The sequence below is a fragment of the Amblyomma maculatum genome, chromosome 7 (genome assembly GCF_055883805.1).
Source record: "Amblyomma maculatum isolate TAMU_Amacu chromosome 7, ASM5588380v1, whole genome shotgun sequence".
NCBI classification, from domain to species: domain Eukaryota; kingdom Metazoa; phylum Arthropoda; class Arachnida; order Ixodida; family Ixodidae; genus Amblyomma; species Amblyomma maculatum.
In genome coordinates, this window is record NC_139350.1 from 78681439 (window position 1) to 78753527 (window position 72089).

The 72089-nt window shown below is 47.1% G+C and overlaps 1 protein-coding gene across 1 annotated transcript; it reads right to left on the bottom strand.

Annotated features, from left to right (window-relative positions):
- Nucleotides 1-11737: 11737 nt before the first annotated feature.
- On the bottom strand, nucleotides 11738-16354 carry LOC146183710 (uncharacterized). The gene has a single exon (XM_084609544.1). It carries the CDS (start codon nucleotides 16058-16060, stop codon nucleotides 11738-11740), a length of 4323 nt encoding a protein of 1440 aa, XP_084465670.1. The 5' UTR covers nucleotides 16061-16354.
- Between the last annotated feature and the right edge of the window lie 55735 nt (nucleotides 16355-72089).

Here is a 72089-nt window from a genome sequence, read left to right on the forward strand (position 1 = left end):
TGGATGGATGGGTGGGTGGATGGATGGATGGATGGAATGATGGATGGATGTATGGATGGATGGATGGATGGATGGATGGATGGATGGATGGATGGATGGATGGATGGATGGATGGACGGACGGCGGACGGACGGACGGACGGACGGACGGACGGACGGACGGACGGACGGACGGACGGATGGATGGAATATAGAAGCGTCCCCTTTGAAACGGGGTGGTAGCAGTAGCTATCATGCTCATTTTTCTCCCTAATTCTTATTATTGATTTAGATTGGTTAACTAAACGATCATTTTATTTTTTTTTTTTCGTTTGCACATTACTAACATTATGTCACGTCTCTGCTTTTAAGCCACCAATCTTCCAGTCGCTTTTTTGCTAGTTTCCACCGCCGGTTTATTCACCCGGCCACTAGTATCTCTAAACACCAGAGCTTCAGGAACAGTTACTGCGCCTGCATCAACTTCCGGGTGGATACCATTACATTCGAGTATAATATGGTCAATTGTTTCACTGGAGAATGGCCGGTCTCGGTGGAGAGCGCGCGCTCTTTCTTACGGCCTTCTCAATCGCCGCGGGAACAATGGGAACGCTTCTCCTTGAGTTGCGCTCTCCACCACCGCAAGGGGCGCGACCTGCTCACTGTTCGCTCCGCGTCTGCTCCAGCGGCGGCGGGTGGCTTTTGCCTGGTTTGGCGCTGTCGCTCGCGAGTTTCGTGGTGAGTGCAGCCCCGAAATTAAAGAACACAGAAAGTAGATGCTGCAGCGGCATGTCGTCAACGTACTGCACACGTGAACGGATATAAAAAAAACACTGTCGTTCAGCAAACGTTCGACAAGCATGGCATACATTTCGGCATGGTAGCTACTTTTGTCCATATCAATCCGAATTTTTCCCAAGCCTGTACAAGAATAGAAACAATAAAAAAAGAAGAAGAAGTGATCACATCGAAGCTTCTTCAAAGCTAACATGACAGCAACTCGTCTGCTACAGCAAAACCGTCTTTAGCGCTAGATGCGAAACCATTCATGTAACACCGAAGATGAAAATCATTTCATAAAAATGTAATGTAAATTGCAAAATGCTTGCATGATATAAAGTATTAGTAAAACAGTCAAAGTAAACGTTCTAGGGTTGAGTTTTAAAGGTTATTACAGTTCATATATTAGCCGATGTGTGGTATTATAAACACTATTTTAATTTTGCAAATAAACATTGTTTTAATGAAATTTTTACACGATATTAAGCTTGCTTTGAAAGCAATAAAAAATGGTTTGATATTCATGAGACCACTTGTGCTCGAAGTGGTAAAAAGAGGCCAATAAATGATGAAGGTGATACTCGATGCAGTGACTTAACATATGAGTTCACCTGCTATATCGAAAGTATGCAAGAAACTTCTAAAGCGTTAAAGAAGGACGCTCTCACTGAAGACTCATTTCAAGCCCTATATAGCGACCAATTGAGGCTCTCTTCGGGAAAGTAAGGTTAATGTGTGGTAGGGAATGACATATGCTAGATGCGAGGGCCGTAACAGCTATCGGCACATGACTACATTGCCAAGACGGACGTTTCATCTGAGAGCAAAATCAAGGCACTGAAGGAAGTTACGGCATCTCCTACCATGCCATTTCCCACTCTCACATATTCCGGTTTTCCTTACGCCGCTGGATATATGGTTTAGTTAATCAACTTCGGGTGTGACGCTTGCGCTATTCTTCTTGAAACTAGCGAAAGAAGCAGCCCCATGTAGTACGCTCTTCTACGAGGACAATATTCTAGCGGACTGCATTATCCGAAACCAGAGCTTGTTGCCCTATTAAACAAGCTTCTTTTTTTTTTCGAAAAAGCTGCAGTGCACCTACCATACACACAACTGTTCTCGAAGTACTTAAGATCCTGATTCAGTCAGCATTTGAGAATTCAACACTGAGTAGCCCGAAAGGAATTGACAACAGCTATGTCATTAGGTCCGCTTCTTTGATATTTCAGACATTTCTCAGAATTTCTCTTCTGAATTAATTAAACCAGGAAAGTGACAAAGAAGACCGAGAGGCCAACTCGTGTGCACGATTTTGAGACTGAATTTTCTAGACGCAGGTCGCATTTTGATGAATTGGTGAACATATAGTGCAATGTGTAACTTTGAAGGACAATTTTTTTATTCTTTGCCGCTCTTTTCGATTCTGCTTAACTGTTTATGCCCATTTCCTTGACTAAAAGTAGTCGCGAGACTACATATACATCTTCGGTCTTTCAACCGACTGATAAGTTTTGAACGAAGCTAGAACAGCCCACTCCACTAGACAAGTGAAATTTTTACTATATGAGTAGATTTTTGTTCTTTACTCTGAATCTGAGACGTGCCATGAATTTTTGCCGGTGCCTTAACGGTAGCGGTTGACAGAATCTCCAACCAACAGTTCACCATGCACTCACGTCAGGTCGCGCTACACCTGATTAAAACATTCAAAGGCACATTGCATAGCCTGGTAAATATATTTTTGTACAAAACGTAGAGGTAAAAAATGTTGAAGTGCACCCGAAGCTTCATTCGACCGTGCACGGCCGCACTGACGAAGGAGCGCAAATGTTCGATGTTGATTACGGACTTTGTATAAACCATAAGGGGCGAAATGTCAGGACCTGCCGGTTGGAACTGATGCGGGCGAAGCTAAAAGCGAGCGCGCGTTTCACTTGCGCGTGAACGGCTGTAGCGGAGGAACAGCAGGGGGCGGTGGCGACCCCACCGAGGCGCGACGGGCGGTGGAAACAGACCCCATTGGAGAGGCCGTAAGAGAAGAGAAGCGCTCTCTCCCTCGAGACCGCCGTGACTGGAGTTACCACATACAGCACATGCGTCATGTTCATTGTTAAATTTCTTTTTGTAGCTGCGTGCACCCTGATCTATCTTCAAAACGCAGGGCACTGCCTCTTGAGTTGTCAAAAAACGCTTCCTTCCTGATCTGCATTTTTCACTTTCGGTATAATTCCACACTCTGTTTCTTCTCCATCGAATTTATCCAATTTTTACCTTCTGTCTTTTTCACTTGTTGCTTAATGCTCTTAGTTTCTCCGTCCTTGTGACTAGCATACGTACTAGTTAGTTTCCTAGTTATTGTATACCATTGTGAGTCAACGCTTTGAAAGTACACGTATTTAAATACTTTAACTGCCCATCTGTTACTGTCCAATTTCCTCAGGCGTTCCTCATATAATATTTTACTCTGAGCTTCCCGTACTTCGAAAGATGCCCAGCCCATATCTCCCTGTACCGCCTCATTTGTAGTTTTGCCGTGGGCACCTAGTGCTAATCGTCCAACGGATCTTTGATTTATTTCCAATGTCGATTGTACCTCTGATTTTAGGCACAAAACCGCATTTCCGAAAGTAAGTCCGGGCACCATAATTCCTTTCCAAATACCCCTCAAAACCTCATACCTATTGCATCCCCACAATGCCTTATGCTTCATTATCCCGGCATTCATTCGCCCTTTGGCCTTAAGTGATTGCTCATGCTTTCCAATGTATGCCAATCCTTCATTTACCCATATCCCCAGATATTTGTATTCTGCTACTCTGGGTATTTCATGGCCTTGTATTTTAAAGGGCCCATGAAAAGCTTGAAGCCGTGCTTAAGAAAGGCGCACGAGCGGTCGGCGTGCATTCACTAGTCAGCAAAGCGCAAAAAAATTTTAGGCTAACATCTTTAATAGCGCAGATATTCCATATTAAAAATGACGCTCCTCCTCTCCCGTCGCTGTAGCCCTCAACTCATACACGCCGACGCGCCGGCCAAAAAAAAAATGTCCGGGCCGACGCCCCGCCCATAATGCGTCACGAAGTGACGCCACCAACTCTCGGTTTGTTTACTTCCGGTAGTGCTCCGATTTCTTCCCCTTCGTGTTTGCGGCGGTTCGCGTGTCGGTCGCCATGGATCGCATGGATCCCGAGCTCGAAGCGAGGCTGCGTGAAGCCGCTGCCGAGCTGGACGTTGATCCATATGATTATACTCCGTTTCGTGATCCGCTAGACAGCGACGACAGCAGCACGCCATCGACTGGCCCTTCTGAACCACCCGCTGGCGACAGAGACGACGGCCTACCATGGTGCGTTCCGTGGCGCACGCGCCGCTGCACATAAGTTATTACAACTTTCTTATTTCACGAAATGTCGTTTCGTGTTTGCTTCGCGGCCTTTTCACATTTTACTTATGCGCAGGTGCCGCTGCGGCCGCTGCGAAAGCATGCCCACACCTGAAGAAGATGTGTGCTGCCGCAGCATGCCGGAGGTGCTGGTGGTGTGGTGTGCCAGCAGGACGGCGGCTGCATTACGATCCACCCAGCGTTCCAAAGCGTGTGCCTAACGCCCGAAGTCCTTCGAGCTGTGCACATTGCACTAGAGGAGGAGGGAGCGAACATCGATGGAGACGGAGATGTAAACAAGTAGGTAGTGCAGAAGCGTCAGGTGACAGATTCGCATTATTATTATTATTATTATTTTTTGTACGATCCGTTTACTGTAAAGCGTGGTATTTTCAGGCAGCACCGCTTCATAGCCTACCGCTTGTTTACCAAGTGGATTTGGGGCAGGCTGGGCGAAGGCAACAGGGTGGTCCTGCCAGCCTGCGTCGTTTGCCAGGTTCGGCGTGAACTTCCGTCGGCGAGCTACGTGGGATTCAGGCACTCTCCCCTTTAATCTCAGGTGATTGTCGCTTCACTGCATGCTGTATTCTAAACTTTATCCCGTGTGCCAGGCGCACTGCTTCGAGTGGTGCATGGAAGTGCGTTTATTTTTAAGGTGGAAAAATAGAGAATGCTATTTTATGAACGCCAAGTTATGCACTGCGTCAAGTGTCTGCTTTGTGGCACTGTTTAAGAACAGACATCTCATTCCTCTAAAGTGCCAGAACTTGTAGATATCTAAGCAAGAAAGGTGTAGAACTGTTACTTAGTGAAAAATAAAGCCTGGGAAGAAAATTCAAATCCTAGTAAAAAAAAAAAGATACACACCCAAAAACAATCCTGAAGAATGGAGGACAATGCTGAGCATCGCCAAGTCTGCTTGAGCACATGCTTCCAAGCATCTACCATAAACATTCATTTATTTGGAATGAAATTTTATAGAAAAAAAAATTAAAATCGAAACACAGAATGCTTGTGCCCAGGCAGCACAAGCATTCTGTGTTTTGATTGATACCGAGTGTGTGAGTGTTCAATACTAACACAATGAAATGAGTGCTTGAAGGTTTGTTTATTGATACTCCTAGCCGTGAATACATGACAACAGATCGCAGAATACATCCATTCCAGCAGTGGAGTAATGCAGGTGAAGCACAGATCAAACCACAACTCTTGTTCCTGCATTTGGTGATCTGAATTATTAATTTGAATTTATTTACAGTCTAATACGCGTGCAGAGTGTTGCATTTCTTATCTCCAAGCTGCAGTAATAGCTGGTCCCTTTCAGGTGTGTTTGCCAAAGTGTAGGAGCAGCACTGCATATTTTCAAAACATTGTGCAGGTTCAACCGTCCTTGAACCAAATTTCATGAGCGTTAGCCATTGGCCGCAGTCACAGTTGCTGCTGCCACTTCGATCTTGGCTCGCTTGCACTCTTGCTCAGCTTTTTGGCAATGGGCTAGTCTGGCTTCTCTTTTTTCAATGGTCTCGGCAGGCTGTCTGGCACGGTTGCAACCTCAGTCTTTAGTGAGGTGGCGTATGTGCATGGTGTATTTCCGTAAGTTTAATGAAAGAGAAGGAGTAGATGAAACATTAAGACGATGATCATTGTAGCGCACGAAAATGTCTTGCAATTAGAAATTGATGAAGGCGATGTTTACTGTACAGTGCGAGAGTGTGTTGTAGTTTTACTACGAGGCGTGATAGGTTGTGGCAATAGCATAGTGCTCTCATGTCTAAGCTATAAAGATGACATTGTTTGCTGCACAGCGTGAGAGTTCAAAGTCAACATTGCATTCACTTTGAGGTTTGTGCACGGGAGAAGTAGAACGAATGCTCTAAAAGCCTTATTTTAGCTGTCTCGGCTATCACCAGCTGTCATGCCTGGGCATAATCCCCTATTTCTTGATTATCAGCTGTATCTAACTGTGCATTACATCGCTCTCCTTTCACAGTGAATATATGTACACGAATTCTGCCAGCTAAGGTAGCCACTGCTTCTCATTTTGTGGCCTGTACCGCAGGAATCACTTAGTTGGGTTGGGAGACCTTGTCATTGCCTGTTCTAATATTTATCCCTCTGGCATTTTATAGAGCGAGGAGCTTCTTTCATAATTCATTCATTTGGCACTGTTGATAAGGATGTTTTTAACTTGTTCTCTTGCAATTTCTGGGGCCTGAACTTTGTCGACAGCTTGGCTTGTTATCTTGCTTCCTTGAGATCTGTGAATATGTTTCTAGTTTTTACTGTCCCTTTTCTATCCGCATATCTCCTCTTCTGTGGCTTCTTTTCATGGTCGCTTTTTCCAGTGTTGGTGTTTACATTTTATTCATCTGTGCAGGATAGTCAAAGGAAAATGAAAGGCAGTATAGAACAGAGCCTCAGATAGAAGGAACAGAACTGAAGAATTTACAGCTTTGCAGAAAAAGACCACGATGAAATTTGCAAGGAGAGAAGAAGGGAGCACTTATCCAAGGGGAAGAGGTCACCTGCCTTGGGGCAGAGCATTCCGACCAGTTACGCGGGTGTGTGATGGTGGGCTGTCGGCTTTGACGGTTCCAAGCGGCCTCCACTGGCTTCTGCTTTGGTTATGTGGGCTGAGGCATTCCCCATCTACGGTACGAGCAATGCACTTTGCAACACACTCTCATGCTGTGCAGTAAGCATTGTTCTCTTCATCAAGTTCAAACTACAACATACTGTTCAGCTGTGCGGCAAACATTGTGATCTTCATGAAGTACCATCTGCACCACTCCTTCATTTAACCTGGGTAAATATGGCATACACGTACGCCATCTGGACGAGTGCGGCCGAGGTTTGCTAGCGTAATATCGGACCAATTTAAGCAGTGTGACATAATTCGCAGTGCTTTCACATTACTGCACCTAAGCAGAATTGAGTGCACTCGTGCAATTTCGTTTGGAGGGGGGGGGGGGGGGGGGGGGGGGAGAGTGAGCAGTTCTTTTCACTGCACTAGAGTATGCAGGTTGTGCCACAAATTTTTCTCAAAGTTGGCAAATCCCGTGAATCCTTGCAGCTCATTGACCTTTTTTGTAATTTTTGTAATTTTTTAGCATATGTAATACCTTTCCTGCAGTTTTGGTTTGTTCTATATTGTCACAAACCCCGCCTTAACGATTAACAGAGGCGCGGGATCCCCTTTACGGTTACCCGTCGTCCCTCTCTGAGGTTTGACAACACAGTTAAAAGTTAGACCGGTCAACCAGTGAAGTGCGTGTGTTGGTGTGTGATCAAGGAATAGCTTTATGCGTCTCTTTTTTAACACACAATGGGAACATATATAGGTAGTAGTCCAAATTACACTGCATAAAAAAATTAATAAAACACCAGGACATGATAGTAATAAAAAACGACTCAATAAATGACAAGAGAAAAAACCGACAATGAACAAACACTGCGATAAAGAAGACTATAAAATAACAAAGCAAGTATTCCAGAGATAGTAAGTAAGGGCGAGAGTTACACAAAAACACAGCATAAAATACTAAGCCAGGTCAAGGTTTAAACAAAGGCAAAAAGAATATTCAATTAACCGACAGTCTGTAGCAAAACGGATTCTCACAGCCTTCTTATCTAATGAGGTATCGTAATCGCAGAGTTGGTCGGTAGCGGCGGCCGTACAGGGAGTGGGGACGACAAGTTGGTCGTGGGCTCGGTGAAAAAAACAAGACACTTTCTTGGGGCAAGCAGCCACGAGAGAGGCCCAGAAGACTGAATCTTCCCAGGGCACACTGCTGCGGCATACTCCGGTCTGCCTTTTTATACTCTGCTGGTTGCGCTGCGGCCCGACCGGCAAGGATGTGCTCTTCCCAGTCGCTGCCCCAGAGCGTCTTGTCGAAGCATGCTCTCCCGTTAGTTCCACTCTATATATGTGAGCCAAGAGATCCCGTAACTTCGCTCTATATGTGAGGCATCTTGTGACATATCCTTGCTATATGCAGTAATGTTTTCTGAAACATTGCTTGCTTCTCACTACTTGACCACTTGCCTGCCTTCGTGTTGCATGAAGTACTCCCACAAACATTTGAGCCTTTGTTGTCTACAATATCTGCTAAAGGTTATGCCACAGGAAGCTTGTTCAAAGTTCCTGCTGATGATACCACAAAACTGGGTCCTGTTGCTTGAACCATTGGCATTGGGTATCGATCTTCGGATGGCTTTGTTGGCTTGCCTCAAGTTCATGCAGAGCCGGAGGCTATCATTTCTGTTGGGAATGGCTACAATAAGCTACACCCAAAGTATTGGTCCTCGCACTGGTTCTGTGACATCGGGTGGTGCACTTGCTCAGTTTCTGCTTCCCCTTTGTAGGTGTAGCAGGGCCTGTGCCATTGGTTGCACGTTGTTGATCCGCAGTTTCCTTTAGAAGTCGTGCTGTTTTCACCATCAAATGAAGAATTCATCGAGTTTTGGAGAGTGCTTCATATATTTTAGAGATTGCATTGCTGTGCTCCGCCTGATTTCATATGGTGTGCAGGAGACCTAGGTAGCTGGACGTGTGTCATGCTAGCAGTGGGGATGTGTTTTGCTGACTGTTGATAATGGTGGTGTCGGTTGCTTATACCCAGATGCAGTTTCATTCATGAACTGTAATCATTTTTCCAGTGGTGTTCTAGAGCTGGTATAATAAACTTCTTTACACTGAAAATATTTTCTTTTACGACAGCTCTGCAGTGTTTGTCTGAAACCTCACTATTTTTCATTGCTGGCTGTCTGTACTGTGGCACTAAAGTGAGTGATCAATCTCGTTGGCTCACCCTTGAGCTTCCAGATCGAACTGATCATCTTGCTATCATCAGTATGCAAGAAGTTTGCATGTGTCTTTTAGTTCAAACTAGACACGTCCTGTGCCACCTGACTGGCCTGTTATGCAACGAAATATCCCTTTTCTGTGCAAGAAGTCCAAGAAAGCTTTCCTTCGTGGCTAGGTTCCAGTCAAGGAGAGATATCTGAGGGCTTCCCATTTTGCAAAGAAGCACAGCTTGTCTAATGTGTAACCTCCCAACACCGTTTTTTACAGCCAGTCATTGGCTACATTTAGCATTTTGTAGCACTAAACTCCGAGACCTATTTATTTTAAAGCTGGCTGCGCTATGGTGGTTGTGAAACTGGCTGGTGAACTTTTAACGATGGTTGAAGAAGCTTTTCTTCATGACCATGCTGTACCCACGGTGAGATTTCTGAAGTCAGTTGTTGGAAAGATGCTTTTCTCGTTGTGCAGGGCTTTCCTTCGTGCAACCATTTGTGATGTGCCAAAAGGCGGGGAAGAAAAAGGGGCACATAATGTGGGAAGCTGGGAGTAATTGGCGTTTGAGCAGTGAAGACGTGGCAGACATGACCACAGCGTTAATTGCCAGTTATCTCCCAAATGAGGTACTGCCAGTGACGTAAAGGGCCCACTGACATTATTGACGAGGTTTCCATGTGCTGCCCAAGTCAGTTTCAAGTGTTGCCCGGAGCACTTTTTAAAATTTATTTGTAAAGGATAGGCTCCACACAAAGCTTTCAATTTAACTCGAATACTCGTAAAGGCCACCTCTACAGATTTCTTGCATTACAATGCAAGTAGCATTTGAGGAGCCCTCTAATTCAGTATCTGTTACCAACTGTCTCCAGCAAGATGTGGTAGCATTTCCTTTGTTAGTTTTCCTGATGTTTTGTATTCTGTTTACTTTCTTACCAGTGTTCTTGCTTTCACCATGTTCACTGGGGACCCACTGGACAGGTGATGTCTCGGGCATTGCCTGCAGTCAAGTTTTGGGGATCATATCGTGCAAGACAATTTCTCTCAGATTCCAGGCTGAATTTGAGAAGAGTCATGAAGCAGGCTGGCGGATTCCGGTGGTCAAATTATTGAGCACCTGCCTTGCATGCAGCAAGAGCAGTATTGTCATTGATGCTACTGGATTCTCACTCGTGAAACACCAGGTACACGCCTTCCAAATTTTGTGCTCCGGTTATACGGGTAAAATAGCTGGGGAATAGCTCCCTGACTGCACTTTGAGCAGGTGAAAATGTCTTGAGGTTGGAGACTGCATCAGGACAAAAGAATCTATCATTGGCGCACCAGACAGCTGATTGCAAGTAAACAGCTGCATGTGAACAAGGAGCAGTGATAGTGTTTCCTCCTTCATCAAAGTTCCTACAAACATTCCGCCTGGCTTACAGACGACGTAACACTCTTGACGTCTCTGCGTAACGCACCGTTTCTAAGACCAAGGAATGGTGCACACAAAACAGGCGACACTTCCACTCACACTCCCTTCTTCTTCGTCCAGCTACCCCCGAGTTCCTCATATTCATTATTCATCTGGTCTGTAACATTTGCCTCCTTTCGCAAACGAAGCCCATCGGACAAGTGTCACGGCTCCGGAAGGGGTGCGAGACGCCTTCTCGAACCGAGGCAAAGGTAGTTGGAACTTTGACGCCCAGCGTTAGCCGGTTACGTTCAGCGTTGTGAATGAGAACAGAGCCACGAAGTCAATGATGGAAAAACAACTATATATTCTTAGTATTATACACAGGATGATACGACGCAAGCATTTACAGGCATTTAAAACAACACAGTTAAGGTAGCGTACATGAGAAAACTAGCAATTAGAAATACATCAGTCAAAATTCTCACTATCATGATACATGCAAATTGAACACAGATGTTTAAAACAAGATAAGACGAGCGTAGAAAAAGTTCAGAAGAAACTAGGAAACGGGCATATTGTCCGACGAGCGCGGCGGCACTCCACTCACAAAGACGACGCAGATGGGGAGCTCTCGAAGGCGATGGTCCTTCCGGAGCCCTGGGGCGAAGTCTTCGTGGTGCGATGCGGCGGCGGTTCGGGGAGCCCGGAGTGCTTGGAGGCGAGAGGCGCACTGCCGTTGGGTCCGAGTCGGCTTCTTTTCTAGCCTTCGGTTGACAATGTGTAAGACACGCCCACACAACAGTTCCCTCCCCAAGTCAGGGTCCGTAGAACAAACACGCACAAGTGCACACGCAGGAAGGGGCACGTAGGCCCCGCAACTTCCACACTGCATGGCCGCCATGTTGCGGATGAAAAAACGTAAGTCACAAACAAAACAACCAAAAAAGGATGCACGTACGCCAGCAACTTCGGCCCTGCTAGGGGTCACATTGCAAAACAAGCTGGGAGGACACCTCCGCTCGCGCACTGCGAGGGGGTTTCTCTAACTGCGCGGAAACTACCCCGCGAGGAGAACGTGCACGTACGCGTGCTCTTGACATTACCGACAAGGCAGAGGCAAAACAGAATACACTGACATATATCAATAAACTCTTCTAGAATATACTACATATGGTTAATTGCCATATTATGAAATATAAATGCGGCCACTTTTGTGACACGGCCCCCCACTTTCAGAATATTATAGAATAATATTCTAAAAACAAACAAAACGTGGCACGCAGGCCGATACAACTCATGGACATGCACTATACAAGAAGTAACACATAACAAGAATGAAGTTCAGGTAACATAGAGGAACATAACCATTAATCCATAATGCATGCAAAATCCTATGAACACTACAGTCGGCTAAGGTAGTCCGCCCCGACGTTCTGACTACCCTTAATGTGTTGCACGCGGAAACTATACTCCTGGAGGAGCAAGCTCCAGCGCAGAACTCGGCTGTTCAGTTGCCTACTCTTCTGTATATATGCTAGCGGCTGATGATCGGTCTGAACAAGAAATTCGACACCATATAGATAAGTCGAGAACTTTTGGACGCCCCAGACCAAAGCGAGACACTCTCGTTCAATCGTGCTGTAGGCGACCTCCCTAGCGAGCAACTTTCGGCTCGCATACGCGACAGGGTGCAGCGTTCCCTCGTATGGCTGCAGGAGCACAGCACCCAAGCTAGTGTCGGAAGCGTCGGTGCGCAGAACGAAGGACTCGTTGAAGTTCGGCAGCCGCAAAATAGGGGGATTGGATACACAATGCTTGAGCTTGCGGAAGGCTTCCTCATGTATGGGGTCCCACTTCACTGCATTACTTCCGCCCTTCCGGGTCAGCCGGGTGAGGGGTGCGCTTATCTCCGCATAGTTGGGTATAAACTCTCTGTAATAGCCGGTCAATCCCAAGAAAGCTCGCACCTGGCGCTTGGTCCTTGGTGGCTCGGCCGCTTGTATTTTATCCAGAGTTTTTCCCAGGGGTGCCAGCTTGCCTGCTCCGATTCGGTGACCGAGGAAATCAATTTCCGTCATCCCGAGTTCACACTTGCTGGGTCGCACTGTAAGCCCGGCCGCTTCGATTCTTGCAAATAGCTGTTGCAGTGTAGCAACGTGTTCCTCCCAGGTTGCGCTGGCGACGAGTACGTCGTCGTAGTAGTGCTCTACTCCGTGAATGCCGCCTACCACCTTGCGCATCAGTTTGGCGAAAACTGCGGGCGCTGTCTTGATGCCGAATGGCATGAAGCGGAACTGGTAGAGTCCGGACGTAGTGGAAAAAGCCGTTTTAGCCTTGTCGTCGTGAGACAGCGGGATCTGCCAATATCCCTTCACGAAGTCCACCTTTGAAAAATATCTCTTGTCTCCCGCTGTGGCAAAAACAGCATCGGCTCTGGGCATGGGCTCCGAGTCTCCGATCAGAACATCATTCAGCCTCCGAAAGTCGATACAAAGGCGATTACTTCCATCCGGCTTTTTCACCAGAAGTACGGGAGAGTTATATGGGGAGACTGACTTTTCAACAATTCCCAGCCTCTCCATTTCTTGCACTTCGCTCTCGATACCTTGCCGTGTTGCGAACGGTAGAGGATACTGTTTAACGTGAACGGGTGCGGTTGTCGTGAGCGGTAGATTGCATTCCATCCATTCTGTTTTGCCAGGGACATTGGAAAAAATAGCTGCGTGCCTCTCCATCGTGGATAAAAGGAGCTGTTTCTTCGCGGCATCGAGGTGCGGCGATAGCTTCACATCTGCTACTCCCTCCGTTTTTCCAAACTCTGGAACAGGCAGCTTACTGTCCTCCTCAGTTTCAGTCATGCTGCTGATCACCAGGCACTGTCTGTTGGCGGGTGCGTCTCCCCTCTCTTCGTATCTTTTCAGCATGTTTGCGTGAAAAATCTTTGACCCGCTTGCCGTGTCGATGACGTAATCGGCGTCCCCTTTCCTGGCGGTGACCTCGAATGGGCCCTTCCATTGCAGCAACAGCTTGTTGCTATCAGTTGGCAGCAGAACTAACACCTTGTGACCAGGTTCGAAGTTTCGGTCCTTCGCCTTGCGGTCATAGAACTTCCTGTAACGGGTTCCTGCCTTTTCAAGTTCTTCATGCGCCAAACGACATGTTTCTTCCAATCTGTTTCTGAGATCGAGTACGTGCTCGTAAGTGGTCTTTGCCTCTTCATCTAAGCTCTCGTTCGTCCACACCTCCCTTAGGATGGCCAATGGCCCACGCACGTGTCGACCGTACAGGAGCTCAAACGGCGAAAAACCAAGGCTGGATTGGGGAACCTCCCGGTAGGCAAAAAGAAGAGGGGCTAGGTACCGATCCCAGTCTTTCGGCTTCTCGGCGCACATTCGCTTCAGCATTAGCTTCAACGTGCCGTTGAATTTCTCCACCAGCCCGTTAGCCATGGGATGGTATGGAGTGGTGTGCAGCTGACGAATGGAGAGCAATCGTGCCACTTCCCTCATCAATTCTGAGGTGAAGTTTGTGCCACGATCGCTGAGTACCTCGTGAGGGACACCGAATCGCGAAAACATCGCCACCAGAGCTTCGGCAACACGCTCAGATTCTATGCTTGGCAAGGCTACTGCATCCGGGTAACGTGTGGCATAGTCAATCAGTGTCAAGATGTACCTGTTGCCCTGTTTAGACGGGGGGTAGATTGGCCCGACGATATCAATGGCCACCCGTTTGAAGGGGGTGTCAATGACTGGTGTCTTCCCAAGGGGCACGCGTGGCACTCTCCCCTTCGGCGTGGTACGCTGACAGATATCGCATGATGCCACAAATCTCTTAACATCCGCCGTGATGCCAGGCCAGAAAAACTCTTCTAAAATCCGCTCTTTTGTTTTCTGAGCACCCAGATGTCCTGCCATTACGCTGTCATGCGCCATCTTCAGTACCGTTTCTCGGTGTCGTTCGGGAACGACTAGCTGTCGCACCTGCCGTCCGTCCTTCTCTGTGTAGCATCGGTACAAAAGGCCGCCTTCCTTCTTGAACAAGATGCCGCTCTCCCCATCTCGACACTTTAAATTCTTGCCAATTTGTGTGAAGCATGAGCGCAATGATTGATCCTTCTCTTGATCGGCCGCATAGCTTTCTCCATCCCCTAATTGCCTTTCCGCGTCCGGAGTGCAAAGTTTCTGGAACTTCTGAGGCCTCTTTGCGGCCTGAGCACGAGTCACTACGGCAGCGGTGGTTTCAACGACCAGATCCGTTTCAATAGTAGTATTTTCGACTATTTCAACGGGATCATCAGGAGCCCTGGCACCCTCTATGTTACCCAGGATCAGGTCATATATTGGATCCTGCATGCACAGTGCTACAAGATTTCCGCTGTAATAAGGGGTCTGGACCTGCACCTGCGCTTCGGGGAGCATCTTGACTGTTCCGTCGACGAGGTATACGGGATTACTCGTCCCCGTTAGCTGGTCCTCAGCGACCAAATCTCTCCGGATAATCACGGTGTTGCAACCGGTGTCACGCAACACAGTGATTGTTTTCCCGTCCAAACTTCCCGCAACCACGGGCAACCCTTCTACTAAAAACTTGTGTCGCGCCGTTCGCACCGCGCTGACAACGGGAATACGGCTACCATTCCTCAGCTGAACGTATCCGTCGCAGATATTTTCTTCTACTTCCCTCGGAGGGGAATACACACAGGCTGCCTGGGTTTTGTCAGGCGCCCCTTGCCGACACACATTCGCTCTATGCCCTCTTCGGCCACATTTGAAGCAGTGGGGGACATGGTTGGCGGAGTCGCTGCTCCGGCAGTGCGCGGCATTGTGTCCCGCCCGGCCGCACAGATAACATCTCAACGCTCCCCTCTCGACGGCCTTCTTTTCGGCGCCTCCTGCTTTGTTCGCTTCCTCCCGGCTTTCTTTCCTTCCCTTTGCTAAGTTGACACCGCCTTGCGCGTCCAGGAATTGATCAGCGAGGTTGATCATGTCTTGTAATTTTTCTGCGTTCCGTTCTTTTAAGTACAACGACATGCTGGCGTGACAACTGCTCAGGAATTGCTCTTTAATGAACAGCTCACGCAGCGACTTGTACTCTAGGGGGATTTCGGACAGCTCCACCCAGCGGTCTAAGTAATGGCTTAGACGCGCTGCATATTGTGCGGCTGTCTCGCCGTCGGCTGGTTTGCCACCCCGGAATTTCTCACGGAAACCCTCGACTGTAAACCTGAAACGCTTCAAGAGCGCCGCCTTCACCTTCTTGTAATCGGAAGCGTCTTCCGGCGTGAGTCGCCCGAAAACGTTCAGCGCCTCCCCGCTTAGGCATGTGCTTAATGCCGTCGCCCATTGATCTTCAGGCCACTTCTGGCTACGGGCTATGCCCTCAAACCGCCTGATGTAGGCATCTAGGTCGTCCTTCCTCTCGTCAAATGAAACAAGCAACCTGCTGGGGTTAAGTCGGAAACTGGGTTCCGCTACTACGTCGCGACCATCAGCCCTTACCACGGACTCATCTCCCGCCTGGCGAAGCTCTAATCTTAGCTGAAGAAGCCTGGCTTCGAGTTCACCAGCCTCTTTTGCTGCCGCGCGTTCCTGTTCCGCGGTTTGTCTAGCGAGAGACCTTTCCTCCCTCTGCCTAGCTTGCTCATCCTCTATCCATTTTCTCAGTTCCACTCCTGAGAGACCTAACTGTCCACCTATGGATACTAATTTCTCTAGATCCATGTCACAAGTGCATAAAAACTACCAAAAAACCGAAAACTATCTATCAGCAATGCACACTTCTCAAATGTCACCCTTCGAGATCACTTCATGGTTCGAGGCTCGGTCTCCTTCCACAACGCTTACTTGTTACGTCAAAGTACCTGTCGCGGACGCCAGAATTTGTCACGGCTCCGGAAGGGGTGCGAGACGCCTTCTCGAACCGAGGCAAAGGTAGTTGGAACTTTGACGCCCAGCGTTAGCCGGTTACGTTCAGCGTTGTGAATGAGAACAGAGCCACGAAGTCAATGATGGAAAAACAACTACATATTCTTAGTATTATACACAGGATGATACGACGCAAGCATTTACAGGCATTTAAAACAACACAGTTAAGGTAGCGTACATGAGAAAACTAGCAATTAGAAATACATCAGTCAAAATTCTCACTATCAGGATACATGCAAATTGAACACAGATGTTTAAAACAAGATAAGACGAGCGTAGAAAAAGTTCAGAAGAAACTAGGAAACGGGCATATTGTCCGACGAGCGCGGCGGCACTCCACTCACAAAGACGACGCAGATGGGGAGCTCTCGAAGGCGATGGTCCTTCCGGAGCCCTGGGGCGAAGTCTTCGTGGTGCGATGCGGCGGCGGTTCGGGGAGCCCGGAGTGCTTGGAGGCGAGAGGCGCACTGCCGTTGGGTCCGAGTCGGCTTCTTTTCTAGCCTTCGGTTGACAATGTGTAAGACACGCCCACACAACAGTTCCCTCCCCAAGTCAGGGTCCGTAGAACAAACACGCACAAGTGCACACGCAGGAAGGGGCACGTAGGCCCCGCAACTTCCACACTGCATGGCCGCCATGTTGCGGATGAAAAAACGTAAGTCACAAACAAAACAACCAAAAAAGGATGCACGTACGCCAGCAACTTCGGCCCTGCTAGGGGTCACATTGCAAAACAAGCTGGGAGGACACCTCCGCTCGCGCACTGCGAGGGGGTTTCTCTAACTGCGCGGAAACTACCCCGCGAGGAGAACGTGCACGTACGCGTGCTCTTGACATTACCGACAAGGCAGAGGCAAAACAGAATACACTGACATATATCAATAAACTCTTCTAGAATATACTACATATGGTTAATTGCCATATTATGAAATATAAATGCGGCCACTTTTGTGACAACAAGTCAGGTGTTGTCACGAGAGTGGCACTTCTTCAAACGGCCGACGTGTCACCTCAGTTTTTGCCGAACATCGTCCACTGGTTGTAAGGCGTGCAATCCAGTAGTCAAGTTCGTCGAGTCGTTCTAAGATCACGTGGGCCAGTGTTCGCTGTAGTCGTATTCTTGCAAGCGAAGTGCCCAGCGGGCTAGGCGACTAGACGGATCACAGAGATTGAGTAGCCGGCATAGGGAATGGTGATCGGTTACTACTACGAAAGGCTCTCCGTACAGGTAGCAGCGAAACCGCTGCACGGCGAAAACAACCGTGAGACATTCCTGCTCGGTGACGGTGTAGTTGTGCTCAGTCTTGCTTAGAGTCCGACTGGCGTAAGCAATCACATGTTCACAGTCGTCATAGCGCTAAACGAGGACAGCACTGAGGCCTATGCCACTTGTGTCCGTGTGCACTGAAGTTGGAGCAGAAGGGTTGAAATGCCGTAAGATAGGATGTGATGTTAGGAGGAACCTCAGTTGTCGGAAAGGATGAGTCGCATTACCTCACCGACTTGAAGTTGTGCAGTGTGCAAAATGGCTCCATTCTGCACAGCTAGTACACTGCAAGTCATGTACTTTGCGCTGTAGCCTGGCGAGTCACAGCGACCATCCCCTGCCAGGTCTGTTGTTGTCCCTACAAGCTCACTAGCAAGTTCTGCTTGCCTTTGCTGAAAAAGCTGCAAAGAAGGAGATGTTCAATTTAGAGGCTACAAACTTGCAGTCATGTGGTTGCCTTAATGCATATTAGGATGAGGGGGGCAGGTTTCAAATGCTGCATTGCTTTTCACTTTTCTCACAGCACATTTACTAAAAAAAAATATTGCAAAAATTATGCCTTCAGTACTAGAGCATGCAGCTGGTCTATTAAACATGTAGCCAAAGGCAACAGAGATGTGCAGTAGCAGGTGCATTGCACTGCAATGCCTCCGCTGTTGCATATATGCTACATTTTATGTGTTTTATATGTTGCATTGTAGCTTCAAGTTGTTGTCATGAAAGGATGCGTCATCTAGTTATCGAGTTAATGACATAACTTTGACTTGAATGTTGTATGAGAGATATCCTTATTGTCAAACCTCATTTCTGGCAGGTAGCAAGTATGCCCGTTGGTAGTTGTAGTAGGTCCTCTTTGTGATGCCTTGCACCCCAATGGATTGCAGGAACCGAAGAACTGAAGCTATACCGCAGCCAGAGAACAAGATGCCTGCAGCCAGGAGGACATTTCTTGCTGCCTTTCCTTCAACCAGTGGCTGGCTTTTCCAGAGGAAAGAATGCTGCAGTGAGCATGTCCCCTTCACAGTCACAAGGCTTCCCGCTATGCTAAAGTAAAGGGTTCTTGTTTGCCCGCTCATTGTTCAGGTCTCAAGAAGCTGCCGCAGGCAACCCTCGAACACAAGGAATTTTCGCTCTTTGTAGAGGGGTTCCTCAATCGCTGACTGGGCCGTTTCATCCTGATGGTCGCTGAAAAAGAAGTGCAGTGATGTCAGCGACTGGTGCCATGTGATTGTTAATATTATGAACTAATACGTAGCAGCCGTGGATGTTCATCTCGGAATGTCTTGGCTGTAAAATGTGCTAAATAAAGCTGCTGTCAAAGTTTGTAGTAGGTATGCATTTTTTTTTTTTCATTCTATCAACAGGGAACAAAAAAATGCCATGGCAAATTAGGTACACTTTAGGGCTACGCAACTTATATTTTTTTCACAACAGAATCAAATATCCTTGTGCATCTTAGTGACTTGTTCAAATATTAGTGCAAAATTAAACTTCAAAGTGCATGTGATGGCTCCGTAGTAGCTCTAAAGACAGCACTAATGTACACTAGGCAGACACAGCATGACCATATTATGTAAGGAAAAATTGCCCTTTTGCTACCTGACGCAACTGTGAATATCCTAACACCACGTCCGAGATTAGTGGTGTGCAAGGTATGTATGAGGCATGGTCTTTATAGACTCATCAAGGCAATATTTGTTGACCCATTGTGAGTATTACCACATCCTTAATCATGTCAAGCCATGCATGAGAGTTATGAACGCTATCATTCGAATGGACTGTGTCACAGGGAGGGTATATTTGCAGGTTTGAATGAGTGAATATGTGACACATAGGTGACGTATTTCGTCAAGATTTTTTTTTTTTGCCTAATGAACAGTGCTTAAATTATAAATTTTCTTGCCTGCCATAGCCAGCAAATGCACAAAAGTGGATTAAAGAAGTTCTGTTCTAACGAGCGGCCAGTGATAGCAGTAACTGGCCAGTGATAGCAGCCTGCCACCGACTTCTCTGGTGGCAGGCTTCTCTGTTTGAACCTTGGTGCTGACTAGAGATTTAAGTCCAATAGACACCTGTGTGCCTGGAAAAATTTCATATATTTAAAATTATTAGCAAGCACCCCATCTACGTTTAATGTAATCAATCATATAGCTCTTTAATAATTTTCACAACACTACAACATCTTTATCAATAATGACTTACCAACAGAATGGCACTCCCACATTGTGTTGCCACAGTATGCGTGCGAGTAGTTGAAGGCCCCGCTGGTGATGCTTCCTGCAGACAGATATTCATAATTATAATGATGGTTGCAGATTTGAAATTTTTCATGCTTTCATTTTCAGGTGCTGTATAGAGTGAACTGCCCGTAACAAAATGCAAACATTGTCAACTTGCTACACATACACAAATATTCTGAAAGTGGAGAACTGATATGACTAAAAAATTTGCACAGACAAGCTGTAGTTTGTGGAGTTTCAAGAGCCCTGAAAAATTTGGAGGCATGTTAGCAGCACAAACAAAAGACACAGTGCAGGACAGTCGACTAATACACTGTTCCATGAATCAATCCAGCAGCTCATTATTTTTGAACGTCGGGTCTCCCATGTTAATCCAGTTAATATATGTGCTCCGAGTTTCTTTTTTTGGTGCGCCAGTGCACACCAAAGCCTTGCATCATCCACTAAACAAAATTAACTATTTGAACTCCAAAATAATCTCACCCATACAGGAAGAGCTACATTTTAATTGCTTCCAGAAGGTTCCTGAAGCGATGATCGAGCTTGTGCATGGAAGCAGACATAACATTTGCACTAATTTGCATAGCTTACTTACTCGGGCAGTAGAGCCATCATATGCAATATAATACAAAGCTGTTCAGTACAGTTGAAAATTAAGCATGTACATATGTCAAAAGACCTGCGTCATCCACTGGACAAAATGAACTATCCAAAATATTCTCACCTCTACAGGAAGAGCTGTGATATTTGGATCACCTCCGGTAGGTGCCTGAAGCAATGGTTGAACACGTAACTAACTGCATGAAAGCATAATGACATAGCAACAGTTGTGCTAGTTTATATAGCTTCTAGCAATAGAGCCATCATATATGTGTGCAACATATTCCAAAGTTATATATGTGGCCTAAATATACATAAATATAAAAGTATATATACATTGTTATTAATACCATGATAACAGTACTAACCTGTCCAGAGGAAACCTGTGTAGTGCTGAGGTCTTTCGGGCTTCCTGGCGATGATGGTTTGCCATGTTAGGAAAAGAAAGGAAATTTGTGCGTAATCAACATTGTGTTAATGGCAATTTTATTATTCTGCACATGAATGAGAATGAAAGGAGACAACAGTCTGCAAGTGCAACGTCATAGGGGATACCTTCTTTTTTTTTTATCTATATACCACATGTTATTTTTCCTTCCACTTGGTATTTAATTATCTTTCTGCCTAAAATCGTTACAGGACTAATTCTGATCAATATCAACCACAAAAGTATTCTTAAAAAAACCTACATTTACCTTGGACTCGACTGTTGGCTCCTTTCATTAATTGTATCATAACGAGCCAATTTCCCCTTCAATTTTCTGCTTCATGAATGAGAAAGACATGCATATACAGGTGTTAAAAGGCAAAGATCAAGAGTAGACTAAACACACAGTAAAATAAGCATATCTTTAGGTGGATGGGAGGGGGGGGGGGATGCAGTTGGTCTGTATTGTTATTAGTGTGCTGGTATTTTCTTATTACAAGTCAGGCTTGGTTTATGGGGTTCAACGCCCCAAATTCGACTCAGACGAGGCGCCGCACAGCACTGAGTGACATCGCACAGCACATGTACAGGTGCGGACGTAAGTAACGGAGCAGCTAGGCTTTTTCAGTCAAATTAAAATAACGCCTTCCTCACTGGAGATCAGGAAATATTTGTCCGTGAAAGGGCACTTGCGTCTACTACCGGTCCACGCATACCACGACTACCAGTTTCAAATATGCACAGAGTGAAAAATGAAGAAAAAGCGTGCTCCGTTTACTTTTGTCCGCACCGGTACGCGGGCACCTTGCTTGCCCTTCCATCGAAAAGCGGCCGCTGTGCCTTGGGCACAGCAGTCGGGCACAGCAGTCGACCACCCTAACCCACTGCACCACCCAGGCAAATTATACTGCGATTGTTGTGATCGCATACACGTTAGTGTATGTTAATTCATAGTTCCATATGCGCAGGTCGCCTTATCTTTTTTTTTTTTTTTTCCTTATCCGCGCGCCGCAGGGCGAGAGCTCCCTTTCATACATTTCCAGCGCCTTACCTTGTGGTCCTCTCGCAAGAGCGGTTTGCGCGCAAGGAATCTGCGCATGCAACACTTGCGCTAGGCTTCATGCACTTGCATGCGAGACTCCGAGCCATGCTACGCGTGTTTCCACAATAACTCGCAACCCAGAAAACTTACCATTCCAGGGAGAAACTGCGTCGGCAAAGAGTCGGACTTGAGGCGTTGACGTCTCACATTGAGGCCAGTTTGCTGCTCCAAACTGGGATTGTACTGGTATGCGTCACGGGAAAAGTGGCGGCCACAAACTCTTAGCTCCTGGCGCTTGTCCGACGATGACAGCCCGACGCGTTGGAGCCAGCTTTCCCGCGTGACACCTTGCTTTGTAGGGACACGATGTCGCATTATAACATCTTTCCTGTCCTCGGCTTTACAGCCAACTACACAGCAATGGTGGTCCATTGCAGACCAGAAAAAAAGCAGCAGCAGTTGGGATCGCGAGATTTCAAGACTGACAATCGGGCAACACGTGCTTTTGCGAGCAGACGGATCTCTCTCGGCCGGAAGTGTTCCGCTTCTATCAAGATGCGCGCAGAATTCTTACCTTTCTTTACTGTACAATAATAACTAACGAATAAAATACTACTTTCAGGAATAATAGTGCTAATTTTAAAATCCATAATTGCAAAAATTATACGTGACGTCATATGGCCATGGCCAATGATAACGCTAACCCCAATGACGTCGCATGGGCTGGGCGGCTGAAAACGCACGGTGGTGAGTCGCCCAAATCGGCTGCGAGCGGCAATTTTCCAAAATTATTTGTAAATTACAGCTAACACGCAGAGTTTTTTGAATGTGATCTTGATGTTCACTAAGACCACCTCTAAACACATGTAGCATCAAAATACGGCCGTAAATGGCGTTTCAGGGGCCCTTTAAGACCCGGAACAGTTGAGCCGTTGAAAATCATCAGACCCGAATTAACTGCGGTAGAACTGAAGCCTAGAGCGTCCCCTTCGTCTCCGCAATACTTAACTAGACTTTGCAATTCTTCCAGACTCTCAGCTAGCAGCACAATATCGTCTGCATACTTCAAACCGGGGAGGCGCTGCTCTACCGCCTTACCACCTAATCTATATGACAGGTTAAAACCTAGGTTACTGTCTTGTATCCTCCGTTCCAGGTTTATCACATAAAGCATGGACAGCAGCGGTGATAGAGGACAGCCTTGTCTTAATCCTTTGCATACTTTGACATCTTCCGTATTTCTTATCCCTTCCCATGTAATTTCTACTGTGTTATCCGGGTATATTTCCTGTAGGAACTCTATTATCTCATAACCGATACCTTCCTCTTTTAATATGTTCCACAGGAGTTCCCTCTTTACGTTGTCGTACGCCCCGTTTATGTCCAGGAAGGCCAAATATAAAGGTCTATTTTCCACTCTAGATATTTCGATGCATTGGGTAAGCACGAACAGGCTATCATCTAAGCGCCTACCATTTCTAAAGCCCTTCTGAAGTTCTCCGAGTATCTTGTTACTATCTGCCCATGATTGCACCTTTAATTTCACCGCCTGCATGGCCAACCTGCACATAACAGATGTTATGGTAATCGTCCTGTAGGATTTTATGTGCATCCTTTCTCCTTTCCCTTTATAAATCATACTGCTCCGGAACAAGTGGCGCCGCCTACCGCCGCGCACCCGTATGAAGCGCTCTCTCCCTCCCTGGAAGGCAGGACTGCAGCCTGCCTCCGCTGCTGAGCGCCTCTCGAGTCTTTTCTCAAGAGCACACGCTCTCTGTGTCCCAAGGGAATTGTCGTCCTCCTCTCAGCAGGCTCCGCCGTCAAACAGCAAGCGCCACAGATGCACATATATGCAGCTGCATGTCTCCAAGGTCGTAGGCAAGGGGCACACCGGTTCGCGGAACCAACTTGAAACCGATGGCCGCACGGTCCGCGAGTCATCCGCGCATCTCGGCCGCGCGCACGATGGAAAAGGCCGCCTCCCTCTCTCCTGCTCGCCGAGGTAGTTCTCCTCCCGAAATCGTAAACACAATGGGAGAAAAGGGGGAAGGAACAACATCCTCCCCGAGACACGAAGATGCCAGACAATCTGGCGGAAGCTGCATGGCTGGCCTGGCCTACTCATTCCCTCGGAAAACAAGAACGATTATGGACGGCGACTCACTGAATATCAAATACCTACCGTATTTAAACAAGTACGAGAATTATTCGACTTCAGCGTCAATGTCTCCCAGAAAACATTTTGGGCAATTTTGATTCGAAATAATATAGAATTTCATTAGTCTGCTTGCTGATGCTTGTGTCACTTATTACGTTTGTGGATCTTCATTATTTCTTCTGTTGTTCTTGTAATCATATATTTCTGTTGCTTTGTTGTAGCATCTAACAAGCATACTGATTTATTCTGCAACTGCGTTTTCTGTATTACTGCTGCGTCTCTTTTGCTGATGCCTCCTTTTTGGTACTGTGCTGCACCTCCTTCGAGTATCTTTTCTGGAAGCTGGCAGAGAAGGCCCTTTCCTTGTTTCTTCTGATTGGCGTAGGGCGCAAAGGATGACGACGAAGACTCGGACGTTGACAAATAAAAAACTTTATATTTCAGAATAGCATGGTTGGGATGCAGGCGGAGCAAATGTTAGAGTATTAATTACATGAAGCCGCCGGAGCACTTTGATTATCGACATCTCTTCCTTAACCTCTCGGCTTGTCGCCGATTGTGCAGATCCTGTAATGGGCAGGCCTTTTCCTGCCTCGGCAGCAACATGTAGCCGCTGAGGTAGGCGGACCCACAGCTCGATCCTCCAGCGCATCTCACGTGACCTGGTAATACGCTAACCCAGAAAAACACACAAAACTGAATGCGACGCTCGTATTACGTGACCAGACAAAATACAAAACAAGGGAAATGAACACTATAACGCGTTTCTACGTTAGCCCACGGGACTCGGCAAAACACAGGCACAACACAGGGAAAGAAAAGCGAAACTAAATCGTGTACGCGCACAGGCTTCACGTGATCCAAAAAGACACAACTAATGGAACCCCCCGACACACGCATCGCGAGAGGAAAGCGCATCTCTGTTGTCGGCGCGCGCTCATTGTCAATCTTGGAGACAAGGCGGCGACTCAAATGGTCGACTCAAACAATGAGCCGGGGCGCGGGACACTCACTCAGATGACCGTGGAACGTTTCCCAATACGGCGCCCTTTGTATCAAACTGTGTGTGTGTGTGTGTGTGTGTGTGTGTGTGTGTGTGTGTGTGTGTGTGTGTGTGTGTGTGTGTGTGTGTGTGTGTGTGTGTGTGTGTGTGTGTGTGTGTGTGTGTGTGTGTGTGTGTGTGTGTGTGTGTGTGTGTGTGTGTGTGTGTGTGTGTGTGTGTGTGTGTGTGTGTGTGTGTGTGTGTGTGTGTGTGTGTGTGTGTGTGTGTGTGTGTGTGTGTGTGTGTGTGTGTGTGTGTGTGTGTGTGTGTGTGTGTGTGTGTGTGTGTGTGTGTGTGTGTGTGTGTGTGTGTGTGTGTGTGTGTGTGTGTGTGTGTGTGTGTGTGTGTGTGTGTGTGTGTGTGTGTGTGTGTGTGTGTGTGTGTGTGTGTGTGTGTGTGTGTGTGTGTGTGTGTGTGTGTGTGTGTGTGTGTGTGTGTGTGTGTGTGTGTGTGTGTGTGTGTGTGTGTGTGTGTGTGTGTGTGTGTGTGTGTGTGTGTGTGTGTGTGTGTGTGTGTGTGTGTGTGTGTGTGTGTGTGTGTGTGTGTGTGCGTGCGTGCGTGCGTGCGTGCGTGCGTGCGTGCGTGTGTGTGTGTGTGTGTGTGTGTGTGTGTGTGTGTGTGTGTGTGTGTGTGTGTGTGTGTGTGTGTGTGTGTGTGTGTGTTTACGGTGGGCTTCTTTCAGGCTCCAGTGGGTCCCCGCTTACTCCTGTCTACGGCCCGACCGCAACTGCACCAGGTCTCGGTTCTTATCAGTTGCTGCAGGCCAAGTGTTACACCCTAACTTGTTGTCAAAGGAACGCATCCGACAAGAGCCTGGATGCGTTTGGTCGTAAAACCCTCACAAAAAAACTAAAAAGAACAGCTGCTTTGATCGGGGTGCTCCCCTCCTGGTCAGCAGCCTGTTATCGTAACAGTACCAGACGGTATCTACAAACATTCCTCTTGGTGGGAACTGAACAGCGCATAAACAATGCGGGAACCACGCGACACAAGACGGAGAGACATGGACGAGCCCTGGCTGCCTGATGGGCGTTTCTTTTTAGCCTGGAAACACGAGAAAGAGAAGGCTACAGAAGAAGCGCACGCAGTTGGAAAAGGCCGAACAAAAAAACGAAGGGAGGGGGGGGGGGGGGACAGAAAAACAGAGTAAAAATGTAGAAAAAAAAAACATTGTGGCGAGCAATCCTCCTCCCACGTGTGGTACAGCTTCACGCAAAGCCAGCCTCTAACTTTCCGATCGGGGCTGGCCAAAAGAAAAACAAAGACAGAGAAAAGCTGCGGGGAATCGAGCGGCGGAGAAGGATGGAACAAGTATGGGAGAAGAATAGGAATGAATGAAGCTGGAGCTCAAGAGGAGAAAACTGCCTAAAAAAAATAAGATAACCAGAAAAACCTGAAAACTCAAACACGATTACCGGGGCTTGACAATGCCGCAAGCACTTATATTACGCAGAAGACTTTTGAAAAGTTTTAGCTGTCTTTCTGGCAAGGCGGTTGCCACTTTTCTGGAAGATAAATGAAATGGAGGCACCCACTGATTGCTCTGTCCACGCGGTGCTCGCGCACGCGGTCGCTGATACATTAACACAGCTATGAGAATGGAAACTCTATTACAGCATGGCACGACAAGCGATCTACATGCGCTTTCTAATATATATGGATGATTTCCTCTCTGTCAGGCATGTGGGGATTGTAGCATGCATACTTTTCACTTTCGTTGAAATAACGTCCTGCCTCTATTCCCGACTATAATTCTATTTCACAGGTGAAGGTAACAGTTAAAGGTAACAGGTGGCAGCCAGCCGCTCGACCTCTTGTTTGGAACAGGATGGCATGCGTGTAATGAATGCAGGTAGCGTCCACGAATAATTAAAAAACGTAACGTTTACCAACGTTACCAGTCCGATTGAGCAGTATGGCATGGGAAATAGTTCATCATTCGGGGTTTATGAGCTCAGTAGACATGTGGGGATTGTAGCATGCATACTTTTCCCTTTCGTTGAAATAACGTACTGATTCTATTCCCGACTTTAATTCTATTTCACAGGTGAAGGTAACAGGGAAAGGTAACAGGTAGCAGCCAGCCGGTCGACCTCTTGTTTGGAGCAGGATGGCATGCGTGTAATGAATGCAGGTAGCGTTCACGAATAATTAAAAAACGTAACGTTTACCAATGTTACCAGTCCGATTGAGCAGTATGGCATGGGAAACAGTTTATCATTCGAGGTTCAAGAGCTCAGTAGACATGTTGGGATTGTAGCATGCATACTTTTCACTTTCGTTGAAATAACGTACTGCCTCTATTCCCGACTTTAATTCTATTTCACAGGTGAAGGTAACAGGTGGCAGCCAGCCGCTCGACCTCTTGTTTGGAGCAGGATGGCATGCGTGTAATGAATGCAGGTAGCGTTCACGAATAATGAAAAAACGTAACGTTTACCAATGTTACCAGTCCGATTGAGCAGTATGGCATGGGAAACAGTTCATCATTCGAGGTTCAAGAGCTCAGTAGACATGTGGGGATTGTAGCATGCATAATTTTCACTTTCGTTGAAATAACGTACTGCCTCTATTCCCGACTTTAATTCTATTTCACAGATGAAGGTAGCAGGTGGCAGCCAGCCGCTCGACCTCTTGTTTGGAGCAGGATGGCATGCGTGTAATGAATGCAGGTAGCGTTCACGAATAATTAAAAAACGTAACGTTTACCAATGTTACCAGTCCGATTGAGCAGTATGGCGTGGGAAACAGTTCATCATTCGAGGCTCAAGAGCTCAGTAGACATGTGGGGATTGTAGCATGCATAATTTTCACTTTCGTTGAAATAACGTACTGCCTCTATTCCCGACTTTAATTCTATTTCACAGGTGAAGGTAACAGGTGGCAGCCAGCCGCTCGACCTCTTGTTTGGAGCAGGATGGCATGCGTGTAATGAATGCAGGTAGCGTTCACGAATAATTAAAAAACGTAACGTTTACCAATGTTACCAGTCCGATTGAGCAGTATGGCATGGGAAACAGTTCATCATTCGAGGTTCAAGAGCTCAGTAGACATGTGGGGATTGTAGCATGCATACTTTTCACTTTCGTTGAAATAACGTACTGCCTCTATTCCCGACTTTAATTCTATTTCACAGGTGGAGGTAACAGGTGGCAGCCAGCCGCTCGACCTCTTGTTTAGAGCAGGATGGCATGCGTGTACTGAATGCAGGTAGCGTTCACGAGTAATTAAATTAATGTTAATTAATTAATGTTACCAGTCCCGATTGAGCAGTATGGCATGGGAAACAGTTCATCATTCGAGGTTCAACAGCTCAGTAGACATCGAAATGTCATTAACACAAATAAACGACTAAAGTATATGGAATGGCAGATAGGGGCACTATGAATTACATCAACATAGGAGGGCGAAGCGGACAGCTGCTACTTCGACGTCAGATAGGGAAGGTTCTTTTTAACACATTTTTATTTGATTTGCTATAAAAAAGCAATGAAAACCGAGGAGAGCAGGCAAAAGGTGTATCGACACCTGACGAAGGCCCACCAACCCAGCTTGCAAGTCTTGGTGCTCATGCAAGCTATCGTAGACAGGAAAATATAGACCGCAGGACAGCTTGAATAAAAATAATGCAGTTATCAACTGCATCCACTAGTGCGGCCCACTGGGTGCGCACAGTGGTTTCAGTAGACGTGCATTCCATTTGTCCGGCATGCCAATTGGCACAATGCAGATAGCACGGCCCACTGGGCGCGCACAGCGGTCTCAGCAGACGTGCATTTCATTTGTCCCGCATGCCAAGTGGCACAATGCAGATAGTGCAGATGCCTATGAGTTGCCCCCACCCCCCTTTTTTTTTGTTTTTTTTTTTGGACGAGTTGAGAAAGGTTGCTAACGCAGGCGACGGTAGTGTGTCCTCTTTTGGGAAAAACGCTTCGCGAAAGTTCTGGACACGGCAAATCCAGTCATGATTGCCAGCTCCCTGCTCGTTGGACGGCAGCGATCAGAACTTTGCGTCGCTTCGCTTCGCAAAGATTATTTGGGGATGTGAAAAATATTTTATCAAGCCAGTGAAAATGTGTGCAACGCAGGAACCCAGCGACTGCAACCTAGCAATTCATTTGTGACCATAGAATTCCGCGAATAGAAAAAACGAACGGCGAATGCAACCCACGCACAGCAGATCCGCCGCGTCTCCGCGGCGCGACCGTTAGTTCTGCCAGCCTCAAAAGCCACTTCTCCCCCCTTTTCTCCCTAAAAATTCTCTAGATTTCCCTAGATCCAAAATTAATACTTAGGGGTAAAAAAAAAACAAAAAAACATACGTACTTGAATCGCAAACTATTTTATTTCGCAGAGACCATTTAACCACACTTTTACTACGAGCCATGGTTGTATCCCTTTCATGACATGTGATTCTGTGAATATTCACAACAGTAACCTGTTAGCGCATCAACGATATGCATTAACTCAGATTCCGGTCATATAAATAAATGATCTCTTGAGAATGTCTAAACATGATGTTTGACATTGATACCATTTGTGGACATCATATAGATGGTTCTAGTTATCGAGGGATGTCTTAATCATTAGCGTGGCCTCTGCTACAGGCCGGAATGCACGCTTTCTATATTTGGATCTAGAGATAACGACTCGCGAATGACAAGCTGTGAACGTTGGGCTTTAGAGCGCAAGCGCAGCTCAATTATCCCTTTTGTTGGTTGGGCTACGTTGCCGCCATAGGGCGTGGCGTAACCGAAGCACCAAGCGAACGAGAGCACCGGACCACCATTTAGAATATCTAGTCCATTCTAACCAAGGTTTTAAAAAATGGTTGTCGGATGGTTAAAGTTATCTGATCGAAGGTGCAGTGCCGAGCCTGTAGCATGTAATGTATATAAATTTGATATAAACTTGTCCAGCTCCTTTGCTTTAATAACTTCGTCGCTGATAAGATCCGTCCCCCTAGAGTCACGGCTCAAATTTTTTAATAAGCGCACCACGCGCCACTGACAGCACGGCGGGCGCTGAGCATGAGATGCACAGCGACCGAAGCGGTTTGTGGGGTGGCGGTTTTTAAAGACTCTCCGCGACGTTTCCAACCAAAAAATGTGTCAGCGAACAATAGAGGGGCTTTAGCTGTAGTGACGTCAATGCATCACGCCAAAGGTAGTGAAGAAATGGTGAATAACGAGCCGCTTCACGCCGAAAAATAAAAAAGACCCAGACAGGAAGTAAAATTACCCTAGATTATAACGAAAATCCTTTTTCCCCTAAACAATGTCCAAGCTCTCTAGATCTAGGGAAAAATTTCGAGAGTTGGTAGCGTTGGTGACCGGGTACACCCGCCACTACGAAAATCTTCCCGCCGCGAGTGGTATTCGCATTGCGGGGCGAGTTACTCCTGCAGAGTGTCCTATCCGGATAGCATCGATATGCTTCCAGGGCCGCGAGGCAGTGTGCGCACCCGTGACAGGAATGGTGGGCCTCTCTGCGTTCATCGAGCAGGCGGGCTTGATTTCCCACTTGCTCATCGCCAGATAGTGCTTGCGTGACGCGAACGCTCCGTGTGTGCAACCTTGGGCGCGAGGACATACCGTGGCGCCACCTCTTGGAAGCGCCCGCATGACGAAGTAAGAGGGATAACGCACGTTGAAACGCTGCTGTAGGATGCATTCCTAGGCAGTTCAGTTGGGCGATAGCATTATGTTCATTTATTTATTTAATATACACCTCGGTCTCGACCTTCATAAGCTTATTGTGAGGTATGAGACCCACTCATTAGGCAAAAAAGCACTCCACCGAGTCAGTGTTATCGAAGTTGGCGATACATCATCCAAAAAACAGCGCGAACAAACGGGGACGAAAGGAAGAAACCACAGGAACAAGTGCTATCCTGTCGTTTCTTCCTTTCGTCCCCGTTTAATCGCGCTGTTTTTTGGATGAAGTATCACCAACTCGCCCGCTTAACTATCCTGTTGAAGTTGGCGAGCTTTACTGCTACGACGACGCGCACCGGCTGCAGCATTTCTGTTGTTATGAAAAAAAAAACACACACACACAACTGAAGCTACCACACAACCAGTGAGATGTAAGCACTCAGTGCACAGGTTATGGGATTCCTCGGCAAGAGCAGGCGACTGTGAGGAGCCTGACTGATGCTGAACGCAGCGGCAGCGCAAGCGGCACCGTTCACCTGATCTCTTCAACATGGTAGAGCAAACAAGTTTGACTGTGGGGATGACATGGATTAATATTTTTAGCAAGTGTGAAGACGTGCGTTCCATGCAGTGAATTCTTGCGCACTGACTAACTTCATTGGCACTCTTGGTTAGAGCGGATATTTGTTTTCCCTACACATCCTAATTTTTTTTTTTATACATATCTCGATCAGCACATCACAACATACATTCAATGCTCTATCTTTCATTTATTCGCGGAATCTGTCATTTGAAATTACTACAGTGCTGGAGGCGCTGCCTGAGACAACTCACCATGCATACCGCTGCCCAAGGCGGCCGAATCTTATAGTTCGTTTCAGGGAAGCTTCAGTGCCAATGCGTTCATTTAGAATAATTTGAGACCTTGTGGCCTTCGCACGATCCCTCCTTTCTTCACAAGTGATAGACGCAAATTAAAACGTGCGCGCCGTTTCTTTTGCCACCCACCGAACTTTTAGCGCCAACTCTATGGACGAAATCTTGCTCGCTGAAATGTTTGCTGTGCACATCATGAAAATGATCACTGGCTGATTGGCCCATTCAAATTTTGATTAAGGAAGGTTCTCTGAGCTTATGTTTTGGGTAGCAATGAGAGCTTGTGCCAGGTTCCCTCGCTTACGTCCGGGTTTAGAGCAGTAACGGACCGTAGCAACAGCTTAAAAAAACTTCAGCAGCCCTAGTAACAATGCAAGATCAAAAAGTGCGAGGCTGGCTCTACCAACCCAAACTATAGAAATAAACGCGACTATTAGCATTTACAACGGACAAATTCAATCGCGCGTCTGCTTCAGCAGCAGTAAGAAGAGTCACGTGATCCCACTTACGCCCCTAGGTCGATGCTAGCGCCGTTCGCTTCAGTGGTGGCGCTCGCGCCCGCGTCCCAACCCAACAGATTGTGCAGTGTGTCGCACGCGCGATCTGATTGCTATAGGATGCTACGTGCACGTGGCTATGTATAAACACCCTTCTAACTATATTGGTGACATTTGCAGTGGTCGCACGCGCGCAGGCATTTGTGGACAATGCTCGGCTACTTGCTCGCGAGCGACGCGAACTCGTTGTCCTTTTTCGTATTTTGTAAATAATGTACAAAGCTCCCTCTGCCTTTTCTTGCTATCGCTCCCCTCTGTACTTCCCTTCGCTATCCTCTCCCTATCCCCTTTTCTTTCCCGCCGGCCGCAGCTCCGGTGTTTCAGATTTTAGATAGCAGTTGCCGCGGCCGACACTCTTTTCCTCCTTTTGATTAATTCATAATAAACCACTAGCACAACCATGTCAGCGTCTACCCTCCGCACTTCATCGCGGCACGGGCCAACTGAGTCCGAAGCACACACATCCAAACAAAATCCGTCTTCCTCTCTTCGTTTCCATCGAACGGCTTTGCCCGACCGAAACTGAGATGCTTTAACGAGAGCGAAACCCTCCCTGCAGTCGCCGTTTACGCCCTATCAGCTCAAGCTAATACCAGGAAAAGATTTACATCTTCCCTGCTCAGCGCGTCAATTATGGGACGGCACCGACTTAACCGTGAGCAGGAGGAAAGAAAGACGAAAAGTGATGGGTTTGCTCGCGCAGTCTCGAGGTGCCGTTTTTCGTGCCATGCTTCCGAAATCGTACTCCCGTTTTCGGCGAAAGAAGGCGGAGGGGGAGGAGGGGGGGGAGGAGGGGGCTGGGAGGACAGAGTTCAGGCTTCCATTGCGATATATTTCTTGTGTCGTAAATATGCCCAGCGTAATAACGCGATATCGATGGCACATGGTTCGCAGGCCGACAGGAACAGATATTTCGGCTGCCCCGTGATGGTCTCGTGCTCAAGTCTCTACACTGACAATATGAAATAATTTGTTGCATGCGTCTACGTCAGCGATCGTCAGCCATTCCAATGTTTGCTCTTGCTCCGATTCTTTCGCAGAAGAAAAGAAACACACCAATAAAATCAAACCCCGCAAACCTAAAAAAAAAAAAAAATGGCAGTATACCTTAGTTCTGGTTAAACCTGGTAAGTTGCGCAAGCAATACTGCAATATTGCGCTTAAGGTTCGGCATCGCCAATGCTTCTCCTTGTAAGACTTCATAACAACTGATTTACCCCGATGCGAACTCCTATTTCTCTCTTTCCACTTTCTCTCCTGTTAGCGATCGTCTTTTATTGCGTATTTTATTACTGCGCAATTCCTTACCCTGGGCGGTGGCCGTCCGCCCCTTGGACCCTGAGTGGTGCGTCCCGACCACCTCTTTGGCGCACGTGCCTGCATTTCGACGCGCGCATGAAACATCGGACCTTGCTTGCATCGCATGCGTTGAGAGAGTGCGATCCGGGGAACGCCAGGAGTGCGAAGTGCGAGAGGACGGGAGAGAGCGGTCCGTCAGCTTTCGTTCTGCTGCTAACAATCCCCCCTTCCTCCCTTCCCTTACGGAGCGGCTCAGGTGTCGACGCAGCTGCGGCTCAGTCAAGCACGGCTCGAAACCTGACGCAGTACTGCTTACGCAATAAAGAGTTTTACTCGAAACATTTCCTCACGAGACTGAGATGGTGTGCTCGCGGCGTCACCACGACGGTGCCACTCTCCCATCCACCAGACTGAGCGCAGCTTGATGCGCGGCATTTGAATGTTGCGGGCAATCGCTGTCTTGCACAGTGCGGCGATTGCTTGTTTTATTTTCGGACATCTGTCAGCGCGCCCGCCGCTGCCAAACGCCTCGTGTCACTCCCCATTCGTGTGGCGGAGGGCGAGGCGGTGGACGTTTTTTCACTCACTGGACAAGAAATAACTACTTTGCGCTGGTGCTCTCGAACTATGGAACATTTCGCGCTGGCGCTACGTAGTAAGTAGAAATGTGCGGCAAAGGCAAGCTGTGCTGTATACGAGACAATCGCAGCAGGGCTTATTGCACTCAATAGACAAAAGAAAATTCGAATTGAGGATAACAAACTAACCACTTCACATGCAGTTGCTTCCCCTTCAGGTGGCGATGAGGGGAAACACTTGTTGGTGATCTCGCAAGATACCTGCAGCGATGCGAAAGGCAGAGGAGCCCTTGTAATTGTGCTCATAAGTACCTCTTGCACATGAGCACTATAATAGAGAATTGCGCTCCTACTGTCACCCCCGTCAATTTTGGGGGACGAGAGGCGCGTAGGAGCCCAATTGCCTATTGTAATGTGCGTGATCCTGATTCGACACGGGTGCGTCTGCCTTTCGCAGTGCCGCAGATATCTTGTGAGACGAAGTGTAGGGTTCTTGGTGTATTGATGGTTCGAACTTGCAAACATTCGCGTTACTCGGGGAAAGAAACCGTTCATTATTTATTTACATCGATAAAGCAAGAGGAGACAAGCAAGGAGAAAACTATTTACAGCATGACTGAACCATCGGTTAGACGATATCAGCCGTGGGTTATCCCAGAGCGCTTACATTTAAGTCCTCTGTCTCTGCTCTTAGTGGGGCCAGCGACCAATAAGAAATAGGTCCCTTCTCACTAATCGGTGGTTAGGGAAAGGAAAATAAGGTTTCCTTCAGCTATCAAACAGTGGGGAAAGGATATGAACTAATCCGATACCTGAGAAGGGATCCCAAGCAAATATAAAAACAGCGCTGAAGTCCCTGCATTCCGAACCTCTGCCTTCCCCTACGTTTTCCCTTCCGCACATGTGCATACCAGACAAACCTATGCCACTGGAACAGTCGCTTAAGGCTCTTTATAAAAAAAAAAAAAATAGAAAAAGAAAACTGTGGTTGAGGGTTCAAGCGGTCAGTGGCAACTGCTTAACAAGGCGCCCCTTCTGATCACTCGAAGCTCAAACAAGACTTTGGCACCCCAACGCGTACAGGTCAGTCACCATATACCTGCTTCCTCACAATAGGCTATGCACACGAGAAGAGCGAATGACTAGCATGTAGGGAAACGAGAGGACACAAAAAGCGCCTACTGACAACACAAATGGCGACTGCATGCATTCAAACAATATCAATTCTAAGTGAAACTTGAAAATTCTCCAACCATCATCTTTTTTTTATTTTTTTACAGAAACCCGACAGTACCAAGCTGCGCGCTGGAAAGACAATTGAAGCAAGAGGGAGGCGGACCTAGCGCTCTGGGGGCAGTGCCACCTTCAACAATAGAGCAAGCAGCCACCGAGACTCGTTGGGGGTCTGTGGTTCCATTGCTTTGGTAACCCCTTGGACTGGGGACAGGTGCACACTGACATCAGGAAGCAGCTACCTCTCTTTATGGCGCATCAGAAAGTTGGGCGAACTTCACATGCTAAAATTCATGAAATGTTTTTCAAAAGTAAGAAATAGTATATAAGTGGTGCCTCGTTAATATATGGACACTTTGATTTGCGACTAAAACTGCCCATAAAGCGAGTCATTAATAAAAACGAAAAGTATTTTATTGAGAAAAAATTTGTAAATAATAATTGCCTTTGTAGTTAAATTTGTAATTAAAAACAGCCGAGCTGAATCCGTCGACCCGAAATGCCATGTCTGTTCTTAAACCTTCCCAGCCATCCTCATTGAGTAGCTGAAGTGAGTAATGCCTAGACAGAGCGTGGAATAATTTTTCTGAGTAAAATCACCTTGTTCTACTGAACAAAACGTTCCGTAAGTCATCCCGGCTAAAACCCACCAAGACGGAGGAGAAGGTACGGCAGGGTCCACGCTGCGTACCCATAATGTTGCCGAGGCAGCGAGCCTTCTCTTCACTTATTTTGTCGCTCACGACAACACCATTCGCGCGCACATTCCCGAACCACATTAACAAGGCTGACTCCATTTCTTCGAACTGTGCTGGGCGCTGTCTATTGTGGCTGACGCAGCCATGTCGACGTTGAGCCATTTATCGGAGTCCTGTAGTATCGATGCTACCATCGACCTGGTGAGGCTGAGGCCTAGTCTAACTTGGGTCCAGTCCCTCACGGCTTGGATTGACTGAGATGGCTTTTGCCGCTTGTATCCACAGATTTCCTGCTTCGCGGCTACGTTCAGTTCCGTTCTTTTGCGTTAAACTCCCGCCATGCCAAAGGTCGGATGAAAGTTGAGGGTTACAGGCTTCTGATTCTTTGCACTTTTTTTTTCTGCCTTTGCCTAGTTCTTTCTGCCTTTCCGTTCTTCTGATTCTCTCTTTTTTGCCTTGCACTGTTTGTGTAAGGAAGCGAGGGAGTCAAGTTGGGAGGCTACTATGCAGAGGGCTATCGAACAGCCCCTTCCTGGCGCCGTTTGTATGTGTTCCTATGAAACAAACACTTAAAGCTGAAGTGGCTAGCCGACAAGTGAGAGCTCAGACCTTGTCAAGGCCGCACCGCTGACTCAAAGCGAAGCCGACATGCGGACCCCCTGGGGAGCAAAATGTGGCAGTTCGTCAGCGCAACAGTGACGAAAACCAGGAGCATGAGAAGGAAGGGCATCCAGGACGGGACGCCCGGTCCCGGTTGCGTGCTCGTTGCCTTTCTTTTGTCGCTCTACTTCGTGAGTGTGTCTTAACTCTGCAAAAAGCGTTAACGGCTTCATGGAACACACTTTGTGATCTGGGAAAGAAAAACTCCAGTTCCCGCCCCCACTTTTGGTGCTTGTCTTTCTTCCTATTATTTCTTTCTTACGCTTTTACCGGCGCCTCTGTTCACATTCAGCAGAATTTATTGCGACCACTTGTTGCTGTTTTCCCACCTGCGGCCTCTCGCTGCGGCCCTGCCGCTGCACCCCGAAATCGCCGGTTCCCTTCTTTCGGGGTCTTTCTTACTTGCTGGCCCTCGGTTTGCTGTCGACGTCCCCCCCCCCCCCCCCCCCCCCGCCTCCTAAGACGACGCACCCGTTTTGGTTCTTTCCAACCCCACAGGGCTCGTTCGAACATCCGGCGGTATCGGCTGTCGCGGCCTGCGCGTTACGACTCCCCTGCTTTTTTTCAAATGTTATCTATACTATTAACGAGACAAAAATACATGGGCCCAAGTGGGCTGTGTGCATTTTCCCCCTGTCCATTGTCCAAACAGCGAGTTTCCATATTAACGAGGCATAAATACATTGAAAAAGTTTCGTCCCCAGAAAAGCTGTCCATAATTCGGGTCGTCTATATTAACGGGGGTCATGTTAACGGGGCACGACTAACGTTAGGCATCATTTTAGTGCTGAATTTATTGTTACAATAGGATTCCTGTGCACAACAGGCATTTTCCACTACCTCGCTATGTACTGCTATGTTCTATAGTACGTATGATTACACAAAAGACCCATCTGCTATGATTAATCTGCGTTGCATTCAAGCAGTAAGACCATAGAAATTTTGAAGCAGTGAACACTGAAGAGGCAACCCCCAGTATAAAATGTTGCACTTTTTGACACTGTTAGGAATACAACAGATCAACGGTAGTGTAACTTCTCTGAAAAGTTGGTCAATTTCTGAAAAAGCTCATTCGGTACAGGTTCCCAGATGACAAGTGGAAATGAAAAAGAAATCCGTAAACAAAGAAAATGTTCAGAGCACATAAAAGGTGAAAACAAAACTGTCTATTCTACCGTACCCAAACACTGACGAAGAAAGATGTAAAAACAGCTTGGTAGCAAGTATGTCATAAATGCAAAGAAATATGCGGTCCATCGAATTACATGTGAAAGATTTTCTACGTCAGAAATACGTGCTGCGATATGTGCCAAACCGGAACATGGCATTTTTCTCGTGCTGAGAGTCCATCTATCTCCCGGAATGCCTGATTTGCAAGACAGTAGATATCGAGGTTTCGTTTTAAATTTCTATCTCTTGATAAGACCCTTTGAATATATCAAAACTCGAGCTGATAAGACATCAGTGCACATATGTGGGTGCCAAAGATGTCATTTTGAAAAATGAGTTCATACAGAATTTAAATTTTATTACTTTCACTAATATGCACTGGATAAAGATGGTAACGCTGAAATAATGATAATAATAAATAAATATGCTTAAGACAAGCCACGCAGTTCTTACTGTCCAGTTAACGAGTAAGATACATCTTATAATGAAGTCACCTCTACACCCAATTCGCCAAGGGCACTGCTGTCAGAGCTCACAGCGTCCTGCTGGTAGAGCCCATAGTAAGTAATACCATGCTATATGCACATTCGTAAAGAAATGCGTAAAAAAATGCGTTGTCGACGGAGACGCCACGCATTTTCGGACCACGTACGAGAGTCACGCAGACCCGGGCTCCCACCTCGAACTCCACAGGGGGCTCTGCTACGCTGTGACGCCGCTCTCAACCCTTATCTCAACTTACTCGGCCGCTCCGGTGTCGGACATCTGGCCGGAGAGGGACACAGTGAACTATACCGCCGCAGGAACGGACCCTTCGGGAGCAGTGTGTGTTTGTACGCCGTTCGGACGAGTGGTAAAGCAACGTGGGGACTGTAAATCCGTTCTCTTGCATTTGTTAAGCGTGGCCCGCATGGAGCGTTTTTTGCACGCGAAAACGCGTCGCACGCCCAACGCCCGCGCCGGCGTCGACGATTTCACTCCCGCATGGTCAGCAGCCGAGCGGCGTTTTTTTTGCCGCCCAGTTGCGCGACGCACGCGCCCCCATCCGGCCGTGCGTAGAAGGTCGCGAACATCTTGTTTTCCCTGTCGCCGCAAGCTTCAAGTTGTGGTTTCCTCTCTTTCTTCTGGGTCAGGTGTGTCAAGGCAAGGCATCACTTCCAACAGATATGGATCTAAATGCAGAAGCCATAGCACAAGGGAGGTATCAGAGGTCCGCTGGCAAGGCTAGCAGCTCATACACAACCTCCGAGCTCAGCGTAAACACTCGTGGCCCCAGCGGACGGCCCACCTTTACCGAACTCTAACCTAAAAACCTAAAAAAAAAAAAAAAGGAAATGCACGGTGCCCGATGCCCGGACCTTGCTGTCGTCGCCTCGTGCGCCCCCGCGACTCCGAAAGACTACATTGCTGCTCGGCCGTTTCGGCCGAGAAACCCGAAACCCTCGGCGCCGTCGGAGCGCCAAACCCCCGTCGTTCTTTCCGCTCTCGCGAGCTTCTCTCTCTCGGCCGGCGTGGGCGTGGCTCCAACCGGAATCACGTGACGGCTGCTCCGGCTCTCATTGGCCCTCTCCCGCTGCCGACTTCCGGCGTCGGCGCGTCGCCGGCGTTTTTATCTGTTCAGCCAGATCCCGACGATTTGGCAAAATCGTCCTCTCCGGCGGCAAAAAAACGCTCCGCTGCCGTCGACGCCGGCGAATCGCCCGGAAAAACGCTCCATGCGGGTCACGCTTTATACGACTGTGTCGACTACAAATGGCAAAACAAATTCAGAAACTTCTATAACATCGTATGAGAGCTTCACGCACCTGAACTTTCGTAATCTTTGTCTCATATTAGGCTTAACGACTACGCCGTCAAAAATTTCATCTCCGACCAAAGAAAAAAAAAAAACAACGGCATATTGACATGCAGAGGCGAGGTGAAGGAGAACCATAATCGATGGGGCCGCAGAAACGGAACCAAATGTGTCTAGCGTCTCCATTCGCTGTCTAGAGAAACATTGCCAGTTGGAGAAGCAGAATACATTATCCTACAAAAAACAAGAAAAAGGATAACTAATTCGACACAAGGGTCATTATATGCAGGGCTGGGAAAAGCAAAATCCTGAAGCCGGCCGCATTCGGCGCCACCTCTTCTATTAATTTTGTCGGCAGTGGCCTAGAAGTTCAGTATTGAGGCGGAGCAGCGCGCTTGTGTGCATTTCTATCAAAGATAGCATCCTGACAAGCGCAGAAAACATGCAGACAGCGCCAAACACCCCACGCCCCACAAAGAAATTACATTCCTGATCACAACGTAGCACAAAGTACCCCGATCGATGCGTATGAAATTAACATTAAGTGTATGTACAGGTACATCGCCGCATTTCAGCTATGGTGAACTAGATTTCGACCTCACTCAACCGGCTTTAAAACGAGACACTCAGCTGGGCAGGCTTTGGCTTCATCTCTGAGTGAGACCCAACTCTCATACGTGCTCACGGCTAAATGGTATTTGCGACCTTTGCGTACATTGCTATGGAAACTCATCGAAGTTTAGCTTCTGTTGTCGAAAACCATGCGGCAGCACTGCTCACAAGATCCATAATCTATCTAGATGAATACCCGCAATGGTATGCAGAGCAAAAGACGCGGCGGCAGTGTGTCCATCCATCGTTGCACCCCTCGCCGCGTTTGCGATATTTGCTGAGAAAGGGCAGCTGAAATGGGAAAAATGTCATCGGCTTTGCAAACCACGTTAGCTACAGGTTTGCCGGATACTTGGGATGAAAGGCAGCGCAAGACATCAAGGCGACACGGCGTCTCGTCTGAGGGGCAGTCTGAAGAAAACGAGGGCCTCGTTGGCGGTGCGTCAAAGCGGAGGAAAACAGCGTGTTGAGGCAGAACAATGAAGAGCTAGGACAGCCAGCGAGAGCGAAATGCAAGGGAACAAGGTGGCGGAAATGAGCGAGAAAAAAAAGGGAAGGTAGGAAATCGTTAAGCAAAACAAAATGAGCGAAAAGCAGCGAAAAGCCCGTACTGTCACTGAGGTTAATGGCACAGTACACCAGCCGGCCCAACATGCGACAACCTTGCTCAAAAGGGGATGTGCACGAAAAAGAAAGTGTCGAAACCCAGGTCACTATTCCCATGCAGTATTGTAAATGCGTTATCTCCCCCGCCTTCGAGTCCCCGTGCTTTTAGAATCCCTTTCTCCTTCTCCCACTGCGGACAACCCCTCTTGACGACGCACCCCTCCTCACCCCTTGGAACATTGGAGAGGGTTGGGAGAGGATGGGCGGGGGAGAAGGAGGGAGGGTAAGGAGGGCGTGCTACTCTTTTTTGCTTTTTGTTAGTGTTGGTTAGTTTGTTTTCGGCCATGCGGCCGTAGAGCGCTCGCGGAGGAGAGCCGGGAGCGCCCATTCTTGCGGCTGTATGATGGCCTGGTGTCCATGTCACTCAAGAAAGCGGCAGCTACTTTTCAAAAAGCGCTTTATTCCAATGTTCAAGGAATGTGAATCGTCAAATATGCGATTCGTATATAATTGTAATTTCCTAAGATACACAGTTTTGTTCCCAAGCAAAAGTGTTCGCAAAGCGAGTTGTCTGTAATTTTAAAGCGGGAAGAAAAGCAAGGAAAAAAATAGAAAGACCCTACTAAGAAGGCATTTTTTTCCCGAAAAGAGCCAAATCTGGGCACCGAATTAGGTGAAGTTCAGCTGCAATTTTTAGTTTGCTCAAAGATCTTCAAAGCTGTCACTTATAGCCTTCCAATGTGTTGCTGTGGATAAAAAAAAAATAAAACTGCATTTTGCTTTCTTTCCGCCAAGGTGCATTTGGCTCTTTTCGAAAGAAAACAAAAAACCTCTTAATTGGTTTCAAGATAGCTTCTATTCATTGCAGCGGACAGTGCCGCTACGATTAGACAAAAACCTTGAGCTTTGCTATTTTGTTTTTTATCCAGTTGCACTCTCTCTAAAAAAAAAAAAAAAAAAAAGCATGTTGAACTTTGACACGTCGGGAGGCTTATTAGACACCTGTAGTATGACATGTTCACGTATCTTCTGTTACAGTGTTCACACGCCATGGACCGCCACTACTTATATGCACTTAGTCGGTTAACAACCACCTGCTGCTGTTTTCGACATAGAAAAAAATGTCAAAATCAAAGGCTTTGCTGTTTCTTAGGCATAGAAATTATTTGTACAACGCTCGAAGAAAGAATGGGGAAGAAAAGGCCATTTTCCTCCTTTTCGCATAACCCAGTTGCGCCCTTCACAAAAAGAAGAGGAAACGCGCACAAGCTCGTCGCCAAGACGCCCGCTAAAAACCATTAACTTCTGTGGGGGGCGGTAGGGCGCTGACCCCTGCTTTCCGGCTTTTTCGACTGCCGACAAGAAGGGTGGGGTGAGAGGGGATTGTAAGCAGGGGGAGCCTACACACGGGGAAAGACACGCGTGGCACTTACTTCACGGGATTTCGGCACTGCGGGGAGATGGCCCGCGGAAACCGCCACACGGGGAAGCGTGCTACACCCCTCAAAAGGAGCGCCGACGGCGGCACCATGTATAAAGTACGTACTCGTCAACGCCGAGAGACTGAGCTGAGCACATATGGTAACAAAAGGACTGGGGGGAGGGGGGCTGCCTAATCAGGAAAGATGACCCTGAAAGCGCTTTGACGCTGCCGGCAAAGCCACCTCTAGTCTAGGTGGCTTTGCTGGCGGCTGCGTGCAGGGCAGGAAGGGTGACGAACCAGACTCGCAGGGTGGGCCCCTGAAGGGGGAACTGATGGCCTCCAGGGGGAAAGAAAAGATGTAGTTCCGGGGCGGCAGAAAAGGTTTTTTTTTTTTTTTTTTTTTTTCCGAACTTTTCTTTTTTTTTTTCATAAACGCGTGCTTCTTTTGTTGTTGCTGACAGCATTTTTATTCTCTTCATCGTCCACGCGGATTTTGCGTGCTTGGCTCTCTTGCTTTGGATGGGCTGTATATTATGTACAAGTTGAAGAGCAGGAACTGATTCATATTGAACAAGTTAAAAAAAAAAAGCAAGGAAGTTGATGACCAGGAGACAGTTGCACTTATTGTTCTTCCTGTTCGCTGACTGAAATTCCTCTTGACGTATAATTCCTAAAATCAATTTGTAGTTCTGTAGGAAAATAACGAATCATCGTTTGGCGCGAACACATAAATAAAGTATTTCTCTCTCTATGGACGCCCACGTGCAGAGCAGCGGGAGCACGCGAGCAGCGAGCTCACATCGAAGAGGCGCCACGCCTCCATAATTACTCGCTTTCTGCAATATTTTCCACCTCTCAGTAATAACGGTGTTGTTCAGGAGCCAAGGTTCCGTAACAAGACGGTGCCCCGTTGAAATTTGCTACGTTTCTGTCATGCGTTAGTAAAAACAACTGCTGCGGACTCCTGTTAGGCTACATGTGAACACTAGCTACATACAGTAAGTGCAAGAGTTAGGATAAGTGCAACAAGCTTCACTGCAAGTGGCCAGAACACAAACACTTTGGTGAAGTGCAATGGAGTATAGACGTTGCCGCGCTCTCCGAGGCAACCGCTGCCGTTGCCGCTACTGACGGCTGCCGCTGCATTACGCAAACCGCTTTTGCGGATACGATGATGATGCTCAAAGCCATGCCGTTTGAAAAGGGTCGCACCATATATGACGCACAGGCCAAGAATGAAAGGAGGAGGAGGAAAGCAAAACCAAAAACTGCCTAAACTGTGAGCACGGGTATGAACTCCACCTTGAATTAGAAGGGAGGGGAGGAGTGAGGAGTTGCTGTTCCCGACTGTTGCCCATATGTTCATTCCATTCTCCGACCGAAAACTTCAGAGCCTCCTCACCCCCCCCCCCTCCCACGATCCCCCAATCGAGGTTTTTATAAACAAAACGCTCGCGTGCACCGTGGTCACCGATGACGTAATCAGAAATTAGAAATATGCAAACACGTTCTCAACGAAATTACAAAGAACTCCAAGGAATTGCAAAGAAGAAGCAGTTAACGTTATTCCAGAACACCTCGTGTGGCAATGCCCAGTCTTCGCCGTGTAACGCACGTCACATCGACCCCCGACATGTCAAAAGCTACGATGAGTGGATACAGTCAAAGCAAGATCTTTTCGCCTATATACAAGTCATGTGGAACTTTGCAAGGCCTGCAAGCTCGCTCCGATGACATGGTGTGCACTGTGCAGTGTATCCAGCAATGACCACTTTTCCCTACAGCTACACTCGCGCAGACTAGTCGGATTTGGGCTTTCCTTCTGAAATAAATTCATTACTCATTCAATTGACCTCACGCTCACTCATGCAGTCGGGCAGCATAAGATACAAAGTTTTGCTGAACTCTGTGGTGACCTCAAGGCAGCGTCAAAAATCAATGAAAGCAATTCATTTGAGAAAACTCTCTAGAGATTTGAAGTAGACGATGTTGATCATATAAGAAAAATAATTTTTTTGCTATTATGCGTAAAAACGGGCGAAATCATCAATTAAAACGCGCCGTTCAAATCTCCCACCTTCCGCTCAGAGCTGGAGATGGAAATATAGTTCACACTGGCCGATGTAGCGTAACACTGAGGAGCCAAAGCCTTCAGAGGCACCCGAAAAACTTTCAGCGAGGTTTGTTCCTGGTAATGCGTGCGTTGTGGGCGCACGAAGCATTTTATCTGAGTTCTGTGCACTCAATTGAACATGCGGTACTGTTCTGCGTTCGAGTACACAAGCACGAATACGTCTTTGACGATGTAGTCTTCCATCGCTTCTTGCATTATCAAAGCCGGCAGCGCAATGGATCGCGGATGTCAAGTTCAAGACGAAGAAAGCAACCGTATTCCTCCTGAAGCAATTAGCTCAATTAGCTGGCAGCGATTACGTGCGGAGCTTTTGCCTGGTGACATTTCTAGGGTTTTGTCAAAGAGGCACAGCTGAAATATGGAAGGGGTTCCCTCGATTTTCTCGCACAAATGAGCCCGTCATTGGTGGCGTAAAGCGCGGAGGGGACTCCTGATTCCTAAACCCCCTTTGCTAAGAGAGCGGGGGGGGGGGGGGGGGGGGGGCGGGGGCAGCATGCCAGTGTCCTCCTCCCTCGAGATTCGCCAATTCATCTCGGGACCATTCCGTCCAAATAGAATGATTGGAGGAGCACATGCACCAACGGGGAATCCGCAGGAGCGAGGAGCCTCATCACTTCTACAGCATGACTCAGCAGAATCATATTTCCAACAAATAGTGCTGTCATATAATTACAATGTGCCAACGACCAAAATATACGTAATGACTATATTTTCTTCCATCCGCCACTCTGCGATCGATACAGAGACGTTAAAAAGTAGTGCGCATTTCAGGGTATACTCAGCTCGCAGCTACAAGCACTCCTTGAAGCTTTCATGGGTGTCTTTCTTCTGTGTAATGTCTGAAGCACCCAAGCTGCGGCCGGCCTGAAAGGAAAGGCGTAAGGAGAGGATAGCGAGAAGTACAGAGGGGAGCGATAGCAAGAAAGGACAGGTGGAGCTTTGCGCATTCTAAAAGCCGGCAAGGCAAGCGCTCAGGGGTACGACTCGCCTTGGCGGCATGGATAAAACCAAGCGTCTCAAGTCTTTCAGTGTTCCGCATGTTATTGTGGCAGCTGAGGAGACAACACTCAGCTGGCGACGGAGTTTGTCCTCGGCTGAGGCTGAGGTCATTCCTACAAGGGTTTGCCAGGAAGGTCAAGCATGTGCACGTAGCTGTTGCCTGGCATGGAAATAGCGCCTTTCTCAGCCGAGAAGGGGGTTTCTGGCCGTCGCTGCTATGTCCACCCGGCGGGATTAGGCATGACGGTGAGCCTCTCCTTTTCATGCTGTCGTGCTGCCGTGCCCCCCCCCCTCCCCCTTCGAATTTTAGCAACATATAATGAATGACCTCTGCCATCCTCAAGGCGTGCACCCCTCAGACCGCGGCCGCGCGCCGGCGTCCGCTTGACGCCAGTGAAAATCGCCCTCTCCGGCAGCGTCCCCATAATTGCCCGGGCAGGCCGGCTCCCCCTGCTATTGAATCGCTGCACCGGTAGCTTTTGAATGGGGTCAGTTCTGCAAGTGCTGGGCTGCTGCAAATCTATTTGTGCCGTTGCGTGCTTTCTCATTCGTGCTTGAACCCTTATGCACACGCATGATTCAGAGAATTGCGAAAATTTGACTGCGCGAACGTGGAAAAAAAAAAAAAAGAATATTAGTGCATCATGTCTACTCCTCGAGGCAAATTGACGAAAATGCCTTTACCATAACGGCGCTTTTAGTGTCGCAATTAAGCGGGAAGATCACACTTATTACGTGGAATTCGAAGTAAATAGCTTTTTTCGATGGTCATCTTTAGAACACAAAAATTTGTTCGATGGCTCAGTCCGGTGCACGCAGCTTTGTTGACCTAAAAGTTTGGAATCTTTGGGCGAATAATAGTGAACATTATCATTATTTGAATCCAAAATGAGCCCTGAAGGCTATATTCGAGGCTGTAGAGAAAAACGATAACATTCACCGAATGTGTCTAGCCAGCTGTATGCTGGCTTATGGTTAACATAAATATTTGGTTAACAGAAATATATCGTTAGCTTGGTTAATAGGTGCCGCAGAGATAAGCGGTTGTTTATTTATTTAATGCTATCAAAGTGCACGCGTATTCTTAAAGCAACCTATTTACAGAGTCGTCGCTATGTACAAATTCCTTTTGATGTGCAAGCATATATTTTGGCTTTTAACTATTTTTTTAGGTATGATTCGGCCACTTAAACACCAATCAGTGTTAGCTTTTAGAGTTGGTAACGCGGAAAGGAATGTACAAAATGATAGAAGGACGGACTCGCTCGGACAAACACTGCTCCTTCGCCCGTTTTCCGCACTCCTCTCTCCGCACAGAGAGGATGCTCTGCTCTTCGTCAAAGTTGACAGTCTCGCACTTGAAACTTGAAAGAAACACAAACACACTCCGAAAACACAGAAACACACAGAGATAAGGGACACACACGTGTAAATGTCCTCTTCCGAGAAACGTCGGTGTGGGAGCCGTCCCGCGTCCGAGCCAAGGTCGCTTGCTCGGAATTGGCAACACTGCGTCGGACCCATCCCGCACAGGAACTCTCACACAAAGAAGGACCTCACTCCCCTTGGCCGTAAAATAAGAAGAATGGCCATTAGAAAAGTGAACACACAGAAAGAAACGGACGCCTTGCTACACTTGCTTACATCAGTAAGTAACGATAACAGATAAATGGCTAACTAAATGTTATGATTCCGTGCAAAAGTTTGGTAAATAAATGTGTGCAATAAATAATGCCATGCTTTTTAGATTGGGATAGAAATCTTCCCTAGTTCGATGCCGTTGACGATGAAAATTTGTGGATGCGTCTCCTCTTTCTCTGTGCTTGTAAACTGTGCGACGAAAAGTTTCATCGCGAAAAAATTTTTGAGCATTCATGACTGCTGCCCTCCAAACCAACAGCTTACAAGAAGCAGTGGTAAATGCACTATAGGGCAGCAGAAACAAAAGTAGAAAACAGAATAATGGTCGAACATTCCTCATTTTCATGCGCTCAAGGCAGAAACGAGTGGCGAACCCAGCGCCTTCCGGGCCCCGAGCTATTTCCACTGCTTGAAGCCCTCCGCGGCAGTTTATTTCTTCCGCGGTCTTAGGAATCGATCTCAGCCCCTTGTGCTCAGCAGTGTTCACACCATCAACATTTCCACATCACCAACCCTCCCTCGCCACTGACCGTATTTACACGAATGCGACAGCCAGCGCATCGCATTAATTCTCTGACGATGAAACGCCTGAAAATTTTAAGGTAGATCCTTGAATCGGACAGGCTTAGCGAGGCCCCATGGAGACACAATGCCAGTAAGCGCGGTATATTCAAACAGCTTCGGGTGGGATAAACAAAGGCGACGCTGTTTTTATTATTTATTATGGCTTTGCTCTTACTCGGGTAAAAGAAATCAAATTTGGAAGATTTACAACCCGGCCCCACCGTTGCTTTCAAAACGCGACACCGCGTGCCGCTACCACCGCGCTAGAGATGATGCGCTACATGTAAACGCTGTCGCATCGCATTACCGTGAGGCGCTACGAAATGGGATGCGATGCGCTGCTGTCGCCTTCATGTAAAAACGGCTACTGCGTCCTAGCCGAGGCAACAGGGTAAGTGGCACTGTGCGCACCTAACTATTTTTAAGCTCCGGCCTTGTTGTGACATCTGACCCTATGACCGCCTTAAATCTCCCTGCTTGGCCAAGGAATGGTTGCGACTACTCACAGAATAGCCGCAGTGTAAGAAACACAGTTCTACTTTGTGGTTTCTTTACGCTGGCGCGAGCTTGCCAAGCGTCGTTCCTGTGTTCGCGGCACTCTATCGTGTTGCCTCTTGAAATACCAGCGCTGCGCTTTAGGAAAAGTAATTTCAAAAGGAATTAATCATTTTTGTTGGCTAATTACTGCACTAAGGTAATGCTTTAGATTACAAGCTATAGGGAATAATAATTAAGTTAAAGAAATTTTATTACTGCTCATTACTGTAAATCAATTACTGCCATGTCTAACTGCATATGCTTGTTTTGTTATATCCTCGTCAAAATGCATTGCAAGATATTTCATCATAGCTTATGGGAATATACGTTTGCCCCACTCTCCTTGCCGTTGTCAGATAGAAACAGGACCTAGAAGGAGGACCTCGCAGCCTCCTGAGGTCACCATAAAGGAACTCGGCAGTCACGAGATGTGGCTTGCACATCAGGAGGGAGTGGGGGAGAAGGCACGTAAGCGCTTCCCTCCCTCCTCATACAATGCGGGGACGTCACGGCCCCACGCTTTCCACTTAGGGAAGGGGAGCAACAGACTGCTTCTCGGCGTGCAATGCGGAAGGGATAAATGGAGGTGTTCGCGACCGGGAGGTCTCTTTTGCCAACATCGTAGCCCCTTGACTCTTCTTCTCGCATCCGCCGCATCTCCTTCTCCGTGTGTCTTCCGTCGACCTAGGTAAGCCTGCCGAACTTTCTATTTATCGATAGAACATTATTCGGCGGTGTGTGCGTTGGGCTTGGATATTGACTTTTACCTAGCGTGGTCTGTTTTTGCCTATTTCGCCCGAATCTGTTGTGGCTGTGACTCTACACGACGGCTTGGGAAAACTTGTCGCGTGCGAGAAACGCGTGCGCGCAGTTGGCTCGGAACCTGGCCTTCCAAGCAGGCTGTGCGTAAAGTTAGAATTAACAGAAGGTTCGAAAGTTGCAAGTACAAGGGTGATAATATGAAGCATGTAATGGATTTGACTCATTCAAGCCAATGTGTTGAATGTCGGAAATATTGAATTGCGTGACATACAGTGTCTTAGAGAGTTTATGTCCTTAATATGAACCTGAGATATCTGGAGGCATGGTGCAAGCCCTTGCCGTGTCAGGTGAAAACCTGGATATTTCAACTTTTCAAGCATTAGTTGATAGCCATTAGTATCAAAGGGTTTTTGCTAAGTTGCTTCGCAGTGGGGGTGGTTATTTCTAATTGCGACGCTCATACAATGAGAATTACAAAAGCTCAGCTGTGTTTTTTGCTTTTGTGTAGCGGTGATGTGTTGAGATTTCTAAGTAGTATCATTCGCAAAGGGTCATGCTATGGGCACAAAATGGGCCCGCAGCTACTTGCGGTCTATGCACAAATTGTGCGACTATAGCCTAAAGCTTGCGACAACAGGCTATGCGCACAAACTTGTTAGCTTCCCTGCCGTGTGCGTCAGGCGGTGTAGTTTGCTACGATGTGTTATCTTCCTGAAATCACTGCACAAACGTTTTGCGCAGTCTTAATCCTTAAGAAAGCTTGACGCCAATTATATTTTCTCTCGTTTTTCCGCCCTCCCACGTCTCGTTTTTTTTTTTTTTTTTTCGGTCATGTTAGAAAATTTCGCGTGTTGCATGGAAGAAACGTGCAGGCAGCCAATCGTAAAATGTCTTTAGGGTCAACTTCCGTCGTGTTTTTTTTTTTTTTTTTTTTTTTTTGTTTACAGAGCGAAGTTTGTTTTCCTGGTACGGTTTGAGCGCAGTACCTGCAGACGATCACGATCCGTGCACATATGAGCGCATCGAGACAATTCAGTAAAAGTTTGGCAGGGTAGTAAAGGGAAGAAAAGGGCTAGTGTGGCTAGATATTGTTACTGCTTGCGATGCAAGTCTGCATTGCAGTGTAGTAGCGCACCGCTCTGCTGTGACCTTTTTTTCTTTAAGACGCGATGCGTTACAATAAATTTTATCAGTGTTTAATAATAGTTTACGCTGTTTAATATTAGAAACGGGATATAGCGAAATTGTACTCCCTTTGACCGAACAATGAAGCGGCGGACTCGCCGATGGAGTCCCGTTGCTAACCGAGGCGACAACCCCTGGCGATCCGTCGCGCGAGTAAGAATAACTAGCCGCACTAGCTTTTAATTTTCCTTTATTACCCTACTAAGTATATTACTAAATAGCCTCGATGCGCTCATATAAGACGAAGTAAGCGTCTGCAGGTTCTTTGCTCAAACCTGACTAAATACATTACCAACTAGCCCAACTTGAACTTTTAAAGAAACAACCATCACTCGCAAAAAAAGAAAGACAGAATGGAAGTTTAGCACTCCAAAGACATTCTGCGATTGGGTTATGGCGAGCATCGGTTTCTTTTTTTTCTTTTTTCTTTTTTAAGTCACAGCGCACCGGTGCGCTATTAGATTGCGATGCAGAGTTGCATTTGCATTTATCGGAAGAGCGTCGTATAATTATTTTGTAGAGAAGCTCTTCTACGTCGCTGATATCCGCCTTGTGTAAAATCCGCATCTGTGTAACGATATAACTCTCGGGAGTTTTTAAGCTTTGAAGTGGCAAAAATAGCGCTCGGTATTTTACCCGTGCAAAACTGCAAGGTGCCCACTGCTTGTCCATTTGTGCTTTCTGTTTACGTGTGCGCCCATCTTTGTATTTTGGAGAATCTTTTGTTTAGGCTCTCAACAGAGGCCGGCAGCATCGTGAAATCAATGTTGAGATTACATTTCACGTAGAGCTACGGCCCACCAGGCTTACCAGATGGGTGCGAGCACTCACCGCCAAAGGTGTTCAAAATGTAGCCCAAATGTAAAAATGTTAGGTAACCCAAAAATAGCCTAAATTAAATGTTTAAAAATATGCACACATATTAATGTTAACAACATGATTTCCTTTCCGCTTCCTCTTGAATCGCTTTGTTTTGCCATTCTCTTCCTCGAATTCTGCCGCCCATGCAGCTTGTCTGCTGCTTATGTTTTGTTTTGTTTTTGTTTTTTTGCATTATGTGAGCGACGCTGGTGGCCCGGTAGCAAAAAGGTCATGTGAGGATCGAATCATGGTATACGAATATTTTGAGTGGTATTAAATGAAACGGGTTTTATTCCGCATGTAAACAGCCCGCAAACTTCTAAACACAGAAAAAACGTACATACATAATTACACAACATATATATACAGAAGCAACCTATGGACAAGAATATGATAAAGGCGAAATAAGATTACACCATCCAGGCTGTATAGCTTGCCTTATACATGTGTATGATACCCCCGCAGTGCCGAAATACCGTGAACTAAGTGCAACGCGTGTGTTTCTGCGTGTGTCGGCTCCGGCGGCAGCCAAGGCAGTGGAGTTTTGAAATTAAAACACCCACCATTGTAATTTTTTCTCGAGTCTTGTATTTTCCCGGCAAATGAACGTTTTCTGCTACTACAACCCCTGCTCACAATCCCCTCTCACCCCACCCTTCTTGCCGGCAGTTGAAAAAGACGGGGAGCAAGGGCCAGCACCCTCCCGCCCCCCCCCCCCCCCCAAAAAAAAAAAAGTTAATGGTTTTTAGTGGGGGGTCTTGGCGACGAGCTTGTGCGCGTTTCCTTCTTTCTTTTTTGCTACTGGAGCTGAAGGGCGCTTGAGGGTGAGAGGAGTATAGAGCTGGACCAGGTGACTGTGTTCTGCGAAAAGGGGGAAAATGGTATTTTCTTCGCCATTCTCTCTTCGAGGGTTGTACAAATATGTGCTTAAGGAACAGCAAAGCCTTTGATTTTGATATATTTTGCTAAAAAAGAAAATACTAAAGCCCGAGGTTTTTGCCTAATCTTCGCTGCACTATCCACTGCAATGAATAGAAGCTGATCTTGAGGCCAATATAAGAGGTTTCTTTTTTGTTTCGAAAAAAGCCAAATCCACCTCGGCAGAAACAAAGCAAAATGCAGTTTTTATATCCACAGCAACACATTGGGAGTGGTAGCATTGATGATCTTTGAGCAAAGTAAAAATTAGGTGACAAGATTTGATTTTTTTCTTTGGGGGGAGGAGGGGGGGGGGGCGGCGTTCTTAACAGGGTCTTCCTGTTTTTTTCCTTACTTTTCTTCGCGATTTAAAATTACAGACAAAACTTTGCGAACACTTTTGCTTGGGAACACAACTGCGTATGTTAAGAAATGTCACTTATATACGAACTGCATATTTGATGATTGGATTAAAGCAGCTTTTTAAAAGTAGCTGCCGCTTTCTTGAGTGTCACGTGGACACCACGTTATCATACGGCCGCAAGAAAGGGCGCTTCCGGCTCTCCTCCCCGAGCGGTCTACGCCTACGCCCGCACGGTCGAAAACAAACTAACCAACACTAACAAAAAGCAAAAGAGGGTAGCACGCCCGCCCTACTCTCCCCTTCTCGCCACCCTCCTTCTCCGCCTACCCATCCCAATCCTTCCCAATTATCCAAGGAGTGAGGAGAGGTCGTCGTCAAGAGGGGTTGTCAGCAGTGGGAGGAGGACAAAGGATAAAAGGGATTCTGAAAGCCGGGGAACTCGAGGGCGGAGGAGATAAGGCATTTGCAATACTGCATGAGAATAGCGACCTGGATTTCGACAGTGTGTTGTTCCCTGCACACACCCTACATGTGAACTGTACATATACAACATATTCCACCGTGCGCATAACATTTATATAATGCGAATATTGAATACTGGAAAGCATATATGTATGAGAATGAATATAACAGAAAATGAATACACTGAAAACTAAACCTACATTTCGGTAGTGTGTATAATCACAAAGAAAACAATTTCAGTTGTAAGTTCCCGACCTTTGGGAGCCCGAATGGCTGGTCTGAATACAACTTCATGAGGCCTGCGTTGAAGGGCTAGCCGCTACATCACCCGTTGTTCCATAAAAAAATATGAAAATTTAAATGGGCGAGGAACTCTTCCGGTTGGTTTGAAAACTTGTGCAACATCCGCATGTCCTGGCCAGCCCAAACTTGACATGCAAGACACTTTCTAGTGTCTCGTTTGTCATTCTATTCATGAGCTTTGGACTTGTCAGAGACATTTGACTGAACACACGCTGAACGGCTGCATTAGATATCGGCGGTGCCAGTATGTCCCTGCAAAATCAATAGAAACATGGAATTTAAGGCAGAATTCTTTTTAAGAGCCACACGCTTGACCAAAACTGGGTGACACTGTAAACATGCTGTCAACGTTACCCTGCAGGAGCAGGTGTTCAGATTCTTGTGCAGGTGCACTGCTGGCAATACGAATTCGGCGAATGTGCGGCGGAAAATGTCAAAAGGAAAAAAAGTCTTTGTTTTTTGGCTCTAAAAGCCGGATGTTTTCAAACAGCTTCATGTCATCCCGTAATCGTTTAGCACGCTCTTGATACATGCTGAAAGGAATGTTCGTCACCGCTCTAATTGTACGGTTTTAGCATTTTTCTAGAGTCGAGGAAAACTGATCGCAGCGTGCAAGCTCTCACACGACGCTCTTCGATTTTCTGGAGTACGGCGGCAAAACTAGGCGTGCCATAAGTGCTTTAACGAACAAGCTTCAATCTGCATGAAGTTTTACAACAGGATCTTCGGATTGAAAGAAAGAGATTGTTTAATCGGTCGAAATCGCCAGCAATGGGGCTTCACAGCAAATTCTGTTCGTCGCTGAGCATTTCGCTCAATAGCTTTGCGGTATAGCATCGTTCTGCCGTCTTTCGGCTCTCAGGGCATCCCGAGGGTTTGAGGACCGACCTCAGTGCTGGTGCTATGCTTTGCCAACGCGTAGCCTTATGTGCAGAGGGAAGCCGTGGTAAATCTAACGTTAAACCTTCCCGAGGAGATGGGGGACAACTTGATTTGCCTCAGCGGAAAAGGAAGCAACGCTCAGGAGCTTCTCAAAAAGACGGAGCAGAGAGGAGAACTAAAGAAATCCCAGCTGTCCGATCTGGGCGAGATAATAACAGAGTTTGAGGCCTGCTTCGTGGACAGGCCAGGCAGAACTGATTTGACTGAGCACGATATTGAGCTGACTTCAGACGTGCCAGTGCGATCAAGGTGCTACCGATTTTCTCCAAGGCAAAGAGAAATTCTGGATAGGGAAGTAACTCGCATGCTGGAATTGGGAGTAATAAAACCCTCGGAAAGCGATTATGCTTCGCCTATGATCTTAGTAGAAGCTCCAGGTAAAGACCCTAGGCCTGTGGTAGACTACCGAAAGCTAAATTCTCTCACCAGGGATCAAGTGTATCCTATTCCGAATATTGAGGAGAGAGTAGAACAGGTCAGTAGAGCGGCATATGTGACTACGCTGGACCTTACTCGAGGATACTGGCAAGTACCGCTCACTGAACGCGCCAGCAGATACGCGGCTTTCGTCACTCCGACGGGCAGCTACCAGCCAACAATGATGAGTTTCGGGCTCAAAAATGCTCCATTTTGTTTTTCCCGACTCATGGATAGGGTTTTAAAGGGGTGTGAAACATTCGCGGTGCCTTATTTAGACGACATTGCGGTTTTTTCCGACTCATGGGCGGACCATATGGTACATCTAAGAGCTGTACTGAGCCTTTTGCGTCAAGCTGGACTAACCGTAAAGGCCGAGAAATGTTGCCTGGCAAGGGCGACCGTGGACTACTTGGGTCACAATGTAGGTCAGGGTTTCAGGAAACCCAGCGAGATTAAGATTTCTGCGGTAGCAGACTATCCGCGGCCGAGCACGAAGACGGAAATTCGAGCATTCCTAGGTCTGACTGGGTACTACAATCACTACATCCCTAACTATTCAGCTTTGGCTAGCCCTCTGACCGACGCTCTCCGCAAGACAGAACCGACAAATGTAGTCTGGGACGAACAAAAGGAAGCCTCCTTCGTAAACCTGAAGGCTGTGCTGATTAGCCGTCCGGTATTGCGAGCTCCAGACTATGACCGAGAATTCACGGTCCAGTGTGATGCCAGTGATCGAGGGCTAGGTGCTGTTCTCTGCCAGAGAGATGACGACGGTAATGAGCACCCCGTGCTCTACTTGAGCAGAAAACTGAGTTCTAGAGAGAGGGCTTATTGCGCGTCAGAGAAAGAGTGCGCTTGCATTGTATGGGCCATTCAAAAATTGCAGTGCTATCTTGGAGGGGCCAAATTCACCGTAGAGACGGACCATTGTCCCCTGGCTTGGCTGCAAACTGCGACATCGAAAAACAGTCGCCTTCTTAGGTGGAGCTTGATTTTACAGCAGTACAATTTTGAAATAAGATACAAAAAGGGGAAGTTAAATGGGAATGCGGACGCGCTTAGCCGCTCTTTCTAAGCGGTCCGAGATGTTCCTCACCATGTATACAAATTGATAATCAGGTTTTTATTTTTTTTTTCTCGTGCGCTTGTATAGGTGTGACTATGTAAAGCAGCACGTTTGGTTTTCTAGGAATACGTAGGTCCTAACGTCTTGAGTGTGGGCTTTTCTCGAACAACAATGGCAGTTTTCTTTTGACCTGGTCTCTTCAGACGGGAGCCGAGTGCTTGCTTCGACATGTGGTTGAGTTTCAGACAGCTCGAGCAATTTGGCCTACAACAATCAAGACAACGCGACAAGCAACAGCGAGCTTCAAGCGTTCACGTGCAGGCCATTAAGTCGTCTCTTCATGCAGCAGCTGGGACTGCTGCCCTCCGAGTCTCTTCTGGCGGGGGAGGAGGCTGTTACGACCAAGCATCCGCATTTGCGCGCTCTATTGTTCGCCTGTGGGCATGGAAAAGTTTTGTGAATATGTGGTGATGGTCCAATGGCTCTAAGTGAGCCTGTTTCCAGGAATCCTGTTTTGTAAGCCTGTTTTGCTTTGTGGACACCCTGCAAATGCCAAATTGACCTTGTCAAGAGAACGTCTGGAAAAACACAAAGAAACGTCCCCCTGCGGGAAATAGCAGGAAGTGCTTTCTTTTGTTCACCCTTCCAGTCGAGAAGGGCTATCCTCCAGTGATGAATGCCTCCTATCCAAAGGAGACGACAGAGTGACATGTCCGCTGACGTGCAGGACAAGAAAGGAGCATGACTCACACGGCCATTAAGTGATTTCCTGGGAATGCAGGAAAGATTTGCAATTGTCAAAAAGGGACAATGTTGGGAGCCCTATGCGGCGCCACGTGCACTCGGGTTTCTGAGAAGTAAAACCCCTTGTCAGAACCAGCCTGTGGTTTCTTTGCTGAAGAATAGAAATGTACCTCCTCTCCTCGCCGTTCCCAAGCTTTTCCCGCCAACAAGTGATCACGCCCAACGAATGAATGCCGGACCAGTCAGTGCTTCAGACCATCAGTGCAGTGATGTGTTCGATTGGATGCCGATACCTGAGGGGCGTGCCCTGGATTTGGTTGGTCAACATCTTCAGAGAGGGGCTGGACATAGGGGGGTTTTAAGGACGCTGCAGAGCACGAAATGTCGCTCTGAGCCCTGGGTAAACGGCTCATCCAGTCGCTTCTCGCTATGAACTCTTAACGCTTGCCATTTTGCTGATGTACCCTTCTTTTTCGTGTAAATAATCTTGTAAATAAGTTTCTCAAAGTGCCATTAAACCTGCTTGTACATATTTCACCAACTTCGAAGATTCAATCCTACTTCAACCCCGAGTCTCTGCACGCTACCAAGTGAAGGCCGGGTCGACGTAGCCCCAGCGTCACGACAACTGGTGACCAGCGTTGGGATCTGAATCTACAAGCCACAACATCTGGTGATTGGAGGTGGATCAGAATCTGCAAGCCACAACATCTAGTGATCGGAGGTGGCATCTCAAGCAACAAGCAGGAGCAACAATCGGCCAACAAGAAAGCAGCTCGGAACATCGATCGCATGTGTGGGTGAGTGCTTGGCTTTTCTTCTGATGTGGACCAGGTTCTAGAACAGGGTTAGATTTTAGAACTGGTAAAAAGTGTTGAAACGCCTTTAGGTTTGGTAGTTTGCACTGTTGTTTTGGAAGTAGCCGACACTCGGAGCGATCATGGACCTACAAAAGCTGCAGAAACCGGAACTGTTGCAATTGTGTGAGGAATTGGGAATTGATACAAGTGGTTTGGCACGAAAACCCTTGATTATAAAGGCAATCACTGATCTGGGAACCGATGATGAGGAGCTCAGTGAAGCATGGAACCTCATCGGTCAAAAAAAGGAGCAGCTCAGACAGCAGAAAGAGCGGGAAAAAGAGGAAAAGAGGCGTGAGCGCGAACGTGAGTGGGAAAAAGAGGAAAAGAAGCGTGAAAGAGAAGCAAAAAAGCTGGACCAAGAAATTGAGCTCCGGAAATTAGAACTAGAGTTGAGCAAGAGGTCGGGCAATTGTCCCCAGCTAGCGGTACCTCTTCTCAACAAGGAGGCAGATTTCAAGATGTCAAAGTACATGCAGCCATATGTGATATCAGGGGATATCGGTCTGTATCTGGCTAACTTTGAGCGAACCTGCGAAAAACTGTCCTTCCAGCGAGACACTTGGTCTCAGAGATTATTGACGGTTCTGCCCTGCGAGGCAGCGGAGGTTGTCGCGCGGCTAAGCAAGGAGGACGCGGACAACTACGAGAAGGTCAAAGCTTGCCTTCTGAGAAAGTATAGGCTTAGCGCCGAGGCGTTCAGACAACGTTTTCGGAAAGCTACTAAGTCCAGGGACGAGAGTTACCCTGAATTCCTGTACAATTTAAGAGTAAATTTGGGCGAGTGGCTAAAGAGCACAGATTCCTACAGTGATAGGGACGCTGTAGTCGAGCGAATTCTTTTGGAGCAGTTTTATAACTGCCTCCCAGAAAAAGAAAGAAATTGGTTACAGGACCGAGGCGAAATTAAGTCGGCAACTGAAGCTGCCGAACTTATTGAGGAGTATGCTTCGCGCCGACAATTCAGCAACCCAGCAGTGGATAGGCCCCGCAATCCCAAGTTCAGTGTGAAAAACCGTCAGGAAACTCACTTTGCTAGAGTTGGAAACGAAGAAATGAAGGTTTCTTCAGGCAAATTCCCTAGAAAGGACGGCAGTGAGAAAAGTGGGGAAGTGACCAACGTGCAGAACACAAAGAATAAGCTTGAGGCTAGGAAGCCGCTCACATGCTTTAGGTGTAATGAGCAGGGTCACATTGCCGTCAACTGCCGGAAAGAAAAGATTGCTTTCTCGTATGTCAGGGACTGCGATGAAAATATGCAGCTTTTAGAACCCTACCTGCATGACCTAGTAGTCAACGGGAAGCCTTGCAAGGTACTGCGCGATTCGGCCGCAACGATGGATGTTGTCCATCCGGCGTATGTATCGCCTTCCGACTATACAGGACAGTGTGCATGGATCCGACAGGTAGTTGAGGAACAGAGTGTGTGCTTGCCGATCGCGAACGTGGTCATCGAGGGCCCTTTCGGCGAATTAACAACAGAGGCTGCCGTTTCAGGAAAGCTTCCTAAGTGCTATCCGTATTTGTTCTCCAACAAATCGGACATGCTACTGCGAAAGAGGGGCATCCTTTTCGGAGACAGAGTTGTGCAAGCCTTAACACGTTCAAAGGCGCGAGAACTAGCTACACTGCTCATTCCAGAAAAATCCACAGCGGAGGAAACGGCAGTTAAAACAGTGGTAAATGCGGAAGATAGCAGGTCAGAAAACTTTGAGAGCGAGGCATCTCAGATATGTCAACTTGAAAGTGAGCTTGATGAGACGCGGAATGAGGACGTTCTTGAGAGTAACCTCTTGCCGCCAGTGTCTAGTAATCTCACGAGACTTTTAAGTGGAACCCGAGAGGACTTAGCTATAGAGCAAGCCAATGATCCCAAGATACAGGAGATAAGGGAGCGCCACCGCGCCACTAAGACAGCAAACAATATTTCTTTCGAGATGAGAAAGGGAGTGCTGTATCGCTTATTCAAGGATAAGCGCGGAGTAGAGCGGGACCAATTAGTCGTTCCCCAAAAGTACCGTGGAGACTTACTGCGACTTTCCCATGGCAGCTCGTGGTCATGTCACCTTGGAATAAAGAAAACAAAGCAGAGGCTGTTGCAAGAATACTATTGGCCTGGATGTTTTAAGGACACGGAAAATTTTGTACGGTCATGCGACACGTGCCAGCGGGTTGGAAAGGCGCAAGATAAGTGGAAAGCTCCGATGGTGTTAGTACCAATCATTACCGAGCCGTTTCACCGGTTAGTAATAGATGTAGTGGGCCACTTCCTGTGACAGAGTCAGGGTACCGTTATATCCTCACTATGTTATGCCCAGCCACAAAGTTTCCAGAGGCTGTTCCGCTGCGCGAGGTGACGTCCGAGAGTGTAGTGGATTCGCTGCTGTCAGTGTTTGCACGAGTTGGATTCCCTTCCGAGGTCCAAAGTGATCAGGGTAGCGTTTTCACGAGTGTCCTCACCACCTCATTTCTCGAGCGATGCGGCATTAAGGTAGTGCATAGCTCGATCCATCATCCGCAGAGCAACAGCGTAGAAAGATGGCACTCTGTTCTCAAACGAGTCCTGAGGGGACTGTGCTATGAAAACAAGCGCGAATGGGATACCTGCCTGCCTGCAGCGCTTTTCGCTTTGCGGTCAGTGCCGCACGAATCCACTGGATTTAGCCCAGCCGAGTTGGTGTACGGAAGGTCACTGCGCTCACCTTTGCGAATGGTGCGCGAAGCCTGGGAGGGGCGCGGAGAAGACCCAACAGTAGTAGAATTCATTCTGAACCTCTTGAATCGCTTACATAACACTAAGGAACTCGTTGAGGCCAGCATGAAGTCAGCCCAGGCTCGTTCCAAGGTGTACTATGATAAGACAGCCCGTCAAAGGACGTTTTGTATCGGGGACCAGGTGATGTTGCTGAGAAGTTCAAGGCAGAATAAGCTCGAAGTACAGTGGGAAGGACCGGCTGAAGTCGTTGCAAAGCTTTCTAACACTAACTACGCAGTGAAAATTCCCGGTAGGCGTAAAGAAGTGCGCATTTATCATTGCAATCTTATGAAGCCTTATGTGCAGAGGGAAGCCGTGGTAAATCTAACGTTAAACCTTCCCGAGGAGATGGGGGACAACTTGATTTGCCTCAGCGGAAAAGGAAGCAACGCTCAGGAGCTTCTCAAAAAGACGGAGCAGAGAGGAGAACTAAAGAAATCCCAGCTGTCCGATCTGGGCGAGATAATAACAGAGTTTGAGGCCTGCTTCGTGGACAGGCCAGGCAGAACTGATTTGACTGAGCACGATATTGAGCTGACTTCAGACGTGCCAGTGCGATCAAGGTGCTACCGATTTTCTCCAAGGCAAAGAGAAATTCTGGATAGGGAAGTAACTCGCATGCTGGAATTGGGAGTAATAAAACCCTCGGAAAGCGATTATGCTTCGCCTATGATCTTAGTAGAAGCTCCAGGTAAAGACCCTAGGCCTGTGGTAGACTACCGAAAGCTAAATTCTCTCACCAGGGATCAAGTGTATCCTATTCCGAATATTGAGGAGAGAGTAGAACAGGTCAGTAGAGCGGCATATGTGACTACGCTGGACCTTACTCGAGGATACTGGCAAGTACCGCTCACTGAACGCGCCAGCAGATACGCGGCTTTCGTCACTCCGACGGGCAGCTACCAGCCAACAATGATGAGTTTCGGGCTCAAAAATGCTCCATTTTGTTTTTCCCGACTCATGGATAGGGTTTTAAAGGGGTGTGAAACATTCGCGGTGCCTTATTTAGACGACATTGCGGTTTTTTCCGACTCATGGGCGGACCATATGGTACATCTAAGAGCTGTACTGAGCCTTTTGCGTCAAGCTGGACTAACCGTAAAGGCCGAGAAATGTTGCCTGGCAAGGGCGACCGTGGACTACTTGGGTCACAATGTAGGTCAGGGTTTCAGGAAACCCAGCGAGATTAAGATTTCTGCGGTAGCAGACTATCCGCGGCCGAGCACGAAGACGGAAATTCGAGCATTCCTAGGTCTGACTGGGTACTACAATCACTACATCCCTAACTATTCAGCTTTGGCTAGCCCTCTGACCGACGCTCTCCGCAAGACAGAACCGACAAATGTAGTCTGGGACGAACAAAAGGAAGCCTCCTTCGTAAACCTGAAGGCTGTGCTGATTAGCCGTCCGGTATTGCGAGCTCCAGACTATGACCGAGAATTCACGGTCCAGTGTGATGCCAGTGATCGAGGGCTAGGTGCTGTTCTCTGCCAGAGAGATGACGACGGTAATGAGCACCCCGTGCTCTACTTGAGCAGAAAACTGAGTTCTAGAGAGAGGGCTTATTGCGCGTCAGAGAAAGAGTGCGCTTGCATTGTATGGGCCATTCAAAAATTGCAGTGCTATCTTGGAGGGGCCAAATTCACCGTAGAGACGGACCATTGTCCCCTGGCTTGGCTGCAAACTGCGACATCGAAAAACAGTCGCCTTCTTAGGTGGAGCTTGATTTTACAGCAGTACAATTTTGAAATAAGATACAAAAAGGGGAAGTTAAATGGGAATGCGGACGCGCTTAGCCGCTCTTTCTAAGCGGTCCGAGATGTTCCTCACCATGTATCCAAATTGATAATCAGGTTTTTATTTTTTTTTTCTCGTGCGCTTGTATAGGTGTGACTATGTAAAGCAGCACGTTTGGTTTTCTAGGAATACGTAGGTCCTAACGTCTTGAGTGTGGGCTTTTCTCGAACAACAATGGCAGTTTTCTTTTGACCTGGTCTCTTCAGACGGGAGCCGAGTGCTTGCTTCGACATGTGGTTGAGTTTCAGACAGCTCGAGCAATTTGGCCTACAACAATCAAGACAACGCGACAAGCAACAGCGAGCTTCAAGCGTTCACGTGCAGGCCATTAAGTCGTCTCTTCATGCAGCAGCTGGGACTGCTGCCCTCCGAGTCTCTTCTGGCGGGGGAGGAGGCTGTTACGACCAAGCATCCGCATTTGCGCGCTCTATTGTTCGCCTGTGGGCATGGAAAAGTTTTGTGAATATGTGGTGATGGTCCAATGGCTCTAAGTGAGCCTGTTTCCAGGAATCCTGTTTTGTAAGCCTGTTTTGCTTTGTGGACACCCTGCAAATGCCAAATTGACCTTGTCAAGAGAACGTCTGGAAAAACACAAAGAAACGTCCCCCTGCGGGAAATAGCAGGAAGTGCTTTCTTTTGTTCACCCTTCCAGTCGAGAAGGGCTATCCTCCAGTGATGAATGCCTCCTATCCAAAGGAGACGACAGAGTGACATGTCCGCTGACGTGCAGGACAAGAAAGGAGCATGACTCACACGGCCATTAAGTGATTTCCTGGGAATGCAGGAAAGATTTGCAATTGTCAAAAAGGGACAATGTTGGGAGCCCTATGCGGCGCCACGTGCACTCGGGTTTCTGAGAAGTAAAACCCCTTGTCAGAACCAGCCTGTGGTTTCTTTGCTGAAGAATAGAAATGTACCTCCTCTCCTCGCCGTTCCCAAGCTTTTCCCGCCAACAAGTGATCACGCCCAACGAATGAATGCCGGACCAGTCAGTGCTTCAGACCATCAGTGCAGTGATGTGTTCGATTGGATGCCGATACCTGAGGGGCGTGCCCTGGATTTGGTTGGTCAACATCTTCAGAGAGGGGCTGGACATAGGGGGGTTTTAAGGACGCTGCAGAGCACGAAATGTCGCTCTGAGCCCTGGGTAAACGGCTCATCCAGTCGCTTCTCGCTATGAACTCTTAACGCTTGCCATTTTGCTGATGTACCCTTCTTTTTCGTGTAAATAATCTTGTAAATAAGTTTCTCAAAGTGCCATTAAACCTGCTTGTACATATTTCACCAACTTCGAAGATTCAATCCTACTTCAACCCCGAGTCTCTGCACGCTACCAAGTGAAGGCCGGGTCGACGTAGCCCCAGCGTCACGACACACACACACACACACACACACACACACACACACACACACACACACACACACACACACACACACACACACACACACACACACACACACACACACACACACGTGCTCCACGACACTAGTTGTAAACGCACAGGGGGGGGGGGGGAGGAATGTGCAGTATCGCACTTCCTGGTGGACACCTATAGACTTTATTTGTGAACGATGCCTCCATTTTTCCTACCATATGTTCCGAATATTTCCAACAAAATACCGAATCCAATACTGGGGCAGGGCAACAGTTTTTTGAGAGCTGTGTGTGCTTCGCGGTAATATATGTTACACGACGGTACACTTGGTGGATAGTGCAGAGTTGAGGATAAATGGAGGTCACCAGTCTTCATTGTTAACACAGATGTGGTCGTGATAGGTTCGAAATAAAATATAAAGGCGTGCCCCGCTGATTCTCCTGTCGATCGAAACCTGTCTTCATTTTGAACACAAATATGGTCGTTAATGCCTCAAAATAAAAATGTAAAGGCGTCCAAAAGAGCTGATTGCGCGGCTGATTGCCCTGTCGATCGCAACTCATGCGTACGCCAACGTGCAGTATGCAGAAGTCTGTTTAGAAATTTCAAGGGGATCGCGCTTTGCAAATCCAGCGTCACAGGCGAGAATCGATCTACTGCTGCATAGACGGTCGTCTACGTACGTTTTACATTCTTCGTCAATATCAGCCTGACACAAAGAAATATGAGATAAAATGCCAGAATATACAGCCCTAGGACGTTTCAGAGAATTTGAACCAACATTTTTTGAAAAAGCTGACGTCAGCTAGGGGTGGCGTTGGCCATCACCATAATATCGCAGGAAGCACTAAAGAGATTTAGGGACCCTATCGCTTAGGAGGGTCAGGGGAATTGTGGAGCGACAGGGCTCGCACGTGTTACCTTTCCTAACCAAAAGTTCGTATAAAGCTACCGAATTCCTTGAGCCACACAAAAGCGAAGCTCTGATAGCCTTTTCCATTCATATTGTCTCTAAATCTCTCTCCGACTTTTTGCTCCTGGGATGAACATATTTTATAGAAATTTTGATGCCTATAGAATCTTGCATCGCGCCTATCCTAAGTGATATGCTCCTTGCGTCATGCAGTCTATAGTTTTGAAAAACAGCGAGATAGGAGCGGAAGCCCAGGGTAGCCTTTACACCTTCTTAATTCCGTTGCTTAAAAAGTTTAGAAACAGACAACAATAAACATCGGTCAAAATGGGGAGGCTTAGCAGTCAACATTTATTCAATGGAAAAAGAAACAAAAAGTTGCCGTTATTCCACAGTGCCACACTCTCACGTTATAAGATCATGGGCCTCTCAGAGGTGAAAGCGGTCTTTTTCGCTCCATAGAAGCTATCCAAGATATGCAGTAGCGTTAACCCTCGGCAAGAAAAAACAGCTATCTGTAATAAGTATCATAGAAACCGTTTTGTTCCATGTGATAAGAAACTGTTTTGTGTGGCAAAACTTATATTAGGCAAAGGGGCAGCTGCCTAAATGACTGTGTTAACATAAGAATGATGTAAAAAATGTTGCATGTTCAAGCAACAGCGCAAAAGGACCGAGACGAGTGGAAGGAGGTACACAACGACAGCGCTGAACTTACAACTGTCTTTATTAGGAAAAACACACATCATTTTATACTCCACTCAATCAGCGCGCATGCGCAACGTCAAAAACATGCGTCAAACCCAGACGTACTTATCAGGATAAAATTAAAAATCAACATGTGTGTACAATGAGCCTTAAACCTTTGTAAATCATTTCTCTGGCTGATAAAGAACGGATGGTGCGCTGACACACACGTCTGTTTTTCTGAGTATATGGAAAGCCTCAGCCAGCTCTCTTGTGCGCCGGTCATTTTACACGAACAACACTTGTGTACGTATCTACAAAAAATGGAACACATTTACATGAAAATCAATGTTTGGCTAGGTTTGTGGCTGGTCTGTGTAATGAATTACAATGCTCAATGAGCCTATACGTTGATACATCGGCAAGTTTGGCCGATGTAGTATGTTCGGCCACAAGAGAGCGGAATTTGATACTCTACACCCTTGTGACGCAGAACATACCTACTTGCATGATTAATGCTGCACTTATTTCCTTTGCGTCCTTCACTCTTCCTTTGAACTGCAGCCCCCAATTATTCTAGTTTGTTAGGGGCTGAGCCCAAACCACCGTTCTACTACAGTTAAAAATGGTGTAAAAGGCCACTAATCGGTTCATTGCAGAAAATGTTTCCATTGTCATCGCAAAGACCAGTTCTCAAGATAGGTGTTGAGGCTTGAAAATGTTGTTCAGGAGAAGCTTCTTTAACCAGCCCTTCCTTTTCATGTCTTCTCTTGTTGTTTTTGGTTGCTGTTTAGATCGCCTAGAAAAATTCTGCATTCGACTTGTCCGTTGTAACTTGTAAGCCAGTGCCCGTGCGTGTCTTGTTTGTGTCCCCTTCTCGTCTGCATCCATTGCGCTGTACCAAGAACTTTGAAACACCAACACACCGAACCATCCACATTATCATTTATTTCGAAAAGCATTTGGGCTTCCTTTTAACATGAGCGGTTGACTGCTGACTGCAACACAAGGGCTGCGAAAGGCGCGCCTCGCGGTACACGTGAAGCCTTTGTGCAGCGGCGGGAAACCTGAGATGCGCGATGCATAGCAAAGTATATATACACATATATATATATATATATATATATATATATATATATATATATATATATATATATATATATATATATATACATACACGGAGTTGCCACACTTGCTGTCTCTGGATTTCACATTCAGGACGTTTATGAGTCTCATAATACGCTGAGAACGAGACAGTTGGGTTCCTTCGCGCAATTTATGACTGAACGCACACTATTGGGGGTGTGCTGCAGACAACGTAAGAGATGTCACCCCTGAGAGAGCGAGGAGGAACATTCCAACTTCTGAAGATGCATAACGCTCCATGAAACTACTGCAGAAATGCTTGATCTCGAGCAGAAATATACTGTCGTGGGGCCATCTAACATCAAGAAATTGGGCATCAAATATTGTCGCGTAACTCTGGACCAGTTCCTGCCTAACATTTCTGACTTGTATTTATATTACTCTGGTAACATTTCCCGTTTCTAATCTCCACCTCCTAAACTCACTTTGACAGGGCTAAACTCACTTTGACAGGGCTGACAACCACTTCGCTACGTACATAGCCTCGAGCCATGAAATTATGAAATTAATGCACGCTTAAAAATATGTTCTTTATTCTTTATCCAAGTAAGCCTTGTCCATGTGTCACCTCCCCCCCCCCTCCCCCTCATCTCTAGGGTTTTCCCTACTGTTCTCCTCTTTTTACATGCTTCCTACAATGGCGTCGAGTCTAGTCAACCCATCCCCTACGCCGGCGTTGCCTCGACGCGACCCCACAACTTCTCGACCCGACCGGATAGCCTTAGCATAACCCTAGCCTTGTTTACATGAACCCAATCCGACGAGCGCAGAACCGGCTCTGGACGAGCATAGGGTGCCTCGATGCGCGCTTCCCCCCCCCCCCCCCCCCTCCTCTGCCGTTGCAGGGTGGGGACAACTGCGTCGTCTGGGTCAGTGGAGGAGCGTACGCGCATCGAGGCACCCTACCAACAAACTTTGGGCAGGGACATATACAGATCGTTGTGATAAAACGCGTGCTGCTTTAACAATATGGGGAAAACCGAAAATTTACGAATCGGCAGTGCGCAGGCCTCAGATTAATGTTCTGTAATCTATGTTTTTAAATCGCAATTTCCGACTGAACTTTCTGCAGCAGAAAACTACCGTGCAGGCTTAACGTTTATAGACCTCCTTCATGTTTGCAAACATACAAGATGATCGAGGTGGCGCTGCTATCGTCAGCGATCCCACATTAGGCAAAAAGCACGACCGCGGCCACGGCACTATGGCCAAGCTTGTTAAGGCCGTGTTATTGTGATTTGTAGGCGCCTTCTTAGCAGACGAAATGATCATGTACTAATATTCGTGAGCCTCAGCGGTGAGGACCGAAGCGATACATTGAAAAACTCTACCTACACGGCGTGCAGCGTACGAACCCGCATGCCGTACCGATGGAGATTCGGTTCAAGGCGCACAAGAGAAGCGTTGCTGCCAGCCAGGAAAAATGAGCGACGTTGGCATCTATTTGCTGTTTTCTCCGAGAAAATTAAGCGCGGAACGCATAGAGAACTACAAAGCTTCGGATGCTTACAACTGCTTTGAGTCGAGTAAGCTGACTGTGATTTTTTTCGCTCATATATAGCGGTTCAAACCGCGTACGATCGGATGATTCTTCACACCGAGCGGCAAATGAGTGTTCTTGGTAAGCACGAAGCACCTCGCTAGCGTCGAGCGGCTGTATGGGTAAGGTGATTTAGGTCAGCATGGCAACAGTAGCCTTAACAATGCACGTACTTGCGTATCATTTCGTTATTCATTGAAATCACAACGCTGCGCATCTATTATATCTGCTCTGTTCGTGGGCGGCTGTCGTCGTTAATGGTAGCAATTTTATCACGGTTAGTCACGCTGTTAGCTTGCATTACAATTACGAGCTGCAGCGGCCAATGTGGTTACGTGGGTTCCGGTAAAAACGTCCCAGGAAAAAGTGTTCCCGGAATAAATGGCCTCGGATAAAATGTCCCCAAATAGATGCAATTAAACGTTCTACAAAGTCGAGCTTTCGCCTTGGCCGGTGCTTGATTTATCAGCGATAAATTTCGCTCATTGTAATCAACTTTTACTGTTTTTATCTGCCATCTGTGTTTATGGTTTTAGCTTGAACAGTATATTTTGAACCCTGCCGTTTTTTTTTTTTTTTTCACGTCCTGTAGTTCTTTTACTAAAGGCCTATACTGAGTTTCCTCGAGTCTAGCCGCAGTAATGTAGGCTACAGTGCTTCTTTCTACCCGTCCGCTTGAAATTTGCAAAACATGGTACTGATGCTGTGCGTTCGCAAAAAAAAAAAAAAAAGAAGAAAACCATTATGGCACCGAAATTTGTGCGGTGGAGGACAAGCACGTCTCTCGAATGTGTAATATTAGCCGGGTGATTAGACCTATGTTAAAGAGCGATATTTCCCAGCTTGGAAACTGGAAACTATGCACCGCATAATACTCGCTGGATATTATATAGTGGTGGGGCTTTTTTTTTTTTTCGATATGCTTTCATGCTAAGTCTTCTCCAGTTTCTGTAAACGCGTAAAGCACCCAGAGGACCCAGTATCCAAACAATGGTTACATCTATTCTAAAAAAAAAAAAGGCGTCATAAGATGTTTAATTTTTCGCGAAGTGAGTTCCGGGCAGATTTCAGCCAATTTCTTCGGTGACATTTTTTCCTAGGGGCCGCTTCCTGGGGGGACCTTTCCGGACGTTTTTTTCGGGGCAGTAAAGTCCAGGGGCCTTTGTTTCGTGGCTGTATCTTCTGGGGACCTCTTTTCAGGGGCCGTTTTTACCTTCACCCGTGGTTCCGTAGTTAGGGTGGCCCAGTTCGGTCTCGCCACTGTGGCCGCGGTAATGTAGGATAAACCCCACAACTCTCATTCACAATAAGCCGCTGTGAATACAAATAAAAGCACTCGGCATAAATAAAAAAAAAATGCAGCTCCGATCCAAATCACTAGCTGTTAACGTGAAGTGAGAGTCTTCATCTGGAAGTAATTAAAATAATTTGACATGAACGTGGCAAAGGTTAGCCATGCAACATATATGTCACAGATCTTTCGAGTAGCAGCTCACTGCGCATACATACAATTACCAAAGTGAAAAAACGGGCTTGAGGAACAGTTCACATAGGTAAACATCTATGCATGCTCCAACAAAGAAACAGGCCTACGCAATACAACATATATACGACTGCCTCGTCTATGTATGTTACCAGCGCACCCGCGCCCGCACACCAAGATCCCATCACGCGTCGTAAAAAGGCCAAACTCGAGTGATTCGCGACCTTTGATCCGGTAGACCGCTCTGGCGTAAAGGTGAATAATCTCCAGCTTAGCCGTAACAAAGTGTTTGCCGCATATTCGATGAACAGGCGTCGGTATTCAGCCCGCTTCACCGCGGTGGCCCACAACTGTTTACGGCGACCATTGTCGGCAAGAAGCCTTTGCAAGCTTACTAAACTTCCTCTTGTGTGCCTTTCAGCACATGTCATAGTGAAGCGATTAGTCGGCATGGTGCTCTGCATTTCCTGGCAGCAGCAAGCCATCGCACAATCACGGGAGGCAAGGCGACTGAAGCGTTGTTTTGCCTACCACTCGAAAGTCACTAGCGACGACAGCGCCACCGCATTTTCGTGACGTAGCCAGAGTGAAGGAGGTCTATAGATCCTTTTCAGTTCCGCATCTCCTCGACGCGCCCGTAGGGAGCAGGCGACCCGCCGCTGCTCCCCCCTCCGCGGCGCAAGTGTCGACCTTTGCGCCAGGGAAGAGCGTCGTCTGCTACAGAAGCGCCGCGCTCCATTCTGCTTCCCGAACTGCTCTGAAGCGTTGCTCGCGCTCTGTGGCGTCATTATCTAATCTTTATAGGTTTGTGGACTTGAGTGCCGTGACAGTAAGGACGATTTACTTCTTAGAAAAAAATGGGCGCCTGCGATAATTATCGCTTTGGGCAGAACAGTCACCTTTTTGCGTGCGCATTTCGCCATTTGGTTGTAATGCCTGCGTACATATACCATGCATATACTACGTATACGTGCAGACAATGACGGGTTCCACCGCGTGCTACAACACTCAACGGTGTTTCAGTCTTGCCAGTCGCGTTACGGGTTACCCGATAGGTCATGCATGTACTCCGGTTGAAAATTCATCGGCGTAGTAGTTGTAGTCCGCACCGCGCTTCGTAAATAATAGGGGGTGTCGTGACGCTGGGACTAAGTCGACCCGGCCTTCACTTGGTAGCGTGCAGAGACTCCGGGTTGATGAAGGATTGAATCTTCGAAGTTGGTAGAATATATACAAGCAGGTTCAATGGCACTTTGAGAAAACTTATTTACATGAAAAAAGGGTATATCAGCAAAATGGCAAGCGTTAAGGTGGCGGTCCCACTCCAGCGGTGAAGAGATGACATTTTTTGGCGATATTCATACGCCTACTGCGCCTCACTAGTTTAGTTTATAAATGTGACTTTGATATATTTGTAAAGTTTATTTCCTCTCCTTTCTAATGGTGCATGTGCTTTATAAATAGCTGCAACGATGTTTAAGCAGTAAAGCAAAACGCAAAGGTAAGAAACGGCTTTTCAGCTCTACTTGTCTCGGGAAAAGCAAAATTGTGCAAAATCTTTTGCACCTAGAAAAACACCGTTCGACATGTTTTGAGATTAGATGTTAATGAACAAAGTTAAGCATTTTTATAACTGTGTATCGCATAGTTTATTAGCCACGCGCCTGTGAAAAGTGTATAAAACAGGTAATTATACATACAATAACTTTCAAGATACGCATTCTGCTGCGGAGATTTTTTGCGCAGTTGGAGGTCGTACATAGTTCGCTTTTTCCTGAAAATATCATCTGTCTGCTTCATTTAGTGTAAAAGTTATTTGTGATCAAACTTTGCGTTTTTTGTAAAATGGCTAAAAGTATATGCTAAACTGTTCAAGTAATAAGCTTTTATCTGTGCTGAAATTTCGCGTGGAAAAACTTTACACCTCGCTGTCAGAGGATAAGCATCGGTTTTGTTCTACGACTCTCGAGGAATGTGCACTATCAGGATGATTTCAGCTAATTTTTTCGTGGTTCACTTGAAGCGCACGAGCTCTTCATGAAATATTTTAAGCATGATTGAAATGCTCCATGGCTTGTTTGTTTCTGGCGAATATAACTTAAAGGTTCGGGCTTTCGTTCATTTATTCAACCGGTAACAATTATCAACTACAAAGTGTACAAAAAGCAAATAATAGTGGAATAACAGAGCCACATGTGGTAAACGTAGTAGGTAGCGCCATCTATGACATTTCATGTGCACTAAAATGTCGCAGTTCAGAAAAATTACGAGGATGGCGCCACAAACACCCTGAATCGAGGGGTATTTACGAGAGGGTATTGTGCTTCTACAACGTTTTCCCTCTGCCCTTTCCTTTCCATCGGGCGAGAGAGGTAAACACTGGCGAGTCGGGTCGAGTGGTCGGGTCGAATTGAGGTGCATGTGCTTCGCGCACTCGGGTGCTTCACGCATGCGCAGTAGCGCTACTTGAAAATGGTCCCTTGACAAATGTACACTAACTTGCTTTGAGGTTTATTTATCGCCTCGAATTAAGTGTGTCATACTGTGTGTGTGCCGAAACGTTGCCAGCTAAGGCTCTCGCTCTACTTACTTATTTTACTTACTCAGCAAGATATAATCGTGCCGGAAACACTGAAATTTTTCTTCTGGTTTTGTTTTGGAGTCTTGTAGCGCCCCTCGCGCCGCGCTTTTATCACAAACAACGGCACGACTCTGGACAAAGAAGAATTTGGCACTAAGCGTTTCAGTGCAAGCAGCGAAAAAAAAAAAAAACAGTTCGAACCCGAACGCTGTCGGAGCTGGTTATTCCTCGTCTTAGCTCCCCCACAAAGCTATCTTCAGATGTTCGCGGCGTTAGCATATATTGTGAGGGTGTGGAATTTAGACTTTTTTTTTTCAGTGGCAAAAAGAAAAAATATCTTCCTCTTTCTACGATAAAATGAATAGTAGGGCACGGAACTATAACACTGCATAAATTAATATAATATAATTTCAAAGAGCGTCTCCCTAGGAGAAATTGCACGAATACTTGTACCCTCTGCCACTTTACTGGTACAGATAAAATGTTTCGACAGTCTGCCAAGTACAACTTGAGAACCTGAACATGTACAAGCATGCCTCTTCAACCTTCCCACTGAAGTTCCTATATAGCGCAAGCAGTGCAGGCTCAAAAGAAAAGGAGAAAAAATGATATAGTGGGCAGCCGAAGATAATCACCAGCGTTTCAGTAATGGTTTTTTTTTTTTTTTTTCAAATGTTGCGTTCCGGTGATGATAGTAAAGGTAACGGGCCGCAGTAGCTGCCGGGGATGTTTTCGGTGAATGGGGAAACAGCCATGAGAAGCTTCTCCAATACAAAAATGTGATGTTGAATCGGGTTTTGCCACTGCATTTCCGTCATTCACCTCACTAAAAATTAAAAAAAAAA

Excerpts from the sequence above, each read along its gene's own strand:
- LOC146183710 (XM_084609544.1), bottom strand. The coding sequence starts at position 16,060 with ATGGATCTAGAGAAATTAGTATCCATAGGTGGACAGTTAGGTCTCTCA.